Raw genomic sequence first — 71498 nt, 5'->3', positions numbered from 1 at the left:
ACAAAAGGTGGTAAACAAAATTGATACATTGTCGTAAAAATAAATTACAAAGTAGATTAAACTTGCGACGAGGTCGAACCACGACTAGGACATTTATTTTTATTGTGCCCCACTTGACGACAAATGCTGCATTTTCTTTCCATTTTGTTGTGGACGTCCATTTGGGTTTTAATCCGCGTACTATTGGGGCGACCCTTTTTCTTTCGGCGCATTGCATCATTATGCCAAACTACCTCCCCATCATACTCAGGCCAGTAATCCTCCTTGGCTACCACTGGAAACGCAACACTGTAAACTCGGAGCAATGTCCGAGCCTTGTAAATTGGAGACAGTAGTGATATTGCGTTGCGGTGCGCAAATGCACATGCTACTATGACATGTGAGCAAGGCATACGGAAAGCTTAAAACTTTCCATAGTCGCACCAATGGTCGTCTAGCAGAACCCGATACTGTTGTCTTGGCAAACCCTCATTGTGGTCAATTGTTTCACGAACACTGAAGGTGCGGTTGAATCGATCGAAAGCAGTTACTTGATGAGTGTTTGCTTTTGCCGATTGCTCTTGCAAAAATTTCATGCAACTATCACTAAACAATTGACCGGATTGTCTAACATCACTCCACTTCTTGCCTCTCATTGAGAATAGCGAAGCTGTCATACCCCAAAATTTGCCCATCACAATTTAGTTATTAGGTTTATTTTTTTAAAAAAAATATTTAGTTATTTTAATAATTAGGGTTTAGATTAATTTTAGGTTAAATAAATTAGGATTTATTTTAGTTTGCAATAATTTTAATCATTTAGTGCAGTTAGCCTTAGTAATTACCCTCAACTTCAAAAACCATAGGTAACCCTAGAAACCTTAAGGTAGGTGTTGCCCATTAACTGTAGGTTTAGTTTACCTTTTGTCTTCAAACATTAAATTTCTTTTATGCGTGAATTATCTTCTCATCCCATACTTTGCGTATGTCGAATGCCTTTAACTATTATTTTCCGTCATTTCAATTCTAGAAATAATGTATAGGTCGCAATAAGTTTTCTTGTAATAGTAATTAGGGTTTATATTCCTGCCTTTAATTTCTGCATTTTACTTTCCTGCCTTTATTTTTCTGCCCTACAGGTGTTTATTGTAATAGCGTAGGACATTTAATTTAGTTTTATTTTCTGTTGTGGTTAGTAATCCTAGGGAGTGAAAGCCTTGTTAAAATGGATTTATCTCACTAACTTACAAGATAAAATATCTGAATTAACCACATGATTGATTGCACACACACACACACACACACACACACACACACACACACACACACACACACACTTTTAGGGTAACCTCTTTTGTTGCCTGTTGCCTTTCGATTCAAAAATAGTCAAGCCTCTCAAATACGAGGATACCTAAAGCAAATTTCGCTCTCAGTTCATAAATCATCATAAGATCATAGTCCCTTCGAAGCTGCCTAACAGAAAAATGATCTAGTCCCTCGATGTTTCCTCGGTAATATGATGATTGTCCAAATTGCTAAGGTATCCTTGCCGGTTGCCTTAATGACTATTATATCCTTCCCAAAAAACTACCCGCCCTCTTTATGGCAGGGACAGTCTTATGGCGAACGATAACCTTCGATAACTCGTTTCAAATCCAATGAAAGGACTACCGGCCCTCCTTATGGTCAGAGTCGGTCCTTTGAATTTAGAGGCCTTGGGCGAATCAAAAGAGTGATGCCCCTATATTTTTTAACAATAAATACATAAGGATAAAAGAAGTAATTGGATAAAAAAACATATTTTCATTTCACATTGTGCAAAAAGAATTCAAGTATGGATCTTTGAATCAATGTTTATATTACATCAAAATATAAACCACTATAAAGAGACTTCTTCTTCTTCTTCTTGATCTGATCTTTTTTCCTATAAAAAAATTGACCAAACCTTTAAAATTATTCAAATACATCCTCTTAGCAATTTTTGTTGCAAAATCATTTATTTGTTCATAATCAAGGTTCTTCAAAAAAATTATTTTCAATTGAAATCAATGCAAGACTATTTAATCTATCTTGTGATATAGTAGATCTCAAATAAAATTTTAATAACTTCAATTTAGACAACTTCTTTCAGTAGATGCAACACTGATAGGAGTAGTCAATATTATTCTATAAGCTATGCATACATTAGAAAAAAAATTAAAACATTTTGTAATACATTTTGTAATTCTTCAAGCAATCCTTGACCTGTTGTGTACTCTCGCATTATTAATATCTAGACCAAGAGTTTCTAAACCATTTTGTAATTCTTCAAACAATCATTGACCTGTTGTGTCATAAACTTTAAAAAATTCTACAAAAAAACTCTTCAATTTTTATTGGACTTGTAGAAACATTCACACAACGTATAATGAGATTCATTTGTTCTTGATGACTTACATCAGGAGTACAATCAAGAATCACAACAAAATATTTCGCTTCTTTGATTTTTTCGACTATTGCATTTTTGACTTCATTATCTAACATGTTAATCAATTCATTTTGAATCTTATGACTCTCATTAAGCCTTTCATAAATATGTTTCCAATCATTAAAACCTTTATTTGTTAAGCAATTCATTCTACAACTTGTACCAAATAACTTACAGCAAAAGCAAAAAACTCTATCCAATTCTTTTGAATAAACAAGCAAATTCCTATCTTGCTCTTCTCCATTAGAATAATAACTGATATAACATGATGATGAGAAATGCCTACCAGAAGTATCTTTAGGACCATTCACAATTGACACATATCTTTTAGGATCTTTTCTTAGTAATTCATATCTTAAGTCACTTCTAAGGTTATTTCATGTTCTTGGATCATAAATGTCCAATAGACTAGACTCGTTAGGTTGTTCATCAACAAAAACAGGGATATGTTCATTTTCATTATTATAACCTTCGTCATCATCTTCATTTTCATTGTTTTTAACCAAAATATTTTTCTCTTCAATAATCCAATTTAATTAATTTTATTTTAAGGGAATTAATTAATTATATTCTACTTTATATCTTATTTATGGGAAATTACATTGTTTTATTAATTTTGACTTTGTAGTGCCCTCATAATTTTCTTAGCATATATTTCTTTTTAAAAAAATATTCTAGCAAGTATTTTTATAATAAAAAATTATCTTTTTTGTGAGGGCAATAAAGTGTTTCAATGATGTCAAAACATGTCTCCCTAGTTAGGAAGAGATTCCAGTCGATAGGACAAACAAGGAAGCATGAAGGATCACAAAAATGGGCACTTTTGGACTTTTCAAGTGTATAGGCCGACTCACAGAATGTTTAGTCCGACTCATTCCAAAAGCAAGAATTTTGGATCAGCCTCAGGAATGCTCAGGTCGATCTATAGGTCGACGCAACCTGGAATCCAAGTTTGTACAGCATGCGTCGATGCATGGCCCTGTTTAGGTCGACGCATGACATTTTGGGGAATCCTCGGGAATGCTCAGGTCAACCTTCAGTTCCACGCATGCCTTGATGTGACATTTTGGGGAATCCTCGGGAATGCTCAGGTCAACCTTCAGTTCCACGCATGCCTTGATTACTTTCCCTCATATCACTCTCGGGTATGCTCATGTCGAACCCCTAAGTTGCTCTGGTCGACCTGTCGCTCAGAAAACTAGTTTTTAGTTTTTTCAATTGTTTCTTGGCATTGGATAACACATATAAGTCTTATTTGGTTCTATCATTTTGGAAGTAACAAGAAAAGTGAAATAGATACACAAGTCTCTTATCATCTTCAACCTCTCACTCATCCATTGACAACTAGACATAACAATTTTTCTCGATCAAGGTGAGGAGTGTGTATTGATAACACCCGATAGTAGAAGATTGTGATCTTGTTCGGGTTAAGAGATTGTGGGTTTTTCTTGGATAAAATCTGTGGGATTTTCTCCTCCAAGATCTTGAAGATTCATCAGATTCAGCCGAGTGAAGAGATTGAGAAACTGTGGGTTCGCTCAATCATATCACGGTAAACGGAGGATTGTGAAGATTGATTTAGGGTCAAATTCTTGAGATCAAAATCAACCGAGTGAAAGGTTTGCGTAACATTGATAACGTGCAAATGAGTAACATTAACCGGAGGTTTGTTCTAAGGACCTGACACACTTGGTTTAGGTCGAATCAAGGGAAGAGAAAAGTAATTGATCTATTTTCTGCATTTGTAAATTGAGTATTGGTAACTATTCTTCTCTTGTAAACATTTTGCAATTCAATATCATATATCCTCACTCTAATTTTAGAATTAGGGGCAGACGTACCCTACGCGAGGATGACAAGAGGAACCGCCTAAAAAAATCGTGTGTTGCTTTTCTTTCTTGCACTTTACTTTACTTAGCATAATTTGTGTTATTGTGAGCTGTTAGAATTTGGTGTATTTTGTACACCAAGTGTTTGACAAATTAACAAACACACAAATTATTGTCATTATTTTGAAACAGTTCATTGGTAGTAATAAACACTAAGTGTCAAAGTTAAGCAAATTGATAAACTAAAGTATTGATTCACTTTTCATCGATCATTCGGTTTAGCATATTTGGTTTTCCAATAACGGATTTTTTGTAGACGATTTCAAATCCGGGGTGCTTTCATTTGAGATTTAAAAAGTGCTAAGAATAAAACAAAGGATCTATTCAACCCCCTTCTAGATCCATCACTTCGTCTAACACTTTTAATATATATATATATATATAGCGGTGGGAAAAAATTTGGTGCCCCTAAATTTATGGGCCCTGGGCTCCCGCCCCGCGAGCCCGTGCTCAGGGCCACCCCTGCTTATGGTATGGATGGGCCTTTCAGACTGAAAAGCTTAAAGAACAGAAATCTTAAAATTAAGGTAGTTGCTACTAATTGCTTGCTCTGATTTAAATTCAAAATTTTGTTTCACACTATCTTTTCAAATACTTAAAAAAACAAGGCTACGCTTATTTACAAGGTAAAGTCCTTAACAAAGTTTTACTATTCACACACTACACTTCAAACATTTTGAAAACAAAGTGAGCTAAGCAGTTAGAAGCCCATGGATAACCATGGATACAAAGGGTGCTCATACATTCCCTTTGTATAACTTGCCCCCCCGAACTCAAGTCTTTTTAAAAAGGTGCTTTTCTGTTCTTTTAGCCTTTCCAATTGGATAAATTAAAATTCTGTGGTGACTCTTGCTATCCGCAACATTTCTTAAAAGTCAATTCTCCCACCGTTTTATAGAAGCCATCCTAAAGTAGGTTGCCTCCACTAGTACAATGATAGGAAGTTTACGAATGCCTTTGAAAACTCCATTCATGGATTCTACCATATTTGTCGTCATGTGGCCCCATTGAACGCCTTTGTCATAAGCCTTTGTCCATTTCTCCCTAGAAAGGTTATCTATCCAAGTTCCCGCATCTGGATTTGTCAATACAATCTCACTCTGATAATGCTGGAATGTAGGTTGGGTTAATGCATAACCAGCATTGACCAGGGCCTTCCTGAGCTGCCTATCCCTGATCTCCCGCATGAAGTTCTAGGCAATGGGGCGAATACAATACACATGAGTTGATGGTGGGTCATGCCATCCGTTTGCTGGATTGTTATAAGCACTCTCAATGGAAGCGTGCCTATAAGAGATTAAACAGAGGTCAGGCTGAGGAGCAACATGTTCTCGGAGATTTCTTAGAAAGAAACTCCAAGACGCGGCAATTTTACCTTCAACTTTTGCGAATGCCACTGGAAATATAATGCTGTTTCCGTCCTGTGCAACCGCCATAAGCATGGTTCCCTTGTATTTTCCGTATAACCATGTTCCATCGATTTGAAGTATGGGTTTACAATATGCAAACCCTCATATGCAAGGTTTGAACGCCCAGAAAAGGAGATGGAATATTCCGTTTCCTTGGACAGGGGTTCCATCAGGGCATGCGCGGGCAGTGTCTCTATAATAGAAACAGTGTCAGGTGCGTAAGTTTGTAGCGCAGTAAGGTAGCGGGGAAGATTTTTGTATGGCTCCTCCCAATTTTCGTAGACTATTTCAATTACCTTTGTCTTTGCAACCCACTCCTTTCTATAAGATGGAGTGTAGTTGTAGGCTGTAACGATATGTGAGATAATAGTTTTGACCTTCAAAGACGAATCACAACTTATGAGAGGAAAGGTCTCCTGACATATAAGATCGCCACTAAGCTTCGTATGATCCCGGGAAGTATTAGGGTTGACACATGTGTGTTGTTGCATAATCGACCATATGACCTAGGAATTACTTCTCTTCCTATAAGAAGCCATCAGTCTGAAGCCACACTCTGGATTTTTATAAATGATTACATACCGTTCCAGGTTTGAACGATCTACATCAAAATCAATGTGTGCCATATGCCATTTTTTAATTGTTATAAGACATGCCTTCTTAGAAGGAAACTTGTCTCCTTTCTTTAAATCATCGTCACTTTAGATGTACAGGGTGAAGAAGATATCAGATGAAGGTTCGTCGCCTTGTAAGTTCAAGTCACTCATATGTGTTGGAGGTTCGTACACATGAGCTGGAGGCACCAGCATGTCTTGTTCGTCTTCGGATTCCTCGTTGACCATGTAGTCAACTTCAGTTTCCAGTTCTTATTCTTCCTCGTCTATGACATCAACCTCTTCTTGCTCGTCGACGGGTGGGTCAATAAATTGCGACTGAACAATATGAGGTTCTTGTGTCTCAACCTGTATAGTAACGTACAACTCGATGGTTTCGAAGCCAGAATATTCGTGGTTGGCAAACATATTCTGGAGGTCTTCGTCATTTGCAATCTCCATCTCATAAAACTTGACGGTGTTGTTGTTATTGAAAGAAGGATACTGGTAGACAATGTTTGCAATAGGACCCATTACAATCTTAGCCTAAAGTCGCTAATGGAAGTATGTAAAGGTGGCCTTTTTGCTTAACAAAAATGGCACAATTTGTGTGTTTCTCATCAGAAAACCGGTTGTTTCAGATATGTAAGTCTCACCGTTTAGATGAGCATTTACCAAGTATTGGGGAGATGAAGCCATTGTTTCGGGTTAATGTTTTGTTTTGGGTGTTGGAATATCAAGTAGTATTGAGCAATATTGTTTGTGTGTGTTGTAATGTTTAGAAATATTGGTTGTCTTAAATAGGATAAGATAATGCTCTATTGCGCACTGTTTATCAACATGCTTACAGCCTTGCACACCGTTCAAAGTCAGTCAATAGATTCCAACATGACGAGACTAGACAAACGCACGCTGATCTATGTCTATTCTAATGATACCAAGATGATGTGACTATACAGATGCACACTAATATATGTCTGTCTCAAGATTCCAAATTGATTGTAAAAAACAAACGCACAATGATCAATGCCTGTTAGCTTACTTAATGTTTGCAACAACCACAACAAACACAACAACCACATCAACTTTAATTAAATGATCCAAGGTCTGATTACACTATAAACGTTTGCAACATATACTTGGAAAACCTTACAATAACTGGTAGAACACGAAATTACACTACAACAATATAATAACACAAAACAAGTGGATTTTCAAGTATGATGTGTACGGCCATATTATACATAATACATAATTTAAACTACTCAAGTATTACTGCTAGAACAATTGGATTTTCAACGCCTCGATTAACTTCTCCATTGTGTGTCCAAAACATTAGATCCACATCATATTTCACACGATCCTAATAATACATGTAGGTGCCTTCTTGGTTATTATCCGTCAATGTAATGTATGGACAACGATAATCTATTTGTTTAACTTTCCTGGTTGGACCATCCAGTTGACGAAATCCGGTGTTGATGGCTCTAACAATTCTCTTGAAATCCCAATGCGGGTTCAGACAAACCCTCATGTGACTACCTTCCTCAAAAAACACTACAACCCAAACTGAATCCATTTATAACTATTGGAAGTAAGAACAACAAAAGATTTGATACTTCAACCTCCACACACACACCTCTATTTATAGAAGAGCCTACCACTTCTACCAATTATTATTTAGCGGGAAAATATCGTACAATATTTTATTTTTGGCGGGAAATATTGTTGTTAATTATTAATAACTTACTTATTTATTTACAATGTTGTAACGATAAAATATCAATTCATTGAAATATGCGTTGAGCATTTAATTGAACAATAAAGAAATTACAGAAATCAAAGAAACTGCGACATCTAAGAAATTACAACGGCTAAAACAATGTCTTCACTGTCCTCCATCATCCGAGTGCATTGGATGTCGTCCTGCATAGTCTCCTACCAACGCTGCCTTTCAAGAACAACACCACCTCTTGTTCTAAGCCTCTTGATACTTGTGATCTCTTCGTCGGGATTGTACTCCCTATCCAAAAACCTTAGAATGGTCCTCTTGAGTTGGTCCATGGAATGGATATTCCAAAACATAACCGTCATGGGAGGTTTGATGGGAGAGAATATGTCATTCCCGTTCCTTCTACGATACTCCAATTGATAGTCGAACCGCTTCACGGGTGGTGGAGGCTCTGATCTCCGGTGCGCGTTATCTGGCCTAATACGAGATCTCATCCTTAATTTGCGTGTGTAGTCTTTTAAACATAAGAAAGCCTAATTTATAGATGGACGCATGCCTATCTTACTATCCATGACACAGACGGTTTGGGACATCAGGACAACTGCACTACAAGACAAAACATAAACCCTAATTTTCAAAAAGTTAGGTTTCCTAGAAGGCGCCATACCATATGGCGCAAAGGAAGAAATTTCAACAGGAATGCGCCAAACTAAATGGCGCATAGGTTCAAAAATTCCCTGCAAGTCACCATTTCAAATGGCGCATATGTGTTGCATTTTGTGAAAGCGCCACTTCATTTGGCGCATATGTAGGTGTGCCCAATTGGTGGTCCCCACTAGTCACATGTGTCTGAAATGATTCTTGAATGATTCCCGTGTGTTGCATGCGTCTGAAACGATTCCAGCAAGTTTGCATGTGTCTGAAACGATTCCTGCTACTATCACATGCATGCCACACTAGCCTGTCACCTACTGCTACTATTGCATGCATGCAACCCTATACTGTCACCTACTTCTGCTCTGCATGCATGTCACCATGTCCTGTCACTGAAAGCTATGCTGCATGCATGCCAACCAATTTTGCACAAGCAACACCTAACACAATTGAATGTGTTGACATGTCCAACATATAACATGCTACCGTTTCAGCCTTCTCACTACATATACTAGCTTGGCCTCTGCATATTTCTCATCACCATCACTCATTTACTCTCACCTAAACCGTTTTATTTTCAAACTCCAGATTTCCAGTCTGCAAGCATGTCTCTCTTAACCATGGGAGATGCCCACCGAGGAACCAGGGAAAACATCATCATATGTAAGTATTTTACTTATAGTTACAAGCCTATTATGTTATAACTGCATATTAATACCTACATAATTTTTTCAGGACGCTTCCCGATTCCGCACAAGTAGTCACTCTATCGTCGCTCCAGATGAATGTATAAAACCATATTTACGATTTGCTAGTTTCGAGGCCATCAGCAGCATCGCAGAGTCATCCATAGATCACAAATTTGTTATGGCCTTGTTAGAACGTTGGAGGCCGGAGACCCACACATCCCATATTCCAACAAGGGAGTGCACAATAATCCTGGAGAATGTACACATGTTGTTAGGCCTTCCAGTAGACGGTAAGGCCATTAATGGTTGTTTAATGCAAGCCAATTCCCTTTGCCAGAAGGCACTGGGTATAGATCTGATAGAGGGAGAAACATGTGCTAGGGGACAGGGTATAAACCTCAAGAGGTTAAAGCTATATTATTCTAACTTTCATTTGGACGATGATTCTTCCGAAGAAACGATACTCCAGAAAACCAGGTGTTACCTGATCTTGCTCTTTGGAAATGTGTTATTTCCAGAAAGTACCGGTAACACCGTAAATTTTATGTATTTACGTTTGTTAATGGATTTTAATAGAGTGGGTCAATATAGTTGGGGTAAGCTGTCCTGGCTACATTGTACCAATCCCTTTGCAAGAATGTAAAAAACGATTCTTGTACATTCTATTGTTGCCCTCTGTTGGTGCAAGTTTGGGGGTGGTGGAGAATGCCTATAGTGGCCCCAGTAAACAGAACCAACTGGACCTTCCCATATGCAATGAGGTATTTTTTTAATTCATATTTTTAATGCAAAATAAGTTGATTATGATTTACTTTAACTGACACATTTAAATTGCGTTTTAGATTTTGCGTGAGAAAGATGGACTTCACGAAAAATCCACGGTAAAATATCTTGATGTACCACCAGCTGATTGATCACTTACGACCCAAGGATGTATAATCTCTAATCTTTTCCTCTTTTATAAGTGTCTTTTTTAGAAATATTTGACCGAAATAATGTATAAGTCTTATGCATGCAGTTTATCTGGAGACCGTATCTGGAATGCGATCATGAACCAAGAGGTGCAGATGTAGCTATTCGGACTGCAAAAACTTGCCTCATTAGGTACAACATCATCGAGATGCATCATGTGACCGGGTCAAACTCTAGTTCAGGATGCATCAAGGTATACCTAATCCTCTAGTTGACTTGGGAGTATGGCACCTTAAACGAGTAAACCATCAGTAGAATCATCAAAAATGGAAGGATTTCGCTCCCGAATGGCACTAGATGTGGAAAGACCGTCGCTAATATGTCCTCAACTTCCCCGTTAGTGATCGTGAGATGAAACCATCCACACAGTACATGAGTTGGTACCGTACCGTTACCACCCTTAATTTATTTGTGGCAGATCCTTTCTACTTGATAGACCCCCGCGTTCACAACTATATCCTACCACAACAACAGGAACAACAACAACAACGAGAACAAGAAGAAGAACAACAACAACGAGAACAAGAACAAGAAGAACAATATCAGTACACCCAGCAACAACAAAATCTGTTCCAAACTCCATCTCGTTCCAACCACAACAACCGCCAACAAAATCTCTTCCAAACACAGTCCCAACCAAACAATTAAGATGAGAGCCAACACCAGCACACAAGCCAATACCATACCCATTCACAACCACTTGGCTTTGCAGGGTACACAAGGTTGTTCGGCCATAACATTAAGTGTGGTTCGTCAAGGCTCCATCTAAGTCCTAACGATGGTCCACATGCTGAATCATCTCACCAAGGTACACCCTTTGGGTTTGCAACACCGTCCAATCAATTTGGGCTTTATCAAGGTAGTACAAGTGTTGTTGGGTGTTACTTTCCGGAAGTCGTATCCCTACCTAATCCCCACCACCATTTAACACTTTTGAGGGCTTGGGTAACCGACTTTACGACAGTCGGTTTCTGGGAAATTATGGTGGTGTTGACGAATTCATTGACAGTGACCACCGGGACAACACACTTGCAGGCCCAGCTAAACAATCACAAGAAAAACCACGAAGGGGTAGGGGTGGTCCTAGGGTTCAAGACGACGTCAACGATCGTCCTCGACGTGTGATAACAAGACCTCAGTGCGGAACTGATGGTTATCTTGGCAATGGAAGACATTAGGCATTTTGTTAGGTTTTCGATAATCAGTTGTTTTCGTTGTATCCAAACCCTAAAAGTAATAAAATTTATTATTTCCGGTTTTTTATATAGACCCGTTGTTTCGATTTCTATTACCGAATGTCAAAATAGGTGTTTCTAAATGTTAATTATAAAATTAAAAAAAAACCTATGGCCTAATGCGCCATTTGGTATGGCTTAAACAAAAAAAATAGCCTATTGCGCCATTTCATTTGGCGCAAACACTCATCCAATTAGGGCAAGCCAAATGAAATGGCGCATACACATATTATTCCTTCTATTATGCCATTTCATTTGGCGCATTCACCTTTACGGTGTCCCAAACCTAGACACTTTGGTAAATAAATTGAAAACTTATTTTTTTTGTATTTTTTTTTAAAACATGATTATTTAAATTTTTTTCCACTATGGCTTCTAAGCTTATTACACGTTCTTTTCAACTCAACCATCTATAAGAATAATTCGATCAATTCATTTTGAGAAATTATTGCATAAAAAGGCACCTATATTTATATTTTTTAGAAATAATTATTAAGTCTTATTATTTTAAATCAAAATTTCAAATTTATTTAAAGATTAAATATATTTAAAGTCGCTATAAAGATAAGAATTTTCACTTTGAGTCTTTTAAAATATTTCGTTAAAGAATTGTCTCTCTAAAATTATGAATTTTTTTTATCACTCATGTAACTTAGCGACGAATTTTTACAATTTACCGATAATTTTTAGCAACGGTTTTTATAACTTAGCGACAAAATTAAAGATAACTTTTAGCGACGATTTGCAATTTAGCAACTGAATTAATGAGTGTTTTAACAGGAAGAATCAAAGTTAAATTTTTAATTTTAGAGGGACGGTTTTTCAAAAATTTTCTTAATGGAATTAAAAGGAAAAATACTAGACTTTAAATATATTTAATCTTTTATTTAAAATTTAATTTCTTTTTTAATTAAAGTCATAGAATAAAAGTGTTAATAAAAGTAGAGGTTTTCTGTTTTTATATTTTAGGTTGAGTATCCCTTATACTCAGTTTTTAATAGATCACTTGCTTATTAAAAAAAAATAGTGTTAATAAAGGGGAAAGAAAATTTATTTTTATTTTTTAATTATATAAAATTATGTTTAATTATTTATAAAAATTACGTGTCATATGTTAGTTTGTATCTAAGATATATTAAAACACCTATGTCTTTATAAGGATACATTTGTATAGATGCATAAGCATAACGCAAAGAGATATGCACATTAAAATAAAGAATTGTCATTTTTATATAATATCCCAACTACACTCTCCATATTAACTTCGTTTAATTTTTTTATGTTACATGTCTTATAAAAAAAAAAATTCTTACACATATAATTCAAAGATTATATAAATATCTGTAATTAAAAAATTAATAGACTAAGCATTTCTGAAAAATACACTTTTCACCAAGTATTGAAACTCTTTCCATTAAGTGTTGCAACTCTTTTTAAGTATTACAGCTATTCAAATTCAAAAATAACGAAATGGAGTAATAACCAGTGTCATTTGAGGCAGCTTGCCGCCACTAGCCAACCGAATGTTGTCCTCAGTACTGATCTTGGAACTATATATAACAAATATAAGAAGTATGAAAGTGAGTCAAAATTTCAATGTGAAATTGTTCTTTAAACATTAAATGCTCACTTATTTAGTTACAAGGTGTCATATTATTATCGAAACACAACAATAATTAAAGATTTAATTAATCTCTTCAGAAGTTAATAATTACAACACTCCTTTTATATTATAAAATATAAATAATGATGTATTACAATCTTTTATAGCCGAAAGATGATATAATTTAATAAGTGTTGCAACTCTTATCCTCTTACTCATTTGTGGAAAGCGGGTGTTCCGAGTAAAATTCATCTTTTTGGTGTGAGGTTAATTTGGAATAGGCTTCCAACGAAGATCAAGTTGATTAAGCATGGTGTCCTAGGTTCCAATGGTATGGTGCTTTGTTCGTTGTGTGTTGATCGTTATTGAGAATATAGACCATCTCTTTTTTGCTTGTAGGATATCTTCCTCATGGTTGAACCAGTTGACTTCTTAGCTCCGGTTGATTAATGTTGCTACTAGTACTATAATTGTTGAACACTTGCTTTGGTTAGAGGTCTCTTGTAAAACGGCTTTTTCTTTGGATTAGGGGTTGTTCTTTGGATTGGTTTTTTGTTGGATATATAGTGTGGAAATGTAGGAATGATAATATTTTCAATAATCTTGCTTTGTCGTCTTTTGATGTTTTGGGTAGGATCAAATTGATCTCGTGGGAATAGTTGGTAGTATTTTATAAAGGGGTTGCTAATGGCTCTTGGGAGGATTGGTGCAATGATCCTAGGCTAGTTTTTTGTTGATGGCTTGAGGGGTTGTGTTCCCTCTTTTGTTGTAATTGTTGTATTTTTGGATTGTAGCACCCCTAGTGCTCTTTATTGATTCCCATTTTGCTTAAAAAAAATCTTTTCCAACCAATTATAATTTAATAAGCATGAAAATATACCTAATCATGTTCTAATCTTTTAAGACACGTATATCAACAATATATTAATTCAAACATGACATTTTTTTATTATAGATTTCAAACATACATCCATGTAGTGGCCATACGATACTAAGATACCATTAATTACCAAGATACACCCATGATTTTAACTTGTTTAATTTAAAATACATAAGATCTGGTTCTTGCACCTCCTATTCCTCCCTCAAAACATGTTTTATTTTTAAAACATGTTAATTTCTAGCATGAGAGTCAAATGAAGATGAAAATCCTCAAGTCACAAACATGATGAAATTTTTGAATGAGAGATGAGTGAAGAACTATTTCACTACAAGAAAACTGGCAATTAGCCAGGTGAATTAGTCAGGTGAAAATTACCTCGCAAATAATAGCACTTGCGGGGTGAAAATCACTACGCAACAAAATAAAAAAAAACAATTTTCCACCTTTTCCATCTCGCTAGTGAGGGAGGGAAATTTAAATTTTTTTAAAATAAAGTTGCGAGGTGAGTTGTACCCGACAACTATTTTGGGGGGAAATATATTTGGGTAATTATTGATGGGTCAGAGATGGCAGGGGAAAGTATGGGTCTCAACAGTAATAAAAGTTGCGGGGTGTATTCCACGTCGCAAGTTGTGAGTTTGCGGGGTGCATCCCACGACACAACTATTTTTTGAAAAAGTGGATGAAAAGCATTGATTAGGAACAGAAGAGCAGGTGGACGTTCTGATCAATTCTGACAATAAATGTTGCAGGGTGACTTCCACCTCGCTAGTTGCAATGGTCATAACATTTGCGGGGTGATTTCCACCTCACTACTTTCCTTTATATACACCCAACGCATTCTTCTTTTTCTGCATTCCAGAAAATCTTTATCTCTTCATCCTCTTGCAAAACAGTCTCAAACCTTCAATGTATCTCCAAAATCTTAAAATCTCAACACAAAATAAAAACCCCAAGTTTTCAAATTTATTGTTGGTCTTGGATTTTGCTCTCATATTTTCATCATTTCCATTTGCAAAGGTGATATGACAGGGAAAGTTGTGCTCTTGTTAGTTTAATATGAACAATGCAAGACAACAACAATGTAAGACAGTTCATTTCACTTCAGGAAGCAATCTAAGCGCCTTGAAAGAGCTCTTTGGATGAAAAATTTCAAACTCTTGTGAGTGAAATTTCTTCCTTAATATAAGGAGTATATATTTGGAAAGTACATTTTTTTTTTTAATATTTTGTTATTAGGATTTTTTTTTTAATATATATCTGGAGTATCAAAAGTTCTTAGGATTTTTTTTTGAATATTTTGTTATTTTAACATATAAATTGATTGTATGAATTAGTTAGATTGGTATGAACTGTGTAGAATAATTTGTACGATAGCAATAATTATGTTTAGATTTGTGTAGAATATGTTAGAATTTTTTTTATAGAATTTGTATGATTTTATTATGTATAATAATATGTTGAAATAAAAGAATAATGAAGAAAATGGAAACAACCAAGAATCTTCGGATCCGGAATAAATGTCATTTTAAATTAAAATATTTTGGATTAATTATAAATTTATCTAATTATGAACTTTTTAAAATTAAATTTGAAATTAAATATTTAAAATTTATTATAAATATAGCATTTTTAAATGTTTCTGAATTTAAATTATTTATTATATTTATATTATTCTAAATATTTATTTAATATTTAGAATAATATAAATATATATTTTTTGGTATATTCAAAATATTTGCCAGGTGAATTTCACCCGACAAATATTTCAAATTTCAAATTTTGCTAAGTGTTATTCACCCCGCAACTTTCTGCAGTCTGTGGTCCCTGCTCTGCTCTGAACTCTGTGCATAACTGCTCTGCTCTGCGTCCTGCTGCGCGCATGTCTAGGAAAACGTGTTGCGGGGTGACATTCACATGGCAACGTTGCAGGGTGATAATCACCTGGCAAAGTTGTGGGGTGATTTTTTATTGGCAAATAGTTGCGACTACTGTTTTTGCAGGGTGTTTTGTGCACTTCGCAATTGATGAATTGCAGGGTGAATTTTAGGTTTGCGGAGTGTTATCCACCTAGCAAATCAGAGTTTTTTTTGTAGTGTTTAACATCTATATGACACAAAGATTGTCCACGGTATGCTTTGGTACCCATGCAGCAGCCTTATTGCCAATGAAATAATATACAGGAACAATTCCAGGAGTAACTTCGAGTGCTTCATAAAGCAATTCAGGATTCATACCTCTTGTGTCATGGTGGCAGAGTGTTAAAGCCTTAGTTTTAGTTCCATCTGAGGATACCAATGAGACCACATAAGCGGTTGTGTCACGCCCTTGGTGGCAATTGAATACTACCTTTTCAAAATTCAATCTATGACACATCACTGCATTTTCTCCTACCTTTTTCACTTCTTCCACCATATATTGCTCTTGATTTTCAGCAAAGTTACTTGAAATTTCCGTAATCTTTGTTGATCCAAAATGTGAAATGACTCGGTCAATCATCGATTTCAAGGATGATACGCAATGTTTGATATGTGATTTCTAATGCGCGCAAAAAAATCTTATTGGTCAAAAGCCACACTATGTTAAACCAAAAGTAAGTATATTATTTGTGGGTATTAATGTGACATAAATAAATCAAAATTATTTGTAGTGGCGAAAACAATCTGATAACTTTTCTTGTGGATACTATGTTATGAGATATATGCTCCATATTGTCTCCGGTTGCATTACAAATCGATGGATGAAAAATAAGATATTAGCTTAATCCACATATATACACATATGTATATATTTATAAGTTAATGTTGTTGCTTTTAGCTTATCATACTTTAAATTTTGTTCTAATTATAGTAGCTTAGCAACGAAACACCATACTCAAAAGAAGAAATTTGCGACATTCGATCACATTGGACGAGTTTATTCTTATCTTGTTATGAATCTCTACAACAACAATAATTTTTCTTGATTGCTAATTTTAATTTGTATATGAAAAGAGGTTTTTTCATTTTGATGTGCAAATATGTAAATGTCAAATGTGTGTATTCTGTCTTGCTGATGGTAACATATAAATTTCTAAATTTTGTTTAAAATAATATGATATATTCCAATTCTGTAAATTCTGTCTAAAAAATGATACATACAAATTAATAGATTTATAATGATAAGATACATACTAATGAAAATGAAAAAGAAGAACAATCACCGCTTAACATACCAACAATAGCTTAGTACAAACAAGACAATTATATTCTGCATATTCTATTTTGTGTATAATTTTGTTTTTGTGTTCTTTTGTAAACATATTCTACCATTAATACCGATACCACTAACAAGTGCATCAACTTTATCTCTTATCCCTTTCCATATCTTTAGGCCAGTGGTTTCATAATGCACCAAACAACACTTTGTTTTCTCTACTTCCTTAATGAATTAATAAGTAGAACTATATATAACAAATATAAGAAGTATGAAAGTGAGTCAAAATTTCAATGTGAGATTGTTTTTTAAACATTGAATGGTCACTTACTTAGTTACAAGGTGTCATATTATGAAGTAATAAGCGGAACGTATATAACAAATATAACAAATATAAGAAGTATGAAAGTGAATCAAAATTTTAATGTGAGATTGTTTTTTAAATATTGAATGCTCACTTACTTAGTTACAAAGTGTCATATTATTATTAAAACACAACAACGGTTAAATATTTAATTAATCTCTTTCACAAGTTAACAATTACAACACTCCTTTCATATTATAAAATATAAATTATGATGTATTATAATCTCTTACTTTTTTCCGAAAGATGATATAATTTAATAAGTGCTGCAATTCTTATCAAGTTTTTCCAACCAATTATAATTTAATAAGTACAACAATTTACCTAACATATTCTAATGTTTTAAGGCATGCATATCAACAATATATTAATTCAAACACACCATTTTTTTATTATACATTTCAAACATACATCCATGTGGTGGCCATACGATACTAAGATACCATTAATTATCAAGATACACCCATAGTTCTAACTTGTTTTATTTAAAATACATAAGATCTTGCACATCCTATTCCTCCCTCAAAACATGTTTTATTTTTAAAACAGGTTCATTTCTAGCATGAGAGTCAAATGAAGATGAAAATCCTCAAGTCACAAACATGATGAAATTATTGAGTAAGTGACGAGTGCAGAACTATTTAACATCTAGATGACACAAAGATTGTCCACAGTATTATTTGGTACCCATGCAGCGGCCTTATTGCCAATGAAATGACATACAGGAACGGTTCCAGGAGTAACTTCGAGTGCTTCATAAAGCAACTCAGGATTCATACCTCTTGTGTCATGGTGGCAGACTGTTAAAGCCTTAGTTTTAGTTCCATCTGAGGCTACCAATGAGACCACATAAGCGGTTGTGTCACGCACTTGGTGGCAATTGAATACTACCTTTTCAAAATTCAATCTATGACACATAACTGCATTTTCTCCCACCTTTTTCACTTCTTCCACCACATATTGGTCTTGATTTTCAGCAAAGTTACTTGAAATTGCCTTAATCTTTGTTGATCCAAAATGTGAAATGACTTGGTCAATCATTGATTTCAAGGATGATACGCAATGTTTGTGTTCTGCTATAGCAGTTGGACTATAACAAAAGTCTTCAAGACTTTGTTCCTCTTTGTTTGCTAACCATATGGAGTCCGTGACACCTTGTCTTGATTTTGTGAATGGTCGAATAATATTTCCTACTGAACGAGTGTTACCCAAAGTAAAGGTTTTCCCAGGGTGAAGGTCATGTTCAAAAAAGAGCGTTGAGTATTGGTTCAATTCTTCACTTTTGATAGGTAGACTATTAGTTTTTCCACCTGCCATGTTAAAGGTGAAAATGAAAAATTATTAAATCATGATATATAGTTTTATTATGAGGCACTTATTCAGATAATATATTGTAATGTAAATTTTACAATAAATTAAGTTAAAAATCTCGACAAATAATGAAATGAGAAGAAATACGCAATTTTTTTTGATACAAAGGGGTCATAAGCTCTAGAAAAGGAAAAAAACGCAATAATTGATTATACATATATATTTGATAAATAAGATTTTTTTATTAAAATTAATTAGGTTAAATTTAATTATTATTAAAAGTGAAAAATTATGATTTAAATTACTAACTTGGAATTAATAGATCGGAGAAGGTCTTTGGCAAAGGAGTGTTTGGCCAAATAGATTGCCAGTAATCTTCTCCAGATGATGTCGCAGTGATACCCACGAAAGCCAACTGCATAAAATATTCATGTATTATAAAAAATATTCACAATAATTTAGAATACACATAAATTATATCTTGCATACTAAAAATTATTTAACTTACACAAAAGAGAGATAAAACAGTGAGATGTGCAAACTCCATTTGGGTGGCTATGAAGAAATGATATTAAGTAAAACTTAGCGAGTGTATCTGAAGTGTTATAAAATCCCCATTTTATAGACTACATGCATAACTAGTTGCATGTAAATTTGTTGAATTGTTCATTATTGATATCTCCAAGTGGATGGCATGGTTTTGCACATGGCTTCCATACAGATGCTCTCCAAAATAATTTTAACCTTCCCAAGAACATCCATGCATACACCTCAAAACTTGTGTGTGGTAACATTGTTCTCTTCAAGAATTGCTAACCCTTTTGTCCACGTTACGTTCATGCATGATGCACCCCCAAGCTTGTATGGTACTACTATTATTGTCTTGTTGAGTTATTAAATATTTGGTGCACATGGCATTCATGCAGTATGCAACAATTACATTTCCAAAGCTAGTGGTACCAAAAAAACAAAACTAGTGGTACCATATTCACTTTAATTATCATAAAGTAGAAATATCAAAATATATTTACATTTCCAATTGATTAGGATATGTATTTAGAAGACAATAATAGTTTAGAATCAATTAATCAACTACAGTGGCGGATCTTGCTCGAAATTTTAAGGGGGTGCCACAAATACAGATTAAAATATTATATAACAATTATTAAAATCACCTATATATTTTAGCTCAACTAACAAAAAATGATAATTTATTCTAAACACTTTTATTTGGATTTGGACTCCAAACATTACACTTATGTTTGAAATTTTTAATGATTATTTTCATTTTATCTATTAATCAAATATCGGCACTAATAATTCATAAATAAAATATCATAAATTTTTTTTGAACAGATATTTTTACATGTTTAATCACTGTATAATTTGTAAAATATGTACAAATAAATTACTAATAGAAATAGAATAAAAAAATGAAGAACACAGGAGTAATTAAAGAACAAATCATTACTAATAAATTACATGTTTAATCATTATATACTTATTTTTTAAACAAATCAATATACTCAAAATACGATTAGTAATTGCAGAACAGATGAGTGAAAAAATTGACACATTTTATTCATTTGTCATAGAAAGAAAAAAAAGGTAAAATCTTAAATTAACACAAACAAAATTTTTAAAACAATCAAATAAAAAAAGATTTCACGAAATTTTGTAAATTAAATAAAAAATTTGGAATCATAATTAGTAAAATAATTATTAACGGAAAAGTTTTTATTTTAAATGATATTGAGTAAATTCAGGATCTTGGATAAAAAAGTTCAGCCCATTACTAAAAAAAAACCCTAAAATAGTTAGTAACTTATTACTGTTCTTAATCCCTGCCAAGCATTGCTCATTTGTTTGTGTCTTTTATATGTCATGTGCATGTATTTAAAATTAAAAAAATGAGGGGTGCTATTGCACCCTTGGGCTCCTTAAAAGCTCCGCCACTGATCAACTAACAAATTGGTAAGTGTTGGCATATCGTAGCACAAAAGGTGTTATAGTATTAGTACAATATTAAAAAATTATAGCAAATCAAATAGATAACAGATGGTAAAATAAAAACAAATTACGAAGGTTTAGACATTTAGGGAAAAGTGTAAATCTGCTGCAGGAGTTTTTCAGTGTTTTTTTTTTAAGGCAAACGTATCGAAAACATAGCCTATATCTAATTTGTTTTTGGCATAGCTACTGCGTAAGTCTCGAATGTATATGAATATGGGTCCCAACCCTCATCTTAAGGGCTCTAAAAAAACTCCAAGGATAGTTTACTTGCACGTAAGCTTCCATATATAAAATTGGTTAAGAAATCAAGATTAGAAGTAATCATTTCAAGTAAAAAACCTCTTTTGATTTATATTGAAGCTCATAGAAGATAAAAGTAGTAGTAATGCTTTATAGCAGGTTGGAGATTAAAGCAATGAAGTCAATATAGTTGTATTTGGTAGTTACAACAAAATAACTAACTTTCATTTAGTTTGAAATTGGTTAGAGAAGTAGTTAGAGCAGTTACTTGATATTCAAGTTATTATATGGTGTAGGCAGGTAGCTTGTGGTAGAAGGAATCGAGTCTGTATATAAATGAACCTTATAATAGTTTCAAATTAGTGAGAATTCACTTCTTGATCATGTTCATTTTGATTTTTTTAATATGGTATTAGAGAAATCAATGAACTTGTATCACGTTCTCATTCGTCTTTGATCAATCATTTCATCATTCACAACTACAAATAATATTTTTTATGTCGAAACTTCCACCTCGATCCACCAATGTTCGAGGTATATGTCCCTGGAGCGCCATTATTTAAATATAAACAGCTTATGCACTCAATTATTATCGAAATCGAGGGAATATATAAGTGGAAGTTCACTTCAAATTCCAGTTACTGTATTTTATATTTTATTTTTATTTTTAAGTGGTTTACATTCTTATGATGCTTTTCCCTTTTCCCAGTTTTTTCTTTGTTTTTATTTTTTATCTTTATTACCCTCGGTTATAATGGCCAACCGAGAGGTTATATCTTTTGCATCAACATTTTTAAATATATTTTTTATGAATTATTTTTAAATATAATTAATCTTTTACCTTGTTTGTTATGAAACCGATGTGATAGTCAATTTAAATGAATTCCTAGAATATGGCGCTACATGGGGCTTTTATATTTTTTTAAATAAATTTTTAATTGATATATTCTCTTGATTTTACCTAAAAACTAATGTGTTTGATCTTTTGCATATACTTCAAAGAACTATACTCCAACTTTTCATTTACCTATCAACACTTCACGTTTCATCGTCATTATATTAGGAGGATAATTAATCATATATTTATGCTTAGATCATCCAAAATGCGTGAGACTTACAAGAGAAGAAATGTGAACTAAACCCCAAAAGGAGAGTAACGTGACATGATTTCTACAGAGAAATTTTCCAAGAAAAGACCACATGGAACCATATTGAAGGAACACCACCAAAAAAATAGTTGCTTCTAAGATTAAGCCATACTTAAAAATGTGAAGTAATTCTTTTTGTCAAACATGGAGATCATATCCAGCGATACTAATCGTGTCATCTCTAGAGTTCATGCAAATAGAGACCCCACTGATATTTGATATGTGATTTCTAATGCGCGCAAAAAAATCTTATTGGTCAAAAACCACACTATGTTAAACCAAAAGTAAGTATATTATTTGTGGGTATTAATGTGACATAAATAAATCAAAATTATTTGTAGTGGCGAAAACAATCTGACAACTATTCTTGTGGATACTATGTTATGAGATATATGCTCCATATTGTCTCCGGTTGCATTACAAATCGATGGATGAAAAATAAGATATTAGCTTAATCCACATATATACACATATGTATATATTTATAAGTTAATGTTGTTGCTTTTAGCTTATCATACTTTAAATTTTGTTCTAATTATAGGAGCTTAGCATCGAAACACCATACTCAAAAGAAGAAATTTGCGACACTCGATCACATTGGACGAGTTTATTCTTATCTTGTTATGAATCTCTACAACAACAATGATTTTTCTTGATTGCTAATTTTAATTTGTATATGAAAAGAGGTTTTTTCATTTTGATGTGCAAATATGTAAATGTCAAATGTGTGTATTCTGTCTTGCTGATGGTAACATATAAATTTCTAAATTTTGTTTAAAATAATATGATATATTCCAATTCTGTAAATTCTGTCTAAAACATGATACATACAAATTAATAGATTTATAATGATAAGATACATACTAATGAAAATGAAAAAGAAGAACAATCACCGCTTAACATACCAACAATAGCTTAGTACAAACAAGACAATTATATTCTGCATATTCTATTTTGTGTATAATTTTGTTTTTGTGTTCTTTTGTAAACATATTCTACCATTAATACCGATACCACTAACAAGTGCATCAACTTTATCTCTTATCCCTTTCCATATCTTTAGGCCAGTGGTTTCATAATGCACCAAACAACACTTTGTTTTCTCTACTTCCTTAATGAATTAATAAGTAGAACTATATATAACAAATATAAGAAGTATGAAAGTGAGTCAAAATTTCAATGTGAGATTGTTTTTTAAACATTGAATGCTCACTTACTTAGTTACAAGGTGTCATATTATGAAGTAATAAGTGGAACGTATATAACAAATATAACAAATATAAGAAGTATGAAAGTGAATCAAAATTTTAATGTGAGATTGTTTTTTAAATATTGAATGCTCACTTACTTAGTTACAAAGTGTCATATTATTATTAAAACACAACAACAGTTAAATATTTAATTAATCTCTTTCACAAGTTAACAATTACAACACTCCTTTCATATTATAAAATATAAATTTTTATGTATTATAATCTCTTACTTTTTGCCGAAAGATGATATAATTTAATAAGTGCTGCAATTCTTATCAAGTTTTTCCAACCAATTTTAATTTAATAAGTACAACAATTTACCTAACATATTCTAATGTTTTAAGGCACGCATATCAACAATATATTAATTCAAACACACCATTTTTTTATTATACATTTCAAACATACATCCATGTGGTGGCCATACGATACTAAGATATCATTAATTATCAAGATACACCCATGGTTCTAACTTGTTTTATTTAAAATACATAAGATCTTGCACATCCTACTCCTCCCTCAAAACATGTTTTATTTTTAAAACAGGTTCATTTCTAGCATGAGAGTCAAATGAAGATGAAAATCCTCAAGTCACAAACATGATGAAGTTATTGAGTAAGAGACGAGTGCAGAACTATTTAACATCTAGATGACACAAAGATTGTCCACAGTATTATTTGGTACCCATGCAGCGGCCTTATTGCCAATGAAATGACATACAGGAACGGTTCCAGGAGTAACTTCGAGTGCTTCATAAAGCAACTCAGGATTCATACCTCTTGTGTCATGGTGGCAGACTGTTAAAGCCTTAGTTTTAGTTCCATCTGAGGCTACCAATGAGACCACATAAGCGGTTGTGTCACGCACTTGGTGGCAATTGAATACTACCTTTTCAAAATTCAATCTATGACACATAACTGCATTTTCTCCCACCTTTTTCACTTCTTCCACCACATATTGGTCTTGATTTCCAGCAAAGTTACTTGAAATTGCCTTAATCTTTGTTGATCCAAAATGTGAAATGACTTGGTCAATCATCGATTTCAAGGATGATACACAATGTTTGTGTTCTGCTATAGCAGTTGGACTATAACAAAAGTCCTCAAGACTTTGTTCCTCTTTGTTTGCTAACCATATGGAATCTGTGACACCTTGTCTTGATTTTGTGAATGGTCGAATAATATTTCCTACTGAACGAGTGTTACCCAAAATAAAGGTTTTCCCAGGGTGAAGGTCATGTTCAAAAAAGAGCGTTGAGTATTGGTTCAATTCTTCACTTTTGATAGGTAGACTATTAGTTTTTTCACCTGCCATGTTAAAGGTGAAAATGATAAATTATTAAATCATGATATATAGTTTTATTACTACTCAGAAATACACAATATTTTTTTTGGTTACAAAGAGGTCATAAGCTCAAATAAAGGAAAAATACGCAATAATGAACTATAAATACATATATATTTGATAAATAAGATTTATTTTTATTGAAATTAATTAGGTTAAATTTAATTATCATTAAAAGTGAAAAACTATGATTTAAATTACTTACTAGGAATTAAAAGATCGAAGAAGGACTTTGGCAAAGGAGTGTTTGGCCAAATAGATTTCCAGTAATCTTCTCCGGATGATGTCGCAGTGATTCCCACGAAAGCCAACTACATAAAATATTCGTGTATTATAAAAAAATATTCAAAATAATCTAGAATGTAAATAAATTAATCTTTCAGACTAGAAAATATTTAGCTTACACAAAAGAGAGATAAAATAGTGAGATGTGCAAACTCCATTTCAGTGGCTATGAAGAAATGATGTTGTTAAAACTTAGTGAGTGTTTATGAAGTGTTATAAAATCCCCATTTTATAGACTACATGCATAACTAGTTGCATGTAAATTTGTAGTATTGTTCATTATTGATTTCTCCAAGTGGATGGCATGATTTTGCACATGGCTTCCATGCAGATGCTCTCCAAAATTATTTTAAACCTTTCCAAGGACATCCATGCATACACCTCAAAACTTGTGTGTGGTAACATTGTTCTCTTCAAGAATTACTAACCCTTTTGTCCATGTTACGTTCATGCACCACAAAGCTTGTATGGTACTATTATTGTCTTGTTGAGTTATTAAATATTTGGTGCACATGGCATTCATGCAGTATGCAACAATTACATTTCCATAAAAAACAAAACTAGTGGTACCATATTCACTTTAATTCTCATAAAGTAGAAATATCAGCATATATTTACATTTCCAATTGATTACGATAAGTATTTAGAAGACAATAAAAGTTTAGAATCAATTAATCAACTAACAAATTGTGAGTGTTGACATATCTTAATTAGCACAAAAGGTGTTATAGTATTAGTACATATTTTAAAAATGATAGCTAATCAAGTACATATAACACATAGTAAAACAAAAACAAATTACGAAGATTTAGAGATTTAGTGACAATATGTGTAAATTTGCTGCAGGAGTTATTCAGTTGTATTTATATTTTAAAAGACACACGTATTGAAAACAGCCTATATCTAATTTGTTTTTGGCATAGCTACTGCTTAGGTCTCGAAAGTATATGAATATGGGTCCCAACCCTCATCTTAAGGGCTCTAAAAATCTCCAAGGATAGACAACTTGCACGTAAGCTTCCATATATAAAATTGGTTAAGAAATCAAGATTAGAAGTAATCATTTCAACTCAATAATCACTTTTGATTTATATTGAAGCTCATAGAAGATAAAAGTAGTAGGAATGCTTTAGAGCAGGTTGGAGATTAAAGCAATAAAGTCATTAGAGTTGTATTAGTTAGTAACAACAAAATAACTAACTTTCATTTAGTTTGAAATTGGTTAGAGAAGTTGTTTGAGAAGTTACTTGCTATTGAAGTAATTATATGGTGTAGGCTATACAAGGTAGCCAATGGTGGAAGCAATCGATTGTGTAGAAATGAATCTTGTAATAGTTTTAAATTAGTGAGAATTCACTTTTTCATCATGTTCATTTTGATTTCTTAATACGTTATTAGAGCAACAAATGAACTCGTATCACGTTCTCATTCATTTTTTAGAAACCATATACTTTATTTCATTAAACCAAAAAACAGATGAATAAAACGGTGATAAAAAGATCTAGTCACAAAAGAAACTACAAGACTAAATAGGTAGCATAAGCCTAGGTATGTGATTAGTCTAGTCTTCATCCAACACCGGTAAATAACAGAGCCAATAATTTTGAGACCAATATCTTTACTAGTTGCGCAGTAGTTCCAAAACAGAATTGATTTTGTAAAAGCCGCGATTCATAAACCATCTCTGTAAAAGAGAACTTAAGAATATCAGCTATACTATCTTTGCCTTTACTCGCATTAAGAATCCAACTCAGTTCCTCATCCCAACAGAGTTCTTCTAATGTGAGCCCAACTAAGAACATAGGTCCAAATATCAGAGAAAACTTTGCAAGAGAATAAGAGATGGTTTATAGTTTCAACCTCAGTACAGTAGTGTTAGAAAGCTATGCATAGATTGAACTCTTTATTTTCTGTTTCTTGATTCAACGAATAGTTAGTTACAAAGATCTAAGAGATTGCATTTTATAGAAGCAATCCTGTAACCTGCTATAGCAGGTTACCTTCCTGTAACCTGCTATAGCAGGTTACCTTACTCTAGCTACTGCCAGGTGTCAGTTACAATATACAAAAGCTACTATCTACTAGTATATTCTAATACCCCCCCCCCCCCCCCCCCCCCCCCCCACAAACTCATGGGGAGCTAGCAACCTAGAGTTTGTGCTTCAATTCTAAAAACTTGGTGGATGGAAGAGGCTTTGTCAACACATCTGCCAGCTGATCAACACCTGGGATATGAACAACATCAAGCTGCTTGGCTAGAAATTTTTCTCTGACAAAGAATAGGTCTATCTCCATGTGTTTTGTTCTTGTATGCATGATATGATTGTGAGCTAGCAGCATTGCAGACTGATTGTCACACAATATGATAGGTGGTTTGGTGGAAATAGACAGCTCCTTGAGAAGAGTTTGCACCCATAACAGGTCTGCAGTAGCTTGAGCTAGACTCCTGTACTCAGCTTCTGTGCTGGACCTAGCCACAACTGGATGCTTCTTTGACCACAAAGATATGAGGTTTGTGCCCAAGAAGGTTGCTGCACCTGAGGTGCTTCTCCAGTCAGCATCACAATACACCTGTAATGAAGGCACATCATGAGGGGAGAGAGGGGATAAATGTAAGCCATGCTGAAGGGTCCCTTTGAGATATCTGAGAATTCTTTTGACTGCCACCCAATGAGATTCAAGAGGAGCTGATATGAACTGACACACTTTGTTCACAGCAAAAGAGATGTCAGGTCCGGTGATTGTAGCATACTGCAAAGCACCAACTATAGACCTGTAAAGAAAGGGATCATGCAGAGGTGCTGAACTAGATTTGGTTAGTTTACAAGTAGATTTCATAGGAGTGGCAACTGCTGTAGACTCATGCATATTAGTTTTATACAGCAAATACCTAATATATTTAGACTGAGTTAAGAGAAGAGAGCCATTGGAGGCAGACTTCACTTCAATTCCCAAAAAATAATCAAGATCACCAAGGTGTTTTAGGGAGAAAGCTAGATTGAGTTTGGTGATGATATCCAAAACCAAAGGTTTGGAATTTCCAGTGATAATGATGTTATCTACATACACAAGAATGTAGATGATGTGATTTTTGGAGGAATAGATGAAGAGGGATGGATCACATTTGCTAGCTTGGAAGTGAAGTTTCAGGAGGCTGTCTGCAGTTTTTCAAACCCTTGCCTAGGGGCCTGTTTCAGGCCATATAAAGCTTTGTGAAGCTTGCAAACTAAAGATGAATAAGCACTGACAATCCCTGGGGGCCGTTCCATGTAAACTTCTTCAGCTAATGTGCCATTCAGAAAGGCATTATTGACATAAATCTGTAGGCAATAGTGAGAATTATCCTAATGGTAATTGGTTTGACAACAGGAGAAAAAGTTTCCTGGAAGTTAAAACCTTGCCTCTGGTGAAAACCTTTGGCAACCAACATGGCCTTATACTTGTTAACAGTCCCATCAAGGTTTTCTTTAACCCTGAACACCCATTTACAACCTATGGCTCTTCTATGGGAAGGGAGAGAAACTAAGGACCAGGTCTGATTTTTCAGTAAAGCATCAAACTCAGACTGCATAGCAGATTTCCAGTGAGAGTTCCCAAGAGCCTGCTTGACAGATTTAGGCTTAACAGTAGTGAGAAGAAGTCTGAGCTCAAGTCTGGGTTGAATGAAGCCAGATTTTGCCCTAGTTTGCATGTGATGAGAATTAATAGGTAGCATCAAATGTTATTAGCAAGGAGGCCAAACTGTGTAATCTTTTTTTTTGTAGCCAATTTGTTGTGGCAAGCCATCCACAGGGTAAATTTCGCTCGAGGTCGGGCGTTGTTGTTGAAAAGCAGCTTCTTCCAATGCAAATCTGGTTGTCCCGTGTTCAACTTATAATACAACTTCTTGACATAGAAATTATTGTGTTGCAGCATATTGTTCCATCTAGGAAGGGACACAATTCCCTGTCATGTATTTACTATGCGTTTAAGAATCCAAGGGAAATTGTTGCGGATAGGAATATTCATCACCTCATCAGATTTCATATAATAACAATTGATCCATTTAACCTATAAATTGTCAGCTTTCCTACACAAATTTCATAACAACTTTAACATATGGACAATCCCCCAATTTTCAAGAGATATGGTGTTTAAACCCCCCTTGTTTTTTGGACTACAAGTTCTCTCCCAAGCAATCGGAGTCTTTCGATGAATAGTTTCCCCTCCAGACCATAAAAACGAACGACAAATAGATTCCGCCATTTTCAAATCTTCTTGAGGAGAGGAATGCTTTGGAGTCAGAAATTGGAAATAGAGAAGAGAACGCTTTTCACAAGCTCAAGCCTACCTGCAAAACTAAGGAGTCTTGAACTCCAATGCTGGACGCGAGTTACCAATTTCTCCACCAGAACCATACAATGAGCTATAGATAGTTTCTCACTCGTTAACAGAACGCTGAGGTATCTAAAGGGGAGCACCCCTTCCTGAAAATAGGTGATATGGGATATACTCTCTTTATCCATATTTGGAACATTCCCATAATACAACTTGCATTTCATGTAGACTCTGTAAAGGTTGAAAAAGCTTCCATAAGGAGTTGAACTGACATGGGGTTTCCTTTAGTAAAAAGGAGTAAGTCATACGTAAAGCTGAGGTTGATAATTTTCATCTTTTCGCACTTGGAATGGAAGTCGAAATTGGGGTTTTGTTGAAGCTTTTGAAGAACTCTGTGAAGGTAGTCCATAACTAGAACAAAGAGCATGGGAAGAGCGGGTCTCCTTGTGTGAGCCCCCAATTCTCAACCAAGAAATCCGTGTACTCGCCATTTACACTATATCTATATGACACACTTTTAACGGTAAGCATAACAAGTCTAATGAACTTATGCGGGAAGCTCATCTCATGGAGGATAGTCTCAACTGCCCTCCATTCAATAGAGTCATGGGATTTTTGGAGGTCTGTTTGTATCATACATCTAGAGGGCCATTTTTTCTGCTATAGCCCTTGATCAATTCATAGGCCAGAAGAATATTGTCTTGCACCAGGGATGAAAGCTGTTTGGCTATTGTGAACCACTTTTCCAATAAATTTTCCAAGTCTATTTGTCATGATCCTTGAGATAATTTTATAGATAATGGTGAAAAAGGATATAGGCCTGTAGTTCTTAACCATTTTGGAATTAGAGATCTTGGGAATGAAAGTGACTAGAGAATTATTGACTGCCATGTAAATTTTCTTTTCTTCAAAAAATTCCTTAACAACTTTAATAAGGTCATTTTTCACAATTTCCCAACTGTACTTGTAGAACTTGACACTGTAGCCATCACAGCCTGGGGAAGTAGAGTCCTATGTGCCCTTCAAACTTTTATAAATCTCATCCTTAGTGACAGAATTTTTCAACTAGTTTCTCTAGTCATGTGAGCTGCTTTCCTTTCCTCATAGCATCAAGATCAATACCTTTAAGAATGACAGTAGAGGAGCCAACAAGATTACCTTAAAACTTCATAATATCATCCTTAAACTCATTTTGGTGGTAGGTTACTTGACCATCCTCTTTCAGCAAAGTAGTAATTTGCATTTTCTTAGTCTTTGCTTTGAGTGTAGCATGGAAAAAGCCGCTGTTTCCATCACCCATTGTTATCCAGTCAATTTTGGACCTTTGATGAAGCATCTCTTCCTCCATGTGATTCAACTTAATGATCTCCTCAGTGTGGATCTTCACTATATCAATAAGTTAGGGGGTTCATTATATCCTTATCCAAATTAGTTTGGGACTGCAGGAGGTTACCTCTAGACTTAGTGATTTAATCCTTGATATCCTTGTAAGGAGGGCTCGTGGTTTGGATAGTACTTTGGAGTATCTGTAACTTCTTCCATATGCTAAACATGGCTATGCCCTCAAGGGGAAGCTCCCAACTCTCTTTCACATTCTCATTCTTCTTTAATCAATCATTTCATCTTTCACAACTACAAATAATATTTGTTACGACGAAGCTTCAACCTCAATCCACAAATATTCGAGTGTATATGTCCCTGGAGTGCCATTATTTTTTTATTTTTAAATATAAACAACTTACGCACTCAATTATTATCGAAACCGAGGGAATATATATACGTGGAAGTTCACTTCAAATTTCATTTACTGTATTTTATATTTAATTTTTACTTTTAAGTGGTTTACGGTCACATGGCTCTTTTCCCTTTTCTCATTTTTTATTTGTTTTTATTTTTTCTTTATTACCCTTGGTTATAACGGCCAACCAAGAGGTTATATCTTTTACATCAACATTTTCAAATACCTTTTTTATGAATTATTTTTATTATTTTTAATTATAATTAATCTTTTACCTTGCTTGTTACAAAATCGACCTCATAGTTAATTTAAATGAATTCCTAGAATATGGCACTATATGGGGCTTTTATTTTTTTAAATAAATTTTTAATTGATATATTCTCTCGATTTTACTTTAAAACTGGCGTGTTTGCTCTTTTGCATATACTTCAAAGCACTATACTCCAACTTTCCATTTACCTATCAACACTTCACGTTTCATCATCATTCTCTTCAAAAAAAACTCTAGGCATTTTCATCAAAACTATTTCAACATCAAATCCAACATCATCTCTTTCAAAACTCTTCGAAACTTCGTATCACGTTTGAGATACGTTATGTTGAACTCTAATAAAAATGTTCATCTCTCACCCCTTAAAACTTGTTTGAAATATTGTTAGAAATATAGTAACCATTGAAATTTTGTTTGAAATATAATACCACTGAAATGCTCATAGAATACTCCTTAATAAATATATAAGTTGAATTATATCTAAGAAGTATGAAGGTGTGGTATTATTAATTTTTTGGTATATACAAAGTGTCATATCATTATCGAAAGGCAGCAATTATTAATATTTAATTAATCTCTTCGTTACCAACACTCCTTTCATATTATATATGGTATCATTATCTCTTATTTTTAGCTGAAACATTATATAGTTTAATTATTATTGCAACTCTAATCAAGCTTTTCCACCAATTACAATTTAGTAAGTATGAAAATTTACCTAACCATGTTGTAATCTTTTAAGGCATATATGTCAACAATATATTAATTCAAACACAACATTTTTTTTTATAAATTTCAAACATACATACGTGAACTGGCCATACAATACTAAGGTACCATTAAGTACCATGATACACCCATGGATGTAACTTGTTTTATTTAAAATACATAAGATCTGGTTCTTGCACATCCTATTCCTCCCTCAAAACATGTTTTATTTTTAAAACAGGTTCATTTCTAGCATGAGAGTCAAATGAAGATGAAAATCCTCAAGTCACAATCATGATGAAATTATTGAATGAGAGATGAGTGCAGAACTATTTAACATCTAGATGACACAAAGATTGTCCACGGTATGATTTGGTACCCATGCAGCAGCTTTATTGCCAATGAAATGGCAAACAGGAACGGTTCCGGGAGTAACTTCGAGTGCTTCATAAAGCAACTCAGGATTCATACCTCTTGTGTCATGGTGGCAGACTGTTAAAGCCTTAGTTTTAGTTCCATCTGAGGCTACCAATGAGACCACATAAGCAGTTGTGTCCCGCACTTGGTGGCAATTGAATACTACCTTTTCAAAATTCAATCTATGACACATCACTGCATTATCTCCAACTTTTTTCACTTCTTCCACAACATATTGGTCTTGATCTTCAGCAAAGTTACTTGAAATTGCCTTAATCTTTGTCGATCCAAAATGTGAAATGACTTGGTCAATCATCGATTTCAAGGTTGATACACAATGTTTGTGTTCTGCTATAGCAGTTGGACTATAACAAAAGTCCTCAAGACTTTGTTCCTCTTTGTTTGCTAACCATATGGAATCCGTGACACCTTGTCTTGATTTTGAGAATGGTCGAATTATATTTCCTACTGAATGAGTGTTACCCAAAGTAAAGATTTTCCCAGGGTGAAGGTCATGTTCAAAAAAGAGCGTCGAGTATTGGTTCAATTCCTCACTTTTGATGGGTAGATTATTAGTTTTTCCACCTGCCATGTTAAAGGTGAAAATGATAAATTAATTAGGTTAAATTTAAATATCAGTAAAAGTAAAAAATTATGATTTAAATTACTCACTTGGAATTAATAGATCGGAAAAGGTCTTTGGCAAAGGAGTGTTTGGCCAAATAGATTGCCAGTAATCTTCTCCGGATGATGTCGCAGTGATTCCCACGAAAGCCAACTGCATAGAATATTCATGTATTGTAAAAAATATTCACAATAATTTAGAATACACATAAATTATATCTTGCATACTAAAAATTACTTAGCTTACACAAAAGAGTGATAAAACGGTGAGATGTGCAAACTCCATTTGGGTGGCTATGAAGAAATGATATTATGTAAAACTTAGCGAGTGTATATGAAGTGTTATAAAACCCCCCTTTTATAGACTACATGCATAACTAGTTGCATGTAAATTTGTAGTATTGTTCATTATTGATTTCTCCAAGTGGATGGCATGGTTTTGCACATGGCTTCCATGCAGATGCTCTCCAAAATTATTTTAACCTTCCCAAGGACATCCATGCATACACCTCAAAACTTGTGAGTGGTAACATTGTTCTTTTCAAGAATTACTAACCCTTTTGTCCACGTTACGTTCATGCACCACAAAACTTGTATGGTACTATTATTGTCTTGTTGAGTTAATAAAGATTTGGTGCACATGGCATTCATGCAGTATGAACAATTGCATTTCCATAAAAAACAAAACTAGTGGTACCATATTCACTTTAATTCTCATAAAGTAGAAATATAAGCATATATTTACTCTTCCAATTGATTAGGATAACTATTTAGAAGACAATAATAGATTAGAATCAATTAATCAACTAACAAATTGGTAAGTGTTGGCATATCATAGCATAAAAGCTGTTATAGTATTAGTACAATATTAAAAAATTATATCAAATCAAATAGATAACAGATAGTAAAAAAAAAAAAAAACAAATTACAAAGGTTTTGACATTTAGTGACAATGTGTAAATTTGATGAAGGAGTTTTCAGTTTTTATTTTTATTTTTTTAAAGGCAAATGTATACAAAAAAAAGAGTTTTTAACTTTTCAGTTCATATTAATAAAAAAGTTTTGTTTGGTAATTATATGTATTTGTGTTGTATAATTATACTCGTGTCGAATAAAATAGTTTTTGTGTTGTATAATTATACTCGCGTTGATTAACAAAAAATGCAATATTTAATATTTTTTTAACGATATTAAAATTACATGTCTTGTAATGAATTTAGAGATAGTGTTGCTAATTATTTTACCGTAATAATATTGGAGTTTTACCCTAAAATAGACAGTAAATTATTTTTATTATTATTTTAGATTAATATAATTGAATTCAAAATCGTAATGATGTATTTTATATATCTTATTAAATTTATATATAAATTTTATTATATAAATTCATTTAAAAATTTATATATAATTGTTCGATACATTTTGATGTTATTTTTAATTTTATATATATCAATTTTTTTTTGCATGTTTGCTAATATATGTATTTTTATTTTATAAAAATTAATTTAGTTATATAATACAAGAATATAATGAGACTATCAATTTCTTAATTAAGAATGTCCTTTTATGTCATTTTGTATTTATCAGCTAGTATAATAGCTAATTTATCAAGCATTCAAATTAATTTATCAGCTATCAGCTACCAGCTATCAACTATCCGCTATCAGTGTAGAAAGTATATTGGAGTACTTTTAGTTTATTGCTTCCATAGGGATTGGTGTGATATTACTGCCGTTCTACAGTTTAGATTGTCATGAGCTAGAGTTTCTTTGGGTTTGGTTTTGTTAAAGATCATTCACAAATTATAGTAGCAAAGATTTAAATAAGGAAAGTTCTAAGGTTATAAAGAAGTATCAAGACCTGATTTCATCAACCTTATTCTTATGACTGCTACAAATCATGCATATGAACTTGTTACTAATCAATATTATCACGTATCGTTCGTCTATACCATCTGTGTCCGAAATGGTATAGCAAGTTTTTACCATATTGTTAAGCCAACGATTTCTCAAATGATCAAACAACACAAATAACATTTATAAACCGATACAAAGTGAATATCAACCATTAATTCCATGTCTAGACTTAATGTTTGATAGATGATAAAGTTAGGTCAAGATGTAAATATTGTATTTCGCAAACATTTAAACCATAGAAATCCAAGAATAAACAAACTATATCATCTATATTGATTCTTAACTTCTTCATACACAATATTCAATAGAAAGACATACAAAATGAAAGGAAGATTACATCCTGTCTTGATACAAAAGGGGTTTAGCTATCCATTGACATGGTAGCTTGCACAAGAAGGAATGGATGAAGATTATCAAGCATCTAAGGTGATTTCTTTACGATCAATGCTCTGATTCTTCGATTCTATATTGCTACAGTGATATATGCTCTTTCTTGCTTTCAAAATGGTCTAACCCTTCAAAATATTTGATCTGTCCTTTAAATAGAAAAACAAAATATCATAGAGCGCGTTATGCGCCCTACAGCGCGCTACACACACATTCATTAAATGATCAAACCGTCCTAAAGCGCACTACGCGCCCTCCTACCCGCGCGACGCGCGCAACATTCTGCCCAGAAGGCAAAAAAAGATCCCCAGACCGTGCGACGCGCGCGATACGCCCTTGAAGCTGACTTAAATTTTCTTCATTGAGATTCTTTCAACTATCCAAGCTTCCAGTCCCACCTAAAAGACATAACCTACACTAAAATCAAATAGGAAATAACTTAATATAAAACAAAATCTTGATTAACTAAACTACTAATATTTACTTCAAAATACCAGGGGATCATACAAATATGCGATAAAATAGTCGAAAGATACCAAAATAATATACTATATTTTAACACAATTTAGTACCTTAACAACCAGCTATCATCTACAAGTCATCAGCTACCAGCTACCAGCTAGTTTTACCAAATTGAGCCATAGTCTATTTCTATTTTTTTATGGCATAGCCACTGCATAAGTCTCGAATGTATATGAATATTGATAGACTCTAAATAAGAACACTACCAAAACCCTAACAAGTTTTAAATTTCTACACTAAAAGGGGCAGAACACAAAAAGCTAGGAGAGGAAAAATAAAAGATAAAATAAACTTCATTGATTTCTTTGATATCTCAAATGTGTCAAAGACACTAAATTATATAATGTCACTAATGGATAATCTTACAAAAGACCTAAACACTAAAAGACCCCTTAAATAATAATTGAGAAGCCCAACTAAAATATATTAAGATTAATACTAATAAACTAACTTAAATTATATAATTCTACTCTCTATCATTGTCGCCGGGTTCGCTTGAAACTTGTCCTCAAGGTTTTAAAATAAACTCCCACAAATAAAAATTGGTAGATGAATGTATTCTTTATTAGTCAACATCTTAGAGTTTGCACAATAATAATCCAAATTATAGTTCTTGTCAACTTGGTTCATATGATATCTAGGATCATCCATGTCACTAACAAGGAAAACAACACCAAGAGTATCACAAGGAGGGACATGTTGTGAGTCACCTTGTTCCAGCATAATTATAGCTTTTATATATGTATGCCGAAGCAATTTCATTAGAAGTTACACACTAATATTAGAATCATATTTGAAATCCATAAATGGTGGAATCCCATCTCCAACACCTAAATCATCAGCAGTTACAGGGTCACCACTCTTGCTATTTCCAATTACCATTCCCAAAGCCTCTCGCGCATATCAGCAAGGGATATTGTCAATGCCAAAATAACCATTATCTATCTAGTAACATAAATATAAAATGCAATTTCTCTTACCATTCCTTTCCCATCAGGTCCCTGACCAACATAAATTTTCCTTAGGAACCGGTCATTGATGTCCATTACTCAACTCCATGTAATAGAATCAGGGTCAATATCAAGTCTAGCAAATTTAGTTACTTCTTCTAGTGTAAGTTCATCTGGATTTGAAATGCCAGGTTTCTTGAGACACCTAAACATGACATCATTAAAGCTCATTTTTTCTTCTTTATTTGCAGGGCATAACTGATTGAAAAGAGCTTTATCTGATTGCGTTGATTCATGGAAAATCTGGGCATCAATTGCAATTGCTAGAAGGTTGTTTGTTGCAGTTATAGCATGGATATCTCCTGTTAGGTGAAGATTGAATTCATCCATGGGAATCACTTGGCTATAACAACCACAAGTTGCACCTCCTTTGATTCCCAAAGTAGGTCCTTGTGATGGTTGACGAATGCGTGTGATCACCTTTTTATCAAGAAAAGCACCTAAAGCTTGACAAAGACCAACAATAGTAGTAGATTTACCTTCACCAAGAGGAGTTGGAGTAATACCTCCAACCACAACATAATATCCATTTTTCGATTCTTTCAAATCATCCAAAACCGACAACAAAACCTTGGCCTTATATTTTCCGTAAATGTTGTAATGATTGGGAGTAAGATTATGATTCTTCGCAATTTCATCGATGTGAACCAGTTGAACGAAGTTAGCAATATCAATATCGGAGGGAACCGGAGAAACTACATCAAGCTTTCTCATCACAGAAGAACTCATTGTTGATTTTCTATTGAGTTTTAATTTTGAGAAGAGTGATTGTTGTTCTTGTGACAGTTGCCTCCATTTCTCATTTACAAGTAACAATTCCCAGAAAATAACTGCATCATCTGCATCTCTAGATAACAAATAATGTTGCTCACATTCTTTGGCTTTAATTAGGAATTTACTTGTTGGAAGCCAATGAGTGAAATTCACAACTGCTTTGTGACTAGGAAGAGTGGTTAAAATTTGAGCACTCTTAGGGGAGAAAATGGAAAATATGTTTTGAGCACCAAAAGAGACTAAATCGGAAGCACCACAAGAAACATTGGTGACTATTCGGTTGCATCTTACCCCACTGAATACTCTTCTCACTTCAACTTCGTTTTCTGTATGCATTATGAGCAGACTAAGAGTTCGGAGAGAGGACAACGAAAGGTTCCGTGAGTAGTTTCTCAGAAGCTCATGACTTTCTAAAATAGAGGAAGGCATTTTAACAAATAGGTGGAGAGTTGGTTCAAGTGGTAGCAGCATGACTGGTACCAGGATTGAATCAGGTGGTTTTAGCGGCGGTAGAGCTTGTGATGATGGAATCGAAACTCTATTTGGTGGTGAATGTGAGAATGTTAAAAGTGTATCTGATAAATATGGTGGTGGTGGCAAAACCGAAATTAGAGGTGGTGTTTGTAACAGTGGTTTCCATGGAAGATCTGGCGATTTTGAAGAAGGTCGCAACAAAGTTGTTGTTGCTGAAAGCACTGACGGAGTTACGAAAGGTTGATTAGGTATCGATGTTAGTGGTAATAGACTAGAAATCGATAACTTAAAAACCATATAGGTATCATTATTCCCCTCTCTTATTTCCTTGAAGACGCAAGACTCAGATGGCTTCAGAGTTAGATTTGGGAGAAGGGTTTCTACTGAAACATTGTTTTTACCTCTTTGTTGTTCAACAACAAAGTCAAAAGTAGGATCTGGTGGCTTTGGAGGTGGTAGCAAAAAAGCTGTTGTTGCTCTTTGTTCTTCACCAATAACTTGTTCTGGAAAAAGGAACTCAGATTTCACATTATCAACGTTGTTGAGAAGGAGCTCTGAATCGATGTTGGATGGGGTTAAGATCAAAACAAGCGTTTTAGTTGCAATCGGATCTAAAATTAGTTGTTGATTCAAATTTGGAAAAGGAATTTGAACCCTTTCACTAACAACTCGAGATTCAGCAGGAAAATCTTCATGAACAGAAGTTTCCTTGATGAACTTCATTGAATCCAGATTTTCCATCACATCTTCTTCCTCTTTAATGTCATCTATATAATGGTTTTGTTTGTGGTTAACTTCAACCATATGAGTTGGTTGGATAACCAGATCTGGTTCCTCTTCCTCATCCAACAGTGGTAAAATTTCTCGGCATTCTGGTTTAAAGTGCCATAACAGTGTTGTGGTAAGGGTATCCCAAGTAGATCTATGATGAATACGAGACCACCATATCCACCATTCAAGAGAAGAACCTTTCAACACTCCAACAACTTTCAAAACCTTTCATGACTATGGTATTTTATGCTCCTTGAAAAATTTATCAAAACAAAGCATTCACCAATATGCATCTTCTTTCCTATCAAACCATAATAGTGTCATGAATTCAAGCGAAAGTGAGATCTCTCGATGAAAGCACCAATTGATAGACTCAAAAAGAGAACACTACCAAAACCCTAAGAAAGTTTTAAATTTCTACACTAAAAGGGGAAGAATACAAAGAGCTAGGAGAGGAAAAATAAAAGATAAAATAAACTTCATTGATTTCTTTGATATCCCAAATGTGTCAAAGACACTACATTATATAATGTCACTAATGGATAATCTCACAAAAGACTTAAACACTAAATGCCTCTTAAAAAATAATTGAAAAGCCCAACTAAAATATATTAAGATTATAACTAATAAACTAACTTAAATTATATAATTCTACTTTCTATCAAATATGAGTCCCAACCCTCATCTTAAAGGCTCTAAAAAAACTCCACGGATAGTCTACTTGCACGTAAGCTTCCATATATTAAATTGGTTAAGAAATCCATATTAGAAGCAATCATTTCAACTCAATAATCACTTTTGATTTATATTAAAGTTCATAGAAGATAAAAGTAGTACTAATGCTTTAGAGCAGGTTGGAGATTAAAGCTATGAAGTCAATAGAGTTGTATTAGTTAGTTACAACAAAATAACTAACTTTCATTTAGTTTGAAATTGGTTAGAGAAGTTGTTAGAGTAGTTACTTGTTATTCAAGTTATTATGAAGGTGTTTGCATGTTGGCTGCATTATTGGTAAAACATATCTGGTTGATTGTGTATATGCAGGTTGCATATACGTGTGGAGCTAATACAGGTTGTGTAGTGAATGTCATGATCGATGTCATGACATCCATGTGTGACAGCTGGAGCTGTTAGTGTTTATTAATTATGTTTCCTGATTTATCACTTTTATCTGTTTAGAAAATTTTTTATTGAGTGCTGCAAATTTCATTCAGAAGATCCCACTGACAGCACATTGTGTAACCGACAGTTGGCGTGTGAATTAGGTTAACTTTGTTAACCCTAATGTGTTTCTTAAAAATCCCAAGGCCCAAGACTGCATATAAAAAGAACTGCAATCCTAATTTGGAACGCATACAAAAGATTGTGTATTGTGAAGAACTGTTGTTCTCTAACTGTCTCTTGTGATCCACGCTATTATCCTTGATGATTGCATTGGAATTAGTTTGTGTTTTTATTGTGTCACTCTAAGCTTTTAAGCACGAGTGTGTGTCTCTTGATTGAAGCTTTTAAGCAGATCAAGGTGTGTTTTTGAAATGTGTCTTCTATCTGTAATTGTTTATCGTGTATGTGTAATCAATGATGTGATTGAGGGGAGGTGGAATGGAGCCATATCTAGGTAGAACCTAGGTAGAAGGGTCATTGGGTAGTGATTAAGTGAGAAGTTGTAAACGGGGGGAGTTTAGCTTTGAATTAATACTACTGATAGTGAACTTCATCCCTGGCTTGGTAGCCCCCCGAGTAGGTTGTTTGAACCGAACTGGGTAAACAATTATGTGTGTTCTTTACTGTTTTATGTTGTTTTGTTATTACTGTCTGTGCTGCATAATTGTGGATGTCATAACATCCAGTTTGACATCGAGCGTGTGTTACTAGAATTTTTATATTACATGGTGTAGACTATACAAGGTAGCTTGTGGTGGAAGCAATTGATTGTATATATAAACGAACCTTGTAATAGTTTCAAATTACTGAGTATTCACTTCTTCATCATGTTCATTTTTTATTTCTTAATATGGTATTGGAGCAATCAATGAACTTGTATCATGTTCTCTTTCGACTTTGATCAATCATTTCATCTTTCACAACTACAAAAATATTTTTTATATCGAAGCTTTCACCTCGATCCACCAATATTCAAGGTATATTCCCTGGAGTGCCATTATTTATTTATTTATTTATTTTTAAATATAAACAACTTATGCATTCAATTATTATCGAAACCGAGGGAATATATACGTGGTAGTTCTCTTCAAATCCTAGTTACTGTATTTTATATTTTATTTTTATTTTTAAGTGGTTTATGGTTGATAATGCGAAATTATATCATTTATTCAACTCGACTCGCGTGCTTTTTTAGTATCGTTTTTATTTATTTGTCATATTATGCTTGTATTTCTATTGTATATTAGGTAGTTTGATTCAACCAAGCTTGCATGAGAAGAAAAGAAGAAATGGCTTGCAAATGGTATCTCTGTAGCAGAAATAGAAGAAAATACATGACAGAAGATTGTGATGCTCGTCACAGCCTTCCTGCTGGTCGGCACAGCTCCAAGTTATGTGTGCCCCTCGGCACACATTGCATTACGACCGACACAACTCCAAATATCTATAATTTAAATACGTGGTTTTCTCACGTCATAAGAGACATGCTAGAAGGAACGATCCCCTCCTATATTTTCTAAAATCAACCAAGTCTCCCGAGAAAAATCTCCACTTAGCCACGACTTCTGATTTCTCATAATGGAAGTTACAACAAGTCCAGAAAAGTAACTGCCCACTAACAACACTACTTTGGAGGTTTCTCCCATTTTATCCACTACTCACGCATGATCTAGGGGAGTTAGAAAAGGAAATCCCTCCTTTAAATAGACCTTGGAATCACATTTTTGGTATCCAAGTTTGTGCGCGGAAGCGCTGTTCATAGATTTTAGGGAAAAAATTACATTTGTAACAGTGATAGTTTCTCACATTGAGGAACTACCACACCATTAATATTAGGCCTATAATTTATGTAACACATGGATCTAAGGTTGCTGACATAATTGAAGTTAAATTCAAGTTTCTTTATTTCTCTCTTCTTCAGGTTCATATTTATTGCTTTATAATTATTATTGTTATTTTAATTGCCATGTTTGTCGTAATTGCAATTGTTATATTTAATGAATTTTCATCTAGTGATATGTTTTGCTAAATTATTTTGAATCCGGTATGTGAGGACCGTCGTCTCCGACGGGACTCGGTACTTATTGTGTTGGCTTAATTATCATTATAAAGTTATGTTTTGGTTTATGTTTTTAATATTAATTTAGGTAACCTTGTTACGAGAGTGAAAGATTAACTACCACGATTTCGTCACGAGAGTGAGAGATCTGTTAAGGTTCGAACCGGCACTGCGAGAGCGTGGGGGTCGAACCAGACAGTAAAAACTAGGCATAAATCTTAAACACAGCGAGAGCGCTTTGGGATTAATTAGAACTTGTTTAGTTTTCAAACCCCGTTCCTTGATTTAAGTGGGCGAACAAGAGAAAAATCCTACAGTTAAAGAGCGTGACTTTATTCAAAACCAAGAGAGTGGGAGGTTTAGTCTTTAAGCTAATATTTTCTACTAAATATATTTTTGACATTTTTAAAAGCCAAAAATGTCAAAAATAGATTACAATAGATTACAAAGTCTCCGACGTACGCGGAATACACATTCTGATCTCTCTTTTCTTACAATTCATTTTAACCATTATTTTATTTCAGTTTTAGTTCTTAGTTCCCCCTTAATCAATCATTCATTAGCCTTAGCTTTACAAAGAGACAATAGATTACAATAGATTGATATTGATCTCTGTGGGTTCGAAAATATTTGATATTACTTTGATATTTTCGTGCGCTTGCGCACTGATCAAGTTTTTTGCGCCTTTACCCGGAACCAACAGTCAATACCGTAACTTCGTTGTTGCATCGTATAAACTAAGACACTCTTAGCTCTGTAAGATTCTTTCCTAAACATTTAATACTCACTTGCTCATTTGTAAGGTGTCGTATTATTATTTTTCTAGATATATACAAAGTGTCAAATTATTGTCGAAACACAACAATTATTAATATTTAATTAATCTCTTTGTTACTTAATAATTACAACACTCATTTCATATTATAAAATATAAATCTTGATGTATCATAATCTCTTATTTTTAGCTGAAAGATGATATAGTTTCATTAGTATTGCAACTCTTATCAAACTTTTCTAACCAATTATAATTTAATAAGTATGAAAGTTTACCTAACCTTGTTTGTAATCTTTTAAGGCACATATGTCAACAATATATTAATTCAAACACAACATACTTTTTTTATTATAAATTTCAAACATACATCTGGCCATAGGTTACTAAGATACCATTAAGTACCATGATACACCCATAGTTCTAACTTATTTTATTTAATATACATATGATCTGGTTCTTGCACATCACAGTTCTCTCTCAAAACATGTATTATTTTTAAAACATGTCCTTTCTAACATGAGAGTCTAACGAAGATGAAAATCCTCAAGTTACAAACATGATGAAATTATTGAATGAGAGATGAGTGCATAACTATTTAACATCTAGCTGACACAAAGATTGTCCACGGTATGATTTGGTACCCATGCAGCAGCTTTATTGCCAATGAAATGGCAAACAGGAACGGTTCCAGGAGTAACTTCGAGTGCTTCATAAAGCAACTCAGGATTCATACCTCTTGTGTCATGGTGACAGACTGTTAAAGCCTTAGTTTTAGTTCCATCGGAGGCTACTAATGAGACCACATAAGCGGTTGTGTCCCGCACTTGATGGCAATTGAATACTACTTTTTCAAAATTCAATCTATGACACATCACTGCATTTTCTCCAACCTTTTCCACTTCTTCCACAATATATTGGTCTTGATTTTCAGCAAAGTTACTTGAAATTGCCTTAATCTCTGTCGATCCAAAATGTGAAATGACTTGGTCAATCATCGATTTCAAGGAAAATACACAATGTTTGTGTTCTGCTATAGCAGTTGGACTATAACAAAAGTCCTCAAGACTTTGTTTCTCTTTGTTTGCCAGCCATATAGAATCTGTGACTCCTTGTCTTGATTTTGTGAATGGTCGTATTATATTTCCTACATAATGAGTGTTACCCAAGTTGAAAATTTTTCCAGGGTGAAGGTCGTGTGGAAAAAAGAGCGTCGAGTATTGGTTCAATTCTTCCGCTTTGATGGGTAGACTGTTAGTTTTTCCATCTGCCACATTAAAGACCAAAATGATTAGTTCTTAAATCATGCTACATAATTTTATTATGAGGCACTGATTTAAATGAGATATTCTAATGTTAATTTTAAAAGAAAAATTAAGTTAAATATATCTCGACAAATAATGAAATGAGAAAAATATACACAATAATTCTGAGTATACATATATTTGATTAAAAATATGTTTTTTTCTAAGATTAATTAGGGTTAAATTCAATTATCATAAAGATGTGAATATTTATAATTGAAATTACTAACTAGGAATTAAAAGATCGGAGAAAGTCTTTGGCAAAGGAGTGTTAGGCCAAATCGATTGCCAGTAATCTTCTCCCGATGATGTTGCAGTGATTCCCACGAAAGCCAACTACATAAAATATTCATGTATTATAAAAAAAAATTCACGATAATTTGGAATAAGAACCACATATAAATTACGTCTTGCAGACTAGAAAATATTTAGCTTACACAAAAGAGAGATAAAACAGTGAGATGTGCAAACTCCATTTGACTGGCGATGAAGAAATGATAATTGTTTAAAGCTTAGTGAGTGTATATAATAGTGTTACAAAATCCACTTTATATAGACTTCATGGAGTAACTAGTTGCATGTAAATTTGTAGTATAGTTCATTATTGATTCCTCCAAGTGGATGGGATGGTTTTGCACATGGCTTCCATGCATATGCTCTCCAAAATAATTTTAACCTTCCCAAGGACATCCATGCATACACCTCAAAACTTGTGTATGATACTCCCTCCGTCTCATAATAAGTGTCCCATTTGAGTAATGTGCGGTTTTTAAGAAAATGATTGGATGTGTTGGTTTTAGTAAAAAAGTTAATGTCATTTACTAGAATATCCCTATTAATAGTAGTTGAATAACGTGAAAGTTAATAAATAGGGGTATAATAGTGGAAAAATAATAATGATTGATGCTTTGAAATTGTAAATGGACAATTAATTTGAGACAAGGAAAAACTGCAAATGAGATACTTATTATGAGACAGAGGGAGTAACATTTTTCTCTTCAAGAATTACTAACCCTTTTGTCCACGTTACGTTCATGCACCACAAAACTTGTATGGTACTATTATAGTCTTGTTGAGTTATTAAATATTTTGTGCACATGGCATCCATGCAGCATGAAATTACAATTACATCTCCAAAGCTAGTGGTACCAAGAAAAAAAAAAGCTAGTGGTACCATATTCACTTTAATTCTCCTAAAGTACTAGAAATATCAGCAAATATTACATTTCCAATTGATTAGGATATGTATTTAGAAGACAATAATAGTTTAGAATCAATTAATGACAAATTGGTAAGTGTTGGCATATCATAGCACAAAAGGTGTTATAGTATTAGTACAGAATTTAAAAATTATAGCAAATCAAATACATAAGATATAGTAAAACAAAAACAAATTACCAAGGTTTAGATATTTAATGACAAAGTGTAATTTGTTTTTGGCATAGCTTCTGGCCCTTAAAACTAATTAAAAGGTAAGAAAATATAAATTGAATTATGACATAAAAGTAAAAATATAGGCTTTGAAGGTAAAAGTTATTTTCAAACTTAACCATTAATTTTGAAGGTAAAAGTTATTTTCAAACTTGACCATTAATTTTTTTCTAATATGTGGTGGGGATGGAAATAAGTTGTGAAGTTTCTGAATTAGACACCATGATAATATAGTGGCGGATTTAAAGTGAAATTGTTGAGAAGCCAAATATATAAAAATAAATAAATAAAAACTATTAGGAAAAATATATAATGGTTTATGGAAAATCCAGAGAAATAAAAACAAACAAACTCTTTGTTTTTGGGTCATTATCTTAGAGTAGAAAATCATAATACAAAGGGTTTATGGAAATAGGAAAATTAAAAAACAATTATTAAGTGTCATTACAAAAACTAATCGAAAGCTTTAGAAATATTCTATCACACATTTTGTACTCTCCCAGGTCTAGTACTCGTAGAATCAGAAATGTTTTGTACTTCGTTCACACATGTTACCAATGCACTTGATAACATAAAACACGTTCGCACTTCGTGGACAATCTTCATCAACTTCACAACTATATGCTACAATGAAAAGTAAAGATAATAATACGAAGTTATTATGAAATGATATAAGATTGTGTACAAAAAAAAAGAAGAAGTAAAGAATAAAATTTAAAAAGGAAGAAAAAATGGCTCACCACTTCCAATTTTCACTACGACGGGGAACAAGAAAAGGTAAAGAATTATGCAATAAATAAACTTAATAGTTTTAGCCATATTTTTCTCCTTTGCATGTAAAACACTGAATATGATGTTAACTCTTTATAGTGCACAAAGCTCATGCTTTTCTAATAAAGGAAAATGCTAATTAGTGTCTTAGGGACACTGATTAAGAGTTTAAAAAGTTAAGTAATATTTATATTTAATATTTTAAAAATGGAAATATCTGACTTATTTAAGGAATAACAAATTTTGTTTTATTAAAATTATTTGTATTCAATGCATTGAAAATTGAAATAATTTATTTATTTAAGGAATATTTTTTATATAAAATGCTTAAAGAGTGTCCGTGGGACACTCGTTACCATGACCCTTCTATAAATAATTATGTACTCCCTTTGTTCCAAATTATAAGAGAAATTTCCTTTTTTTATTCATTGAATAATTAATGTATCTGGTCTATATACATACCAGATACATTAATTATTCAGTGAATTTAAAAAGTGAATTTCCATTATAATTTAGGACGGATGAAGTAGTTTTCAACGCTTATGAAGTTGTAAAAACTCTACATAAAACCATAACTATCGAATATCTCTTACGAATATCAATGTGTTGTATTGATCCCTTTAGCATTATGTTGTGTTTGTCCCTTTAGCGGAGTTCATGTAAACTTTTGTGTTAGATCAATTAAAATTTATTGTTTTAGTTATCTTTTCATTAATTTTAACCGTTGAGGATAGTAAAGAGAAAAGTTCTTTTTAGACCATGGTAAGATTATTTGTTTGAATTAAACCTTGAAAGGGTGCTCATTCAATCTGAAGCAATTAATGTTGTGGATTGCATAAATTCCATTTGCTTTTTTGTTGTTTTTGATCTGATAGTTTTAAATTGTAAACAGTTTTAAGGATGTTTCAATTATGTACTAAGCAGATTGTTAAATGTGGATGCTCTCTAATTTAAATTTATTTTTGTAAGCAAGATATTATATAATAGAGAATTAAAGATTCTTTAACCTGTTTACACGAAGAGACGGGAAAATCCGACCAAAACAAAAAAATTACAAGTCAGTTATAATTACGAGCGAAAAAACATTGAATTCTTACTAAATTCATAAAAAAAAACTTAGTTTGATGGTTTTTCTAGTATTGGATCTAAGGAATAATTCCTTTGTTCCAGTTGCTTCTTAACGGATAAAAAAAAGCCTGCTGATAAAAAAAATATTATTTGTTAGAATTACAATTTTTTTGGAAGGAAAGGTATAGTTGTTTTATGCTAAAAATGAATAAGACAAAGAAAAAAAATTATGTTTAATTTAGAGGGAAAAAGATGTGCAAGAAACTAATTTATGAGATAGATAAAGATAAAGATAAAGATAAAGATAAAGAAAGATAGAAACTCGATAAAAACATATTTATACAAGTAGAGTGTGTAGTATATGATAAAAAAAATTGTTGACGAAATTGTTCAATAAAGAAGAATGTGGGATTTAGTTTTTAATAGAATAATAAAATTTGTGAATTCAAGAATTATAATATTGAAGGGTTTTGGTGCATTGGGGGAGATTTTAAGGCTATTTCGTCTTTAGATGAAAGATTTGGAGTGTCTAACAGTGGTTATCGTAGGGAGTTTAGATTTTTCAACGAGTTTATTGAGGAAATGGATTTGGTGGATCTTCCAACTATTGGTGGCAAGTTTACTTGGTTCAAAAGTAATGAGAAGGTTATGAGTAGGCTTGATAGATTTCTTCTTTCGGATAGTTTTATAAAAGAGTGGAAGGTGAACGGGCAACACATAGGCGATAGGGATATATCCGATCATGCTCCTATTTGGTTGAAAGATAGTAGAAAGAATTGGGGGCCCAAGCCATTTAAGTTTAATAACTTGTGGTTCAAGCATGAAGAGTTCGATACCTTTGTAAAAGAGGAGTGGAGCAAAATGACAATGAAAGGGAGAGGAGACTATTACTTGGTTGAAAAGTTGAAAACTCTTAAAAGTCGGATCTCTTGGTGGAACAAAACGGTCTATGGTTGGATAGATCTCAAAATTGACAAAGATGGGAAAGAATTGCACTTTTTAGATAACTTGTTTGTTTATTTTGCAAGTAATGCTCCGGAAGAGGTGGTTAAGAAAAGGTTGAAAGTGGCGGAGGATTTTTGGGATAATTTAAACAAAAAAGAAAGGCTTCTTAGAATTAAATCTAGACAACTTTGGCTTACCGAAGGGGATGACAACACATGTTTTTTCCATAATTCTCTAAAATATAGAAGAAGAAGGAATTCCTTATGTTCCATCAACTCTACGAGGGGAATATTGGAAGAGGTTATGGAGATTAAAGATCACATTTTTAAGCACTTTGAAGGATTCTTTAAAGAAGAATTTTGCTTTAGACTGGTGCCACATGGGATTAATTTGAACTCTTTATCAATTGAAGAATCAATGGATCTTGAAAAACCTTTTTCCGAAGAAGAGGTCAAGGAGGTGATTTGGTCATGTGATGGGAACAAAAGTCTGGGCCCGGATGGATACTCATTGGAATTCTTCAAAAGGTTTTGGCTTCTTCTAAAAGACGATTTGATGAAGTTATGTAATGATTTCTATTCTAGAGGTACGCTTGTCAAAGCCATCACTTCTTCATTCCTTGCGCTTATTCCTAAATCAAAGAATCCACAAGATTTGTTCGAGTATCATCCTATTTTCCTAGTGGGGAGTATCTACAAGATCTTTGCGAAGATTTTGGTAGCTAGAATGAGAGGTGTAGCGGGAAAATTGGTTTCGCTTAATCAAACTGCTTTTGTACTGGGTAGGAGTATAATGGATGGTGTTTTAATGGTAAATGAGATTCTTGATTGGGCAAAAAAAAGAAGAGGGGTGTCTTTTACTTAAAGTGGATTTTGAAAAGGCATATGATTCTGTTTCTTGGAATTATCTTAGATGGATTATGGGAAGAATAGGGGTTTGGGATGAGATGGATGAAATGGATGGAATCTTGCATCTTCACTAGTCATATGTCTATTTTGGTCAACGGTAGTGCTACCAAGGAGTTTAGTGTCCAAAGAGGATTACTCCAAGGCGACCCGATTTCTCCTTTTCTCTTTGTCATTGCCATGGAAGGTCTTAGTGCTCTCAAGAAAAGGTCGGTGGAGGTGGGGGATTTTAAACCGTTCAAATACAGTGAGAAGACTTTGTGGATATTCTACAATTCGCGGATGACACAATAATCATAGGAGAACCTACATGTGATAATCTTTGGAGTATGAAAGTGTTGTTGAGAGGCTTTTAACTTCCATCCGGATTGAAGATTAATTTCCATAAAAGTAACATATTCGGTGTTCATATTGGTGAGTGGCTTTCTACCTTGGCTACTTTTTCCTTGCATGTAAAAGAGGGACTTTTCCGTTCAAATTTCTTGGTATATGGGTTGAAGAAGGTGCTAGCAAGAGGAGAGTATGGAAGGATGTGGTTTCTAATATCAAATCAAGATTATCAATGTGGAAGGGTAGAAATATTTCCATCGGCGGAAGGGTGACTCTTATTGGTTCGGTGCTTAATGCTATTCTAATCTACACTCTCTCCTTCTTCAAAGCTCCGAGTAAAATCATCCAAGAAATTAGAGGCCTCCTTAGTAACTTCTTGTGGAATGGGAATGTGAACAAAAGATGTATCCATTGGGTGAAGTGGGAGAATGTTTGTAAACCTAAGGAGAAAGGTGGGCTAGGCATTAGAGATGTTGGTGAAATGAATAATTATCTTCTTCTTAAATGGAAGTGGAGAGTCTTGAAGGAGGACAAAGCTATTTGAAGTAAATTTCTACTCTTAAGATATCAAAACGCGAAATTTAAAGTGTTAGCATCTTGTGTGGAAGTATTAAATCGGGACGATTCTAGTTGGTGGAGAGACATTATTCTTAACGCCTCCAAAGAGGAGGACTTCGTTGAAGGCTTCATTGATTGGGTCAATTTTGACTTCAAGAAAGGTAATACTGTTCTTTTTTGGCATAGTTGTTGGTTGGGTGATCAAACTCTTTGTGTTTCCTTCCCGTATTTGTTCGATCTTTCAACCAATAAACTTTGCAAAGTTAGCGATGTCATCTCTTGGAACAACGGTGCACATTCTTGGAATCTTGATGTTCTCTTTGGTAACCTTCCCGTCACAAATGGCATAGCTTCGGCTTTTGACATCCAATTGAGAGATTTAAAAGCGTTGTTGGATGGCATTGTTCCGAACATTCTTGATCATGATGATTTCCATTGGAAACTAAATCCTACCGGTGTGTTCTCGGTTGCTAGTGTGTCTCATTTGGTGTCTAATACTAAAGATCTAGCTTGGCCAATCAATACCATCAATTTGTTGGTAGTCATTTGGAAAGCTATCATTCTGAAAAAGGTTAAGATTTTTTCTTGGAGATTTTTCATCAATAGACTTCCTCTAGAGGATCTTTTGGCAAATAGAGGAGTACCTAATCTCAACTCTCTTGATTGCTTATTTTGTTCACATCAACCGGAAACATTGGAACACCTCTTTTTTCAATGTCAAGTTACGAAAGTGGTGTGGGATAAAATATATGCTTGGTTGGGAAACGATTTCGAGTTGAATTTGGAAGAGTTCAAAAGATTTGGACGCATTCAAGAAAAGGTGAGGGAAGCCAATTCTATAGTTATTCTAAATTCAATTTGGATTGCTCGAATTTGGTGCATTTGGCTAATGAGAAATGTTATTGTTTTTTATAACGCTACTTTTAGTTTTGAAGCCGTTATCTCCAACATTTTTTTCTTTTCTTGGAGATGGTTAAGTAGTAGTACTGTTACATCTAGAACTAGCTTCTACGATTGGTACAAGTTACCACTAAATTGTTTCAAATCTATATAGAGTTTTTGTTGTAAGGGTTGCACCTTTAGTGCGATATCTTATATCATTGCTTATTGAAAAGAAAGTTTTGTAATAGTATAATTTATTTTACATTATCATTTGCAACTATTACATAACCTATATTAATTTATAAAATTACTATAATGTGACTCTCATGTTATGCTGTATCAATTTTTTTAATTTTTAAAATTTATCTACAATAATAGAATATATATTTTTTATAAAATAGTAAAAAAAATAATTCAAATACGTAGAACTCTTTTCATTCTAAACTAAATTTGTTGGGACATTCGTCACACCATGACGAATAAAAATTATGAGAAAGATTGAGTTTTTTTGAACCAACACAAAAAACCCTTCAATATTCGAGAGAGAGAGAGAGAGAGAGAGAGAGAGAGAGAGAGAGAGATAAGAAGAAAAAAAATCAAAAACAGTTAAAATCGTTTTTTATTCAATTTTTCAATTATGGAAAATTGATTACAAGCAAGTATCAATCAACCTTAACCCTCTAGCAACAGTATGAGAGAGCAAGTTATTTATAGACTTACAAGCTAACTTAAGCCCTAAGTTAACTTAAGCAACAAACTAACTTAGAAAACTGCATGCTACGAACAAGCTTCAACTACAACATGCAAAGCTTGGACACCTGCATGCTTGATCAAACTTCGACTACAACATGCACAACAACTCTGTGAACCATGAAGTTGTTCCTGTCGAGTCTAGAGTTCGATCATAAATATCACAGATTTCTACCTTGAAACGAATTCTACAACGACAAAAGAACAAACTAGCTTTCATCATGCGGCTTTATCAGCTTCATATAGTGGAAGAAATCGCCACATGGAAATGACTTGGTGATCATATCTGCAACATTGTGATCTATTGAAACCTTCTACACTTTGACTTCTCCACTTACGATTTTCTCCCTGACAAAGTGCATCCTAACATCAATGTTCTTTGTTCTCTCATGATAGGCTGAATTCTTCGATAAATGTATGACACTTTGACTACCATATTTAAAAGTGATAACTTGACCTAGAAATTTCAGTTCATTAACCAACCCTTCAAGCCATAATACTTCTTTCACAACTTCAGTGAGGAAAATATGTTCAGCTTTAGTGGTTTATAAAGCAACAATTTAATAAAAAGAAACTTTCCAACTAATTGTTATACTAAACATAGTGAAAACATATCCAGAAAAATATTTTCTAGTATCCATGCATCCTGCATAGTCAGAGTTGACAAATCTTCCGACTTTGGCTTCACCATCACTCATGGCTCCGCCATTAACCAGAATGCTACTTAGGGAACCTTTTATGTATATCATAATTCACTTCAAATATTTCCAATGTGCCTTCCCAATATTGGCCATATATCTGCTTACAAGGCTCACTCTGTAGGCTATGTGTGGCCTCGTACATACCATATCATACATCAAAGAACCCACTATACTAGCATACATAATGTTATTCGTATAGGCTTTTTTGACTTCAGTATTAGGACTTTGAGTTGTACTCAGCTTGAATTGAGTATCTTCCCGCCCCGCCTCTGTAACTTAAAACTAGGTTTTATCTGCACCCACACCCGCACCCAATTAAATCAGTTTTTCCCATTAAATTCAGAATGGGGGTGGGTGGGTCGAGATTTATTTTGTCATGCCTAGGTTTAAAAACAGGAGTCTCAATTAAGGTATTGCTTGTATATTAAATAGAACGGAAAGCCTTATCCATGGTCTTGCTTGTATATTAAATGGAATGGAAGACCTTGTTATGTCTTTGATCCAACACAACTTTTATAGCAAAACTATTAGTATCACACATTAACGGAAATTGCTTGGACTAATTAGGTACGTTGATGATAAAAGATGTTATTAAAACCTTCTTGAAGGTTTCAAAAGCCTTTAGGAATTCTTCATTATGAGGCCATAAATAAACCTTGAGGTGCATGTCTACAATGTGAAAATATATAATAAGTAATTACTGTTTTTTTAATAGGAAATGAAATATATTACTTGGTACAAAATGTACCCGGTTACATTACATGCAACAACAATGGACACCAACACCCCACAAGGTTCCTATTTACAAAAATCTAAAGGGAAATGATACCATCCATAAAAATTACAACCCACCCTATCTTTTGAACCTAGCACCATCCACCACCAAGAAAACATTTTCACTTTATGCACAATTTCATCCACATTAAGCACAATATTCCTAAAAATGATATCGCTGTGATGGATCCAAATACACCAATAAGTTACTAACCAAAAACCAGTAGCTCTATTTGTTGAGCACTTCCTATGCAAATTAAACAACATCTGCTTAAAATGACAACAACACGATACTACATAAATATCCTCCATCTCCAACCAATCCCAAATCTTAATCCATACTATTTTAATGGAATTTCAATTGAATAACACATGATCCCATTCATTCTCTTGCATCAGATAAAAAACACACCAGCTATCACTATTATTTAGATTATTCCTTTTGATGCGGGAATTGATCTTGTTGACAGCCTATTATTTACTAATCTCTACTCAAAAATCTTGACTTTAGAAGGAACCCATGCATTCCAGACAAATTTTAGGACCTCAGTATATTCCCCCATATTCCCAACCACATCAATATCACCCACCAATTTAGCATAATTTAACTTGACTGAGAAATTTCCTTGACTTTCCAACACCCAAAATAGCTTGTCCCGCATATTTTGGATAGGTTGTACTTCTTCCAGAATAACCAAAAAATGATCCATTTCCTTCCAAGCCTCTTGACTATTCTCTTCACTATTACAATCCAGCTTCCACATCCATTTGTTATCAACCCATGTTCCCATTGACTTAACACAGCTTAAACCCTCAAGAGTTGTTTGATACAAATTTGGAAATACCTCACATAGAGGTCTATTATATTGCCAATCCATCTTGATATTAGAATGGTACTGCAACACCCTCATCCAAATTAAATGAAATTAATTGTAAGAATCCCTTATATTTTAAGGAGTCCCAAATTAGCATCAAATCTTTCCACCATAAGGATTCCATCATTTTATTACCCCTCTTTTTCTTAAACAAACTCCCGTCCTACAGAGCCCCATATTTTGCCTCCAAAATACTTTTATTAATTGCATCTTCCTCCTTGAGAAACCTCAATGACTATTTAACTAATAAGGCCTTATTGAATATTGTAATATTTTTTATTCCCAAACCCACATCCTCATTTTGTTTACATATTATCTTCGAGCTAATCCAATTCATCCCATTCTTATCCTCAACATGCTTCCACAAAAACTTCATCTGAGTTCTGATAATCTCCCCTACCACCTGTGTAGGAATTTTGAAGAAGGACAAGTAGTACACAAGCAAATTAGACAGAACTTAGTTGATCAAGGTGAATCTACCTCATATAGACAGCAATCTCTCAATCCATGAGGATGATTTAGCTTTCATGTTTTGCACAATAAGATTCCAAAAAATTACTCTTATGTGGTTCCCACCAACTCTTATACCCGGGAATTTAAAGGGAAACCCCTCAATTTTTCAAGAAATATACTGGCTTGCTTCCTGTATATATGAATCTTTAATGCCTATACTATACAACTTAATCTTCCCCATATTCACTCTCAAATCATAAGCCATTTCAAAAGCTCTCAATATTACTTTAATTTCCCAAAGATTCCTCCAAGAGAAATCTCCCAACAAAATTGTGTCATCTTTAAATTGGAGCAGGTCATAGTAGTTCCTACGCCGATGTTAAATCTTGAAAAACCCCCCAATGCTGCTTGATTTCTTACTAGTTTTGCAAAGCCTTCTGCCACAATTGTGAAGAGAAAAGGAGACAAATGATCTCCTTGTCTCAACCCTTTAGATGATCTAAATTCCTTAGTATGACTTCCATTTACCTAAATTGAAATGTTACTATCAAATACCCCTGCATCCATCCACCTCAACCATCTCTCCCCAAACTCCATCTTAATAAGTAACCCTCTGAGAAAAGACCAATCCACACAGTCATAGGCCTAAGCAAAATCCACCTTAAGAAATATACACTCCTTCTTGTTTCTTCTTGCATAATATATCACCTCATTTCTAACCAATACACCATCCAATATCTGCCTTCCAAGAATAAGTGTAGTTTGGGAATCTGAAATCAACTTGCCAAATACTTTTGACAACCTGGCCGCCAGCAGCTTAGATATAATCTTGTATATGCCACCTACAAGGCATATAGGTTTATAATCCACGAGTCTTAAAGGACTATCCACCTTTAGGATTAATGCTATAAAGGATGCTGATAAGGCTCAAGGAAAAGAAGCTTTGTGATAGAAGTCTTGCACAAATTGCACCACCTTCATTCCCAATATCTCCCAACATTTCTTGACAAATTCCATATTAAACCCATCAGATCTAGGACTTGTATTCCCCTCACAACTGAAAACCACCTCCCTGATTTCCTCAATCATAAATTCCTCTTCTAATATTGCCCTATCAACTTCTTCCAAGGTGTTGAAATCCATACCATGCAGCCTAGGTCTTGGGTCTTCCTATTTACATAATTTGTCCTCAAAGTGTTCTTTTATCACCTTCTCACCTCCTTCACACCCTCAACCTCCCCTACCTTAATTTGGATAGAAAAACGGAATTCCTCATGTTTATTGCTTTTATCATCATGTGAAAATATTTAGAATTCCTGTCACCCTCCTCAATCCACTTTTGTCTTGCCTTTTGTTTCAAGATACTTTCTTGTAATGCATACTTTTCCATATTGAATTTTGAGTCAAGATTCTTTTAACTAACAATTTCTGATTTAATCGAGTTATAATATACACATCACCAACTTCTAAACTATTTAATTCATCCACCTCCTCCTCTATCTTCAGATCCAGCCAACCAAACACATTAAGGTACCACCATCTTAACCTCTCTCTAAGCAACCTAAATTTCTCTTTAACTATGAAAGTGCTACTACCAACAACAGAAAATCCATTCCATACAGTTTTGAAAAACTTAAGGAAATCTACATGGTCAAACAAACAATTCAGAACCTTAAATGGTTTAGGTTCCTAGTTAAGATTACTAATTTAATCCCATATTGGTCTGTGATCAGATATGTCCCTTTTTCTCGTTTCTTGAGCCACCACTTTCCAGATATCAATTATCCCATCAGACAATAATAATCTATCCAATCTACTTCTCGCTTTACCGTTAGCATTTATCCCAGTAAAATTACTTTTGTTCATAGGTAAATCCACCACCTCCATTAAATCTATGAACTTAGAGAATTCCTCCATTTCAACTCTACAGCTAGTTAATCTACCCTGCATTTCCTCCCTCTTTTTTATTGCAGTAAAATCCCCTTATTGACCCATTCTCCTATAAGAAATTTATGCTTCCAGTCCAATAAACTACCCCTCAAGGCCCTCTTATCTACTAAATAACACGAAGAGTAAACATTAATGAAATAGATATTAATACCTTGTAACATAACATTCAATACCAAAAAGCCTTTACCTCTTAAGCTAAAATCCGGAATGATCAAGCCTTTTTATCTAGATTGTTAACATCCCCGACCTCCCTTTAACACCCACTGTAGACCATTCGCAATCCCTTAAACCCTAGAAACTTGATGCTACTTTTTCTTCCATCTTTATCATATTTGTCTCTTGAAAAAAACATAAGTTCGCCTTTTTCTTCAACATAGATTGCTCAATTCTAATACCTTTTTATTGAATTCCCACCCTCTATAATATTAAAAGTACCAATATTCAGGGAACCTGGGTTGATGGCACCTTCCTCTCATCACTTCCTCTTCTCTCCCTAGCTTCTATATCACACACAATTCCTTCAAATTACTCGTCATCTTCCTCCCCTTCTATACCCAGGTCTTAGATTGATTTCCACACCTTAGCCGACAAGCTGTCTAACGTCCTCCATATTCTTCTATTATCTTGATTAACTGCAGTATCTGAGATAGAGTCACTACTAATCAACGAACCATTTGGAATTCTCCCATGGGATTCGACCTCTGAGCAGGACACATGCGACATATTTTGAGAATTTGGGAAATTAGGGTTACGTTGAGAATGAATCAGGGCTGAAAAGTACGATGGGGCGAAAGGGATCCTCAAATTATCATATAAATCCACTAATGGTTTTTCTTTCTGGGCTTAGATCTTTGCAATGGGCCCCGAGGCTCAATAGGAGACTCAGATATAGAATCACCGAAGACAACTCCAAACCCAACTTTTTTACCTTGGAGTGCCCCAATATTAACTCTAAATCACCACTTTTATCGCGAATTAAGATTACACCTTTCTGCCTCAAGTCCAATCCTCCAGCATTATCATTAAATGCACCATCACCATCCGCAGTATGGTTGACTTTACCATCTTCTTTTCCAATGCAACTTTCTCGACATTCCTTTCATTTACACCATCCTTCACCTGAACCTCTTCTGCTATTGCCTTCAAAGTACGAGATGGAACATCACTTATATTACGAGATGTACCACCCCCACTCTGCTGCACATCTGTATTCTTCGGATTAATGTTTTACATCTCCTTATCCCCATAACCACGTTCACGTTCCACGTCATCATCATGTTCTTCACTTTTCGCTTAATCGCTATCTCCGACCACCGATGAGAATCCAGATGGCTCATCCACCTCCCCAGTATATGGAACGACAACCCCTTTGGGACCATGAAAATCTTTAACAATCTTGATTCCATATATTTTTCGATTTACCTCCAAATTAAAACTTTGGTTCAACACCATCGCACCCTTTGTCTTAACTAGAAATCTAGCAACATCTAGTTTAGACATATTCATAGTCTCCTGATCGGAACACATATATACGCCCACCAATCTCAATATGAATTCAAAAAACTGAGGTTTCCATGCATGGCATGACAGTTCATAACACTTCATCCACATCAATCTTTCGTTATCAGCATCTTCTGGTGACCACATATGAATTTCAGAAAACGAATGAATCACTCAATCCTTAGCCTCTCTTATCAACGTTTCCATTTCCCTCGCTTCAGATTCTTCTAGTAAACATAGGTTTGCTCCCAACGGCGTTGCTTTGATCCTAAAATAACTTTCAACATGACTCCTTATGTATATTATATGTTGATCCCGACTTCTCAACATTACTTATAAAATCTTTCTCAAATTTTTCATGTCCACCTCCCCCATATTGAACAGCAAATGCGTAAACTTTGGTTTCTTTTCCTCCAGCCTCCACCCCAAACCCTTCTTCTCTCCATTTTCTTGTTTGGCATCTCCATTTATCTTTTGATTATTCTTGAGTGCCTGAGCATATGACTTTCTTGTAGCATTCACCTTACCTCCAGCATCACTGTAGTTTTGTCTTCCCCGCCATGGATGTCCATCGCCTCTCATATTAACCCTCCTCAAATTGGTTCGTGCATCTTTTCTGTGTGTATTTCTATAGAGTTTAGGCACATTAGCATGAATTTTTCTTCCTTGAATAAATATATTATCCAACTCCACCTCCAATAGTCTTGCATCCACCACCTTCCAAAACCTAACGAAACCATACCTTCTTCCTCATTTATCCCTTATAGGTGGTATAACAATCTCCACCACAATCCCAAACTCCACAAAAATCTTGTACATATCCATAGCTCCGTAGTCAACTGAGAATTCCGAGAAGAAATAGTTTATGACCTCTTCTCCATCCTCACATTCTTTCCCTTTCTTAGAGTCCCATTAGCCCACCTTCATGTTATGCGTTCTCCTTCTCCGGTTTGCCACCACTCTCCAACCTTAACCTTCTCCCGTTTTTCCGAAGTTAGTATATAAAATGCTTGTGCTTGTACTATAATACAAGTAGGTGGTTAATACATGTTCATGAGCTTGGACATTAGATCAATAGTTGTTTGTGTCGTGATTTTAAATTCAGATTTTATATAAGTAACTAATGTACTTATGGCTAAGCCTCACAAAAAAGTATCAATGCACTTCAAGTAAAATTTGTCTTATTCACTCTCTATGGTTTTAGCCTTTTATACCTAAAATAACTAAATAAACAATGTATGTCTACTTGCTACTTACTATATTAATATTTTAAATCTATTTGTTCAACGATTCATCAACTTGAAAAACTGTTATCTACTCCTGAGATGATTAGACTTAAGAATAACGTGTGCCAAGAAATCACAGTGACTAAATATATCACAACATCACATTCATTTCTTTCAAAAGGATAATACTTTATTAAACTTCACATTATCCAACCAAATGAGGTTAATCTCATACCAAGAAAACTAAATACAATTTAATGATATATTAATTTATATGTTTTTTTTTTTGACAAAATCAAACTTAACTTCTTTCATTATGTATATAAGAGGAAATACAAGGAGGAACCTCATCAAATAACATGCGTCGAGTCCAGGAATTGGCCGCCTTAGCTAAAGTGTGAGCAACCATATTCGCTTGACGCTTTACAAACTTAACCTCAAAGTTGAGAAAATCTAATAGCAACAATTTCATAGAAGAAATAATACAATTAAACTCCGAGCTGCCACAAGCGTTTGATCTTAAACCTTGAACTACCAACTGAGAATCGCTTTCAAACAAAACATAACCAAGGTGAAAGGAACTAATACCATGGATAGCTTCCTTGAGGGCTAAGGCATCCGCTTCTAGAGTAGATAAAGTACCACCATCCCATGCAGCTCCAGCAGCAACAAAGTCGCCGTGATCATCTCAGAGGCACCATCAACGGTTTGTGGTACCTAACTGACGGTTAAAATCCGCATCCACATTACACTTAAAGGAACCAATCGGTGGCGGATGCCATTGTAATAAATTCTCCTCAATACCTCCGGAGTGCTGATTTCATTGAGCAGAAGACCATTCTTGCCACTTGTGCAATGCTAGCCAACCAAGTTTAGTAGCATCTTCTTTCTCATTATTCCAAACCAAATCATTTCTATTCTTCCACAAACCTTCTATCAGTACCGCTACTCTACCAGCAAGATTACTATCTTCCTTGCAACATATATCTAAGATAACAGATTTAGCATCTTGGAAGGAGTGAAGACGGTTAATTATAACATCATACAAACCTGAAGCCCGCCAGGAGGAAATTGCCTCAGAGCACCCAAAAAAGATATGCCAAGCATCTTCAGACCCGTTATCACAAGACGGACAATTAGGAATGCATGGAACATGATATTTGCGGAGTCGCACTCTCGTCGGAAGGAAATCCTTACAAATCCTCCAAAGGAGATGTTTAACTCTAGCCGGTGCCGATATCTTCCATAGGCTATTCCAATTATCATCAGCAGTCACCCCTTCATATCTTTTCCTCGCCTTCCTCCAAATACGATACCCCGACCTGACGCTATACATTCCATGTTGTTCTTCCTTCCATACTAATCTGTCGACCATCACCTCCTCTACTAAGGGAACTTGTAGGATATCCTTTGTAACTTGCACTTGTGGACCATCCAAACAACCCTCACTATTTCCACGGAGCCAAGGTTCGTGCATGACTTTTATGTTGCTCCCATCACCAATACTCCACCTACATCCCAAAGTTAGGACCTCCCGAGCCTTCCAAATACTTGCTTTGAAAACTCTGGACACAAGAGCCTGAGGATTAGACATGATAAACCATCCCTGTTTAGCTACCATAGCCATGTTAAAAGCTCGAAAATCCCTAAAACCCAAACCCCCTTCCTCCTTCGAAACTGTCAATTTTTCCCATGTCATCCATCGAATTCCTTTACTATTAGATCCACCTCCCCACCAGAAAGAATTGAGCATTTTCTCAATATATCATCAATCACACCATCCGGAAGAAGGAAAACACTCATAATATAAGTCGGGATAGCCTGAAGCACAGACTTAATCATAGTCTCTTTACCTGCCCTGGACAATGACCTACCCCTCCATGAATTGATACGTTTCCTGCAGATACGATCCTTGATGAAAGAAAAGGTAGTCTTCTTACTACGACCTATTAAAGACGAAGCCCCAAGTAAATATCGGTGCCAAAAATCAATGCATTAATTACTTAATATTGTTAGTGGATGACAATTTAATTGAGTTTATGAAAAAGTGAAATGATGTACAACTTTACAAAAATGTTCTTCAATAATTATATTGAAAAACGAAATTAAAATAGTATGAAAAAGAAAGAGTAATAATAATAGAGGATATATTAAAAAAATATACTGTATTAATGTTGCATTGGAATTATAAAGTAATTTAATTTGGGATAATTTTTTCTTCAAAGCATCTTATAATTCGGAATAGAGGGAATATGTTTCTGTTAATTTTGTTATCCTAAATCTTTTCACAAGAGTTTGCTCAATATTCTTATGGGATTTTTGTTTTTGGCGAATAAATCTTTAAGGATATTGTGCCTTCATTCACACGCCTGTTATATCTTTATTTTATGAGTATTTTCGAATTGTGTTGTTTGTGTTTTAGGTTTATAGCTCTTGATCAATAATTTCTTATGAGTAGTTTTTGGATCATGATCAATGGTAAATAAAGAATCAATGGTGATTGTGATTGTTTGTGAGTTATATTTTTAGTGGAAAACATTTTCCAACAATTTTTTTTTTAATTTAATTGAGATATACGTAAAAAAAAAATTATACTGTCCGTGAATCATAATCGTTAAAATTTTGTAAAAATTTGACTTTTTCTCAATCACACATCAAATATCAATTGTGAATGATAGTGATATCCGTGTAGAATATTTTACACTGACATTGCATAATAATTATTTTCTTTTTCTTTTAAATCGCATGTCAAAATATATAATATAAAATATTAAACACAGACTAACCTATAGCAAAAGTAATATTAAGTTTAACCCATGGAGTCATACCCAGATCTCAAAAATTATTGCCAACACAACAAAGTCTACAGTTAATTTGTTGTGCAGGAGTTAATTATAATTTTGTAGTGATATTCTAATTTCCGTGTCTTTTAAAACCTAAGACTCTTAGGTAAGACCATTTGCAATGGAGTGTTGAAAATATTTTTCAATTAAATACTTACAATGAATGGTTGAATGAAATGTTGAAAGTGACATGAATTAATTTTAACATGTTGAATGAGAAATGAGTGGGGCCACTTATAATACTTTACAAAATCTTATTGATTGTTATGATTGTTTATATTTTTATCTCACCTTAATTATTTGGGGTCAATTATTTTATAGAAAATCAATTTTTTATTTATTTTTATTTTCACCAAAATTCATCATTTTTTTGTCTATAAATAGAGTCTTGGTTCATTTGATTTGGACTAAGAAAAAAATTCATTCTTTCTCTCTAATTTTTCTATTTAGTCTCCAATAAATTCTTGTTTGTGAGTTAAGTCTATTGTACTAATTAAATTAGGTTGTGTGTTTAGTGTATTATATTTTATTTTAATTTTTTTTAATTTTATTTGTTTTAATAATGACTATTCTTATATCTCGTCTTTATTACCTGCAAATAAAAAATAAATTAAAAATATAAAATTAAAAAATAAAATAAAAATAAATTATTGAATTAGAAAAAAATTCAAATAAAATATTTAAGTCTTAATTATATTAATTTAATTTCAATCGACAATTGTTATTAATATATAATCACAAAAACATAAAAGAAAATAAAAATATGAAATAAAAGTGGTGGGGTAAGGTGTTGAATTTTATTAAACGAAAATCATTGTAGTGAGTAAAAGTTGAATGCGTGTTGAATAATTAGGTGGAAGAGAGAAAAGATGATGTGGAGTGTAAGAAATTTAAAAAGCAAAGTATTGAATATGTAAACCAGGCTAGAAAAGCTAAATAAAATATAAGAGAAATTTAAATAGAAGTCTTCGAAAATTACAAATGTGACGAAATTATGGCATAAAAACAAAATTATGTTTTAAAAATAGAAAGCATTTTCAACCTAACCATTAAAGCCATTTTTATATGTGATGGAGTTTGAAGTAATAAAATTTAAAGAGATGAAGAAAACATAAATAATAGTCTTTGTTGTCTTACCATCATTTTAGCTAAAGTAAAATAATTGAACTCCAATACATTTATTTTTCTAGCACAATAATTCTTCTTTGTAGGGTGTTGTTGTACTTTCCAAGCCCTATTAATCTTAGAATCAAAATTCCAGTTCAACCCATTCACAAAAGTGATCAATACATTTAATAATGTAAAATACGTTCACACTTTGTTGACAATCTTCATCAGTTTCACATTCAATGTGTACTATAGTAAAAAAAAGTTTAAAAATGTTATTAATTAAAATAAGATAAAAGATTGTTTGTGAAGTACAAGGTTATAAATAAATAAATTTGAAAAAGAAAATGAAATAGCTCACCACCACCAGCTTCTATTGTGACAAGAAATAAGAAAGGAAATGGAGCCATAGCATATACAAACTTTAGAGTTTTAGCCATTATTTTCCTTTATATATGTGCTAAATAGAATATGTCGTGTGGTGATCTCTTTATAATGTATATAAAGTTCATGCTTTATTAAAAATAATTAAACAACTTTTAACACTTATGACTTTGTACAAAGCCTTCATCAAATATCAATGTGTTGTGTTTTCCCTTTTAACAAATTTGCCAATCATTAAAATTCATTTTATAACAAACCATTTTAAGCTCTTTTAACCTTTCTTTATAGTCAAGGGAAAAATTTCTTATCGGAGAATGGTAAAGTCATTTCTCAGAATAAAGCATCATTAGAGGTGAGAAAATATTTATGCATCAGTAGAGTATATTGTAAAATCAATTGTTTTGTTGGTAAAAACATTGAACAAAAAGGAATATGTATTATTTAATTTTGTAATTGCATTAGTTATTGTACATTATCATTTACATTAGTCTCAAATTAGAAGAGTGACTAAAATTTTAATTAAAAACTTTAAAAAAGGATTACGAAGCCGAATTTTAAAACTGGCAAACCAAAATTGAAAAATTAAGAAAAATAAGGAAATTAAAATTACAATTAAGCCGAGAAAATAATTGAGTTTCAATACATTTATTTTGCAAGCACAATAACCCATTCCTCTTTGTAAGATATTTTTGTCGTCTCCAAGGTCTAGTAATCATGGAATCAAATCAATATCTATTTGAACCCATTCACAGAAGTGATCAACACATTTAATAACATAAAATGCATTCGGACTTTGTGGACATTCTTTTTCAGTTTCACATTCAACTCGCACTATAACGAAAAAGAGAAAAAAAATTTGATATAAAAATAAGATAAAAGATTGTGTATGAATATCAAAGCAAATAAATAAATTTTAAAAAAGATTTTAAAAAATAGCTTACCACCACCAGCTTCTGTTGCAACAAAAGATAAGAAAATAAACAGAACCATAACATATACAAACTTGAGAATTTTCACCATTTTTTCTTCTTTTATGTATGTAAAAAATAGAATATGCCGTAATCTCTTTATACAAGTTCATGCTTTACTAAAAAATAATTAAACAACTTTTAGCACTTATGAATTTGTAAAAAAACCTTCATAAAATTGTAGCCATTAAATATCAAGGTGTTGTAGACAGGTCATTTAACAAGTTTTCCAATCATTAAAATTCATTCTTTTAACAAATAATTCTTAGCTTTTCTAACCTTTCTTTATAGTCAAGAGAAAAGTTTCTTTTTGGAGAATGGTAAAGTTATTTTTCAGAATAAAGCACCATAAGAGGTGAGAATATGTTTATGCATCTGTAAAATATATTGTAGAAACATTTACATCAGTTATATAATTCATGCTGATTTACAAAATAATTTGGTATTAAATGGAAGGCAAGCATATTTTAAGTAGATTTAATTTTCAAGTATATTTAGAACCGACACATTTGTATAGTTGGCAGGCTTTGTGTGGAAGTTTAAATTACTATTGGCATTTACATGGAATATTTATGGTCAAAACATTTTAATATATAAATTTTTGATTTAATTTTTTTTATTGGTGTTAATATGCCCTTTAATTTAGGAAATTGAAATAGCCTACTCCAAGGTAGGAAAATGATCTAACTTGAATGTTGTTTTTCTTGGTTGTAAATACTTTGAAAAATTAGTTTAATTTTAATAGAAAAAAACTATAACATAATTAGAAAAAAAAATACAATCATGTAAATAAATTTTATAGTTTGTGAAACCTACCGAAAAACTCTAATAAAAGAATAATCATACTTATAAAGGATAATGACTATAATCAAATTCTAAATATTTGGTTTTTTAAAATAAATGAAACACGTGATTTATTGTAAGAAATCTATGCATAAACCAATAGAATTGTTTTTTAAAAGAAAAAAAAATGTTTCCATCCATTTCATAGTGAACTTAGAGGCCTTGTAAATATTCAATTTTAACCATTTTAAAAATAATTTTTGATAGCTTAGCTTTTATATACTAAAACTTTGGAAGGATACTTCTAATATATTAAAAGTCAAAAAGTAAATTTTTTAATGGATTCTTTTGGAAGTGTTTTATGATGTTTTTTCAGAGATATTTAAAACAACCTCTTCTATTTAACTTATTTTTTAGAAAATATAAATGAAGTACCGTAAATCATATTTTCGAAAAAGTTTTTGGAGATTGTGAAAAAGATCAACTAACTAACACTTGCTATTGAGCAGGTTTACTTTAAGACATGAGCAATGAACTATCCACTAAATTCATAGTTATAGTTGCATGTAAAACTTTTCCTATAAATCATATTGATTCATTCAAGGTGGTAGGAAAGTTGATGCACATATAAAGATTATTTGCCCTCCATGCATGATAACTTGCATTCTCAATCGCCAAGCTAAATTGAGGTCTCTAAATAAAGATTATGTGTAATACTTTTATTTTGGTGTTAAGGATGGATTTTGGTACAAAATGTATACCATTTGGTTCATAATTAGGTATATATAGTTTTGCTTTCCAAATTAGTCATTTGGTTTTGTTTCTGAATAATGTGTAATTTAGGTTACACTTCAAAAAATGACAGGTTAAAACGAAAAATTAGGTAAAATATTAAAAATTTATAAACCATAGTTTTAATTAGTTTAGAACTAGCAAGCTTTATTTAGAATACATGGAATTTAAAATTGCACATCGTAGTTATCCATATATACATCTATTATTTGTAGGCAATTCTAGTATGAACATGAGGATCCCATAAAGTTAGAAATCCTCAAATGTCAAGCATGGTTTTACCGTGATATATTTTATTGGAAATAATGTGCATGACTAGTAAGCATTTAGATGACACAGGGATGGTCAACAGAATTATCGGGTACCCAAGCAGCAGCCTGATTTCCAATGAAATGACAAATAGGGACAATTCCAGGTTGGACTTTAAGAGCTTCATAAAGCAACTCGGGGTTCATTCCTCTTGTGTCATGGTGGCAAAGAGTTAAATCCTTGGTTTTATCTCCTTGAGGGGTTACCAAAGAGACTACATAAGTGTTGCACGAACTTGGTGGCAATTGAATACAACTTTTTCAAAATTTAATCTATGACACATCACTGCATTATCTCCAATTTTTTTCACTTCCTCCACCATATATTGGTCCTGATTTATATCAAAAGTACTTGAAATAGGTTTAATTTTTATCGTTCCAAAATGTGAAATGACATGATCAATCATGGATCCCAAAGATAAGACTAAATGTTTTTGTTCTCCTTTAGCGGTTGGGCTCTTACAAAAGTTATATCAAGACTCTGTCTTTCTTTATTTTTCAACCTATGGAATCTGTAACACCTTGTTTTGGTTCAGTGAATGGTCACACTGTGTTTCCAGCAGATTCACTGTTACCCAAGATAATAATTTTCCCAGGATAAAGGTCATGTGGAAAAAAGAGTGTCGAGTGTTAAATAAAATTTATTGTTTTTGAAACCTATCAAAAAAGTCTAATGATAGAATAATCATACTCATAAAGGATAATGACTATAATCAAACTCCAAATGCTAGATCTTGTAAAATAAATGAAACACATGACTTTATTGTAAGAAATCTACATCATAAACCAATAGAATTGTTTTTAAAAGAAAAAATAATAATAATTCCATCCATTTTATAAGACACTAAGAGGCCTTGAAAAATTCAATTTTAACCATTTTGAAAATAATCTTTGGTAGCTTAGTTTTTTATCTACTAAAATTTTGGAAGGATACTTCTTATATATTAAAAGTTTAAAATTAAATTTTCTAATGGATCCTTTTGGAAGTGTTTTATGATGTGTTCAAAAAGATATATGTAAAATATCATCCTCTATTTAAGTTATTTTTTAAAAAATATCAATGAAGTACCGTAAATCATATTTTCGAAAACTTTTTTGGAGATTTTGAAAAACATCAACTAAATAACACTTGCTATTGAGCATGTTTACTTTAAGACATGAGAAATGAACGATCCATTAAATGCATAACTATAGTTGCATGCAAAACTTGTCCTACTAGTCATATTGATTCATTCAAGGTGGTAGAAAAGTTGATGCACATGTCCTCCGTGCATGATTATTTGCATTCTCAATCGCCAAGTTGATTTGTGGTCTCTAAATAAAGATACGTGTGATACTTTTATTTTGGTGTAAATGATACGTGTGATACTTTTATTTTGGTGTAAATGTATATCGTTTGCCAATAATCTTCTCCTGATAGTGTCACACCAATTCCGACAAAAGCAATCTAGAAAAAATATTCACATATTATCTATGAATGTTGGGTTACAAAATTAAGGAGTTTTTTACTCATCTGATTTTATTAAAAAAATACATGCATATGCCATAATCAAGCTAAAGAGTATGAAAACAACAAACTTACACAAAATGAAGCTAAAACATATACATGTGCGAACTTCATTTTCCTAGATATAAAGAAATGATAATTGTGGGGTGTTTAAGTGAGTGTATTTAAAACATATACAAGGTTCTCTTTATATAGATAAATGCATAACTACTATAGCTGCATGCAAGATTTGTCCTATTAATCATACTCATTCCACCAAGTGGGTAGGAAACTTGTGCACATGTCCTCCATGCATGACAATTTGCATTCTCACCCTCCATGCTCAATTGTGGAATCTATAAGGGAATCTAAACTAATTTGTTTTATCTTCTACATGGCATCCATGCACGAAGCCATATTATCTTCCAAGCTTGTGTGATACCAATGTGTCTTTTAGTTATCAATTTATTTTGTGCAAATTACAGTCATGGAGAAAATTCACCATTATATTTAATATTCGAATATTATGGTAACATTTCTCAAATTGATTCTCTTTTGTGCATAACAATGTTAAAGCATATAATATGCCTCCTTTGCTTTATCATGTACTATTTCCTCAAATATTTGACACAACTAAATTGAATTTAGGAAAAGAGGTGACACCGATAAGTATGAACACGATTAAAGTAAAAGCTTATATATTTTATTTGACAAAAAATTGTGGATAAAATTAAATAATAACATTGCTGGGTAAATTTAAAAAGCTTGATAAAATTGATAATTGACCAAGATGATAAATCTAAAATCATATACAATATAATTTGTTATAAATTTAATTTATTTGTGAATGATGTTAATAACAGTCCAAGTGCAATTAGAAATTATATTACACTATGAAGTATTTATATAGTATTGAAGAAAATTATAAACTTATTAGAGGTGAATCTTTATTAAATATATTTATTTATTACTGGTGTTAAGTTATTTACCATATAATATTACGGGTTGTATGTTGTGACTACTACTCATATAATTAAAGTTGGATAAAATAAATTACATATAATGATAAAATTAAGGTTCCCTATTCTTTTTTATTGTTATGTGTATATTTTACATATAAGAGCTTGAATTTTTAAATGTAAATCTTCATTTAGCTTGGATTGTATGGCATTGAATTGTTAAGTGGTTGGATTAGGATGTTGATCTTATGTTTATTTTTGTATTTTCTATTTTGTTAAGTGGTAGGTCATAGAGTATGGGTGATTATGTTAGGGTATGATATGCAGATGTTTGTTCTTTTTTGATTGCTTATAATGACACTATTTTGTGGTTCTTTAATAAATGTGAAAAAAGTGAAGGAAAAAACTATTTGTCTACCAATGTAGGGGTTTCTTGGTAGACCTGTGATGAATTCGTGTTCATTTTTTAAATTGGTTCACAACCTTATCATTTGCCTTAACTAATAGTGGATCTTGAGTTTTTATCTCAGTACAAGGATTAGTTATGGGCTAAGACGTCTCGTTAGGAGTTTATGTTTTAATGATGGTGGTCTGGTTGGCGTGACATCTAGCTTGATCAAATGTTGCTTTGATATTTAGTAATATGTGTTTTCTCTTAGGTTGTTTTAGTTTGTCGTTTTTAGTGGGTGAAGTGTGTTTGTAATATTTAACAAATAGTGAACTAAATTAGCTATATTAAAAAAATAGAAAAAACTAAAACTAAAACATAATTTGAAAAAAAAAAGAAATACAATCAAGTAAATAAACTTTATAGTTTTTGGAACCTATAAAAAAAGTCTAATGATAGAATAATCATACTCATAAAGGATAATGACTATAATCAAACTCCAAATGATAGATCTTGTAAAATAAATGAAACACATGACTTTATTGTAAGAAATCTACTGCATAAACCAACATAATTGTTTTAAAAGAAATAATAATAATAATTTCATCCATTTCATAATACACTAAGAGGCCTTGAAAAAAATCAATTTTAACCTTTTTGAAAATAATTTTTGGTAGCTTAGTTTTTTATATACTAAAATTTTGGTAGGATACTTCTATTATATTAAAAGTCAAAAATAAATTTTCTAATGGATCTTTTTGGATGTTTTTTATGATGTTTTCAAAAAGACGTATGTAAAATAACCTCCTCTATTTAACTTATTTTTTAGAAAATATAAATGAAGCACCGTAAATCATGTTTTCGAAAACGTTTTTGGATATTTTGAAAAACATCAACTAAATAACACTTGCTATTGAGCATGTTTACTTTAAGACATGAGAAATGAACTATCCACTAAATGCATAGCTATAGTTGCATGTAAAACTTGTCCTACTAGTCATATTGATTCATTCAAGGTGGTAGGAAAGTTGATGCACATGTCCTCCATGCATGATAATTTGCATTCTCAATCGCCAAGCTGATTTGTGGTCTCTAAATAAAGATATGTGTGATACTTTTATTTTGGTGTAAAGGATGCATTTTAGTACAAAAAGTATACCGTTTGGTTCTTAAGGTATATATAGTTTTGTTTTCTAAATATGTCATTTGCTTTTGTTTCTGAAAAATGTGTAATTTAGGTTACACCTCAAAAAATAACAGGTTAAAATGAAAAATTAGGTAAAATATTAAAAAGTCATATTTATAAAAAAAACAGAAATTTTCTCTAGAGTAGAACTACCAACCGAGGTGAAGACCCTTCGCTAAAACAAAATTTCCACTGTAATACGGTGAACTGACTTTATTTGAAAATGTGTGGATAGCAAGAGTCGTCACCGACTTTTATTTTATCCAATTTAGGAAAGGCTAAAAGAACAGAAAAAAAACCTTTGAAAGATTTTGAGTTCGGGGGGTAAGTTATACAAAGGGAAGGTCTAAGGCACCCTTTGCATCCATGGTTATCCATGGGCTCTTAATTGCTTAGCTCACTTGTTTGTTTTGAAATGTTTGAAAAGGAGGTGTGAAAAGTAAAAACTTTGAAGAAGAACTTTAGCTTGTAAATAAGCATAGTCTTTTTGAATTTGATTTTGTAAAGGAGTGGGAAAATGTTTTAAATTTGAATTTGAAAAAGAGCAACCAATTAATAGCAACTACCCTAAGTTTTAAAATTCGTTCTTTTAGCTTTTCATGGCGAAAGGGTCTATCCATGCCATAAGAGGGCGGGAAGCCTTTCATTTGGAGGTTGAAGGGTCATCGAGAGTTCGTTCGTCATAAGAC

General features: G+C 33.2%; 7 protein-coding genes, 2 long non-coding RNA genes and 2 pseudogenes across 9 annotated transcripts; 1 reads left to right on the top strand and 10 right to left on the bottom strand.

The window, feature by feature from the left end:
- Positions 1 to 16211: 16211 nt before the first annotated feature.
- Positions 16212 to 16604, bottom strand: LOC131619366 (embryonic abundant protein VF30.1-like). Its single transcript, XM_058890470.1, has one exon. The coding sequence runs from the start codon at positions 16602 to 16604 to the stop codon at positions 16212 to 16214; it is 393 nt and encodes a 130-aa protein (XP_058746453.1).
- A 1427-nt stretch (positions 16605 to 18031) lies between these two features.
- On the bottom strand, positions 18032 to 19631 carry LOC131620859 (embryonic abundant protein VF30.1). Its single transcript, XM_058892036.1, has 3 exons — positions 19484 to 19631; positions 19285 to 19390; positions 18032 to 18974 (listed from the first exon to the last, which is right to left on the bottom strand). The coding sequence occupies exons 1-3, from the start codon at positions 19520 to 19522 to the stop codon at positions 18313 to 18315; spliced, it is 807 nt and encodes a 268-aa protein (XP_058748019.1). The 5' UTR covers positions 19523 to 19631; the 3' UTR covers positions 18032 to 18312.
- Positions 19632 to 23993: 4362 nt separating this feature from the next.
- LOC131620860 (embryonic abundant protein VF30.1-like) lies at positions 23994 to 25531 on the bottom strand. The gene is made up of 3 exons (XM_058892037.1): positions 25378 to 25531; positions 25179 to 25284; positions 23994 to 24936 (listed from the first exon to the last, which is right to left on the bottom strand). The coding sequence occupies exons 1-3, from the start codon at positions 25414 to 25416 to the stop codon at positions 24275 to 24277; spliced, it is 807 nt and encodes a 268-aa protein (XP_058748020.1). The 5' UTR covers positions 25417 to 25531; the 3' UTR covers positions 23994 to 24274.
- A 6815-nt stretch (positions 25532 to 32346) lies between these two features.
- On the bottom strand, positions 32347 to 33721 carry LOC131620861 (embryonic abundant protein VF30.1-like). The gene is made up of 3 exons (XM_058892038.1): positions 33581 to 33721; positions 33382 to 33487; positions 32347 to 33294 (listed from the first exon to the last, which is right to left on the bottom strand). The coding sequence occupies exons 1-3, from the start codon at positions 33617 to 33619 to the stop codon at positions 32633 to 32635; spliced, it is 807 nt and encodes a 268-aa protein (XP_058748021.1). The 5' UTR covers positions 33620 to 33721; the 3' UTR covers positions 32347 to 32632.
- A 3205-nt stretch (positions 33722 to 36926) lies between these two features.
- LOC131619365 (formate--tetrahydrofolate ligase-like) lies at positions 36927 to 37932 on the bottom strand (annotated as a pseudogene).
- Positions 37933 to 43505: 5573 nt separating this feature from the next.
- LOC131620863 (embryonic abundant protein VF30.1-like) lies at positions 43506 to 45081 on the bottom strand. The gene is made up of 3 exons (XM_058892039.1): positions 44924 to 45081; positions 44717 to 44822; positions 43506 to 44449 (listed from the first exon to the last, which is right to left on the bottom strand). The coding sequence occupies exons 1-3, from the start codon at positions 44960 to 44962 to the stop codon at positions 43788 to 43790; spliced, it is 807 nt and encodes a 268-aa protein (XP_058748022.1). The 5' UTR covers positions 44963 to 45081; the 3' UTR covers positions 43506 to 43787.
- A 1173-nt stretch (positions 45082 to 46254) lies between these two features.
- Positions 46255 to 46772, bottom strand: LOC131617485 (uncharacterized). The gene is made up of 2 exons (XR_009288593.1): positions 46658 to 46772; positions 46255 to 46541 (listed from the first exon to the last, which is right to left on the bottom strand). It is a non-coding gene; the product is annotated as an uncharacterized LOC131617485 (long non-coding RNA).
- A 1566-nt stretch (positions 46773 to 48338) lies between these two features.
- Positions 48339 to 51548, top strand: LOC131619364 (uncharacterized). Its single transcript, XM_058890468.1, has 4 exons — positions 48339 to 49511; positions 49634 to 49815; positions 50066 to 50412; positions 50524 to 51548. The coding sequence occupies exons 1-4, from the start codon at positions 48339 to 48341 to the stop codon at positions 51546 to 51548; spliced, it is 2727 nt and encodes a 908-aa protein (XP_058746451.1).
- Positions 51549 to 63296: 11748 nt separating this feature from the next.
- LOC131619362 (uncharacterized) lies at positions 63297 to 65589 on the bottom strand. Its single transcript, XM_058890467.1, has 3 exons — positions 64881 to 65589; positions 64682 to 64770; positions 63297 to 63850 (listed from the first exon to the last, which is right to left on the bottom strand). Exons 1-3 carry the CDS (start codon positions 64957 to 64959, stop codon positions 63698 to 63700), a joined length of 321 nt encoding a protein of 106 aa, XP_058746450.1. The 5' UTR covers positions 64960 to 65589; the 3' UTR covers positions 63297 to 63697.
- Positions 65590 to 66574: 985 nt separating this feature from the next.
- On the bottom strand, positions 66575 to 67414 carry LOC131617483 (embryonic abundant protein VF30.1-like; annotated as a pseudogene).
- Positions 67415 to 67904: 490 nt separating this feature from the next.
- Positions 67905 to 68455, bottom strand: LOC131617484 (uncharacterized). The gene is made up of 2 exons (XR_009288592.1): positions 68373 to 68455; positions 67905 to 68237 (listed from the first exon to the last, which is right to left on the bottom strand). It is a non-coding gene; the product is annotated as an uncharacterized LOC131617484 (long non-coding RNA).
- Positions 68456 to 71498: the final 3043 nt, after the last annotated feature.

Source organism: Vicia villosa, linkage group LG7 (assembly GCF_029867415.1).
Source record: "Vicia villosa cultivar HV-30 ecotype Madison, WI linkage group LG7, Vvil1.0, whole genome shotgun sequence".
Classification (NCBI taxonomy): Eukaryota; Viridiplantae; Streptophyta; class Magnoliopsida; order Fabales; family Fabaceae; genus Vicia; species Vicia villosa.
This window is presented reverse-complemented; position numbering and strand designations above follow the sequence as displayed.

Coding starts and splice junctions, on each gene's coding strand:
- LOC131620863 (XM_058892039.1), bottom strand. CDS start 44,962: ATGGAGTTTGCACATCTCACTGTTTTATCTCTCTTTTGT. Junction 44,823..44,923: donor CTGTTTTATCTCTCTTTTGT/GTAAGCTAAATA, acceptor TATTTTATGTAG/TTGGCTTTCGTGGGAATCAC. Junction 44,450..44,716: donor CTCCGATCTTTTAATTCCTA/GTTAGTAATTTC, acceptor TTAATGTGGCAG/ATGGAAAAACTAACAGTCTA.
- LOC131620860 (XM_058892037.1), bottom strand. CDS start 25,416: ATGGAGTTTGCACATCTCACTATTTTATCTCTCTTTTGT. Junction 25,285..25,377: donor CTATTTTATCTCTCTTTTGT/GTAAGCTAAATA, acceptor TATTTTATGTAG/TTGGCTTTCGTGGGAATCAC. Junction 24,937..25,178: donor CTTCGATCTTTTAATTCCTA/GTAAGTAATTTA, acceptor TTAACATGGCAG/GTGAAAAAACTAATAGTCTA.
- LOC131619366 (XM_058890470.1), bottom strand. CDS start 16,604: ATGATTGACCGAGTCATTTCACATTTTGGATCAACAAAGATTACGGAA.
- LOC131620861 (XM_058892038.1), bottom strand. CDS start 33,619: ATGGAGTTTGCACATCTCACCGTTTTATCACTCTTTTGT. Junction 33,488..33,580: donor CCGTTTTATCACTCTTTTGT/GTAAGCTAAGTA, acceptor TATTCTATGCAG/TTGGCTTTCGTGGGAATCAC. Junction 33,295..33,381: donor TTCCGATCTATTAATTCCAA/GTGAGTAATTTA, acceptor TTAACATGGCAG/GTGGAAAAACTAATAATCTA.
- LOC131619364 (XM_058890468.1), top strand. CDS start 48,339: ATGGATTTGGTGGATCTTCCAACTATTGGTGGCAAGTTTACTTGGTTC. Junction 49,512..49,633: donor TAATGGATGGTGTTTTAATG/GTAAATGAGATT, acceptor TGGGAAGAATAG/GGGTTTGGGATGAGATGGAT. Junction 49,816..50,065: donor CTTAGTGCTCTCAAGAAAAG/GTCGGTGGAGGT, acceptor TGCATGTAAAAG/AGGGACTTTTCCGTTCAAAT.
- LOC131620859 (XM_058892036.1), bottom strand. CDS start 19,522: ATGGAGTTTGCACATCTCACTGTTTTATCTCTCTTTTGT. Junction 19,391..19,483: donor CTGTTTTATCTCTCTTTTGT/GTAAGTTAAATA, acceptor TATTTTATGCAG/TTGGCTTTCGTGGGTATCAC. Junction 18,975..19,284: donor CTCCGATCTATTAATTCCAA/GTTAGTAATTTA, acceptor TTAACATGGCAG/GTGGAAAAACTAATAGTCTA.
- LOC131619362 (XM_058890467.1), bottom strand. CDS start 64,959: ATGGTGAAAATTCTCAAGTTTGTATATGTTATGGTTCTGTTTATTTTC. Junction 64,771..64,880: donor TGCAACAGAAGCTGGTGGTG/GTAAGCTATTTT, acceptor TTTTCGTTATAG/TGCGAGTTGAATGTGAAACT. Junction 63,851..64,681: donor TTGATCACTTCTGTGAATGG/GTTCAAATAGAT, acceptor CAAACAATCTTT/TATCTTATTTTAATTAATAA.